This window comes from Amblyomma americanum, chromosome 3 (assembly GCF_052857255.1).
Source record: "Amblyomma americanum isolate KBUSLIRL-KWMA chromosome 3, ASM5285725v1, whole genome shotgun sequence".
Classification (NCBI taxonomy): Eukaryota; Metazoa; Arthropoda; class Arachnida; order Ixodida; family Ixodidae; genus Amblyomma; species Amblyomma americanum.
Genome location: NC_135499.1, coordinates 114,460,222 through 114,532,092, shown reverse-complemented (window position 1 = coordinate 114,532,092; position 71,871 = coordinate 114,460,222). Strand labels below are relative to the sequence as shown.

Below are 71,871 nucleotides of genomic sequence, written 5' to 3'. Positions count from 1 at the left end.
GGCCACCTTGGGTTCCTTAACGTACACTGAGATCGCAGAATACAGTTCCAGCGTTACATCTCGGCCGTGATCGAAAACGTATCGTCGTGCTCCGCAGCCGAGTGATCTAATCACTGAGCAACCGCAGCTGGGCGAGAAACGAATTCAGTTTTTGTTACAGTATTCTTTATCAGTTTACATTGTAATGAACTCTAAAGGAAATTCATTCTAAGCAACACATTCAGTTAATCGGATGCATTTTCCTAGCGTTAACAATGCGCATGATGTTGGCCATGCTTTCCTATATATACTAAGTCCCGAGGTTCGAAATACTATTGCAAGTCACTGCTCTTGTGTCCCATGTCCCCTCCTTTCTTAAGTCCTCGGCCCTTGGTACGCTATGCGCTTCAGTCTTAACATGGCTGCCACCGGCACATTCGGTCACGCGAATGAAAGCCAGCAAACGCTTAATGAACTAAGTGACGGTTGGGATTCAACATTTTGTATAGACGTGCCCATGTATCTGCTGATACCGTAAGTGCCTTCCGTCTTTGTGGCCATCAAAGTTTTCCATTTGGCCACGCACATTGTAAAAAACATGGAAAGGTTGATAAACACGACTGGTAGTGTTCTCCTGCAAATTTAACATGGTTGCAGCTGAAATTTTAGCACCATTAAAATATCTTCTCTTTTTTCTGGGAATTTTAAAATCATTCCGGCTACGGACGGCAAGGTAAAAAAAAATTCCTGGCAATCATTCCTTGTTTGAGTGCATCTTAAGCTGTTGCATATAACCTGCGTACCTATGTAGTACTGTGTAGCATAGCCGGATGTTTGTAAAAATTACCTTAGACTTTCATATTTGCTTAGGAGCACAATGAATACCATTAAAGCTTCCTGGAAGTGCGATCTAGCAGTGCTAGGCAGCCTGAAACTGTTAATTCAATTGGAGGGGCATAACCGATTAATTATCCGTGCCCGGTATATACAGTATGACACAGAGAGCACTTTACCTAGAATTCACGAGAAAAACGATAATATAGCACTTCAATATCTTGTTAACGCAGCAAAATATTTTGAATACATTGAAACACTACGTTTACAATTTTTGGCTAAATAAAGATGCCGCCACGTTGGCTCAGTGGCATGGCGCTCGGCTGCTGACCCGAAAGCTGCGGATTCGATCCCGGCCGCGGCGGTCGAATTTCGATTGAGGCGAAATTATAGAGGCCGTGCGCTGAACGATGTCACTGCACGTTAAAAAACCCCAGGGGGTCGAAGTTTTCGGAGCTCTTCACTACTGCGTCCCTCATAGCTTGAGTCGCTTTCGGACGTTAAACCTTCATAAACCGTAAATATAATCGAGAAAACGCAGAGCAACGCTTCTATTAATTTGTGAAATTCCGTGTTATTCTAGTAGACGCAATCCTCAACTGCGGAAATAAGAAACATTCGACAAGGATGTGCACCATGCTTGCCGTGCCGCTAAAAGCGAGGTACAATGGGTTTGAAAAAACAGGAATTAGAACTCAGAGCCTCTTGCTTGATGAGCACGCGTAGAGACTGCTTGCATGCATTAAAATGAACTATACTCGTATTTTAAAATGCATTCCATGAGAGGCACAGTGAAATTGCTGTTTAGCAGCCTTTCTTATAGTTATGATTTGAATAAAATGACAAGAAACGTTGCTACTTTTGCGTAAAAAATTAAGCCGCAAAAATAAAGTAAGGAAATGTTAGTATCTTGCCCATAATTTCCTGCATGATAGCCTAACGTTGAAGTGCTCTACCTACCTTTGGATTCCGCTGCTTCGATTACATTGGGCACGCTGTATCCTTCAGAAGCACGAACAAACGCGTAAACGTTGTGAGTTTTGCTGGTAAAAAAAAAAACAGTGTGAAGATTTAGTCGCACGCACTTCTAGGCAAATGAAATGCTTATTTTGTGCCTTCCAACACCAATTTCGCAAGGATTGACGATGAACTTGGCATTTGTGGCCAAATCCTCTCAGCTAGGTTGGGAACATTGCACAGTTTAGAATGTGCAGCCGTCTTGTACTTTTCGTCTTTTTTTCGAAACACTCAACGTTGCCGGCTCATGCCGTAACAGTGAACGGCTCCTGTCTATTATTCCATTTCCTAATTAAAATGGGGTCGAGGGGGCGGAAACAGTGAGTGTGAGTGTATTTATAACTCTAGAGTGGAATTATTGGTAACGCCAGTGACAAATGATTCACGGCGTGCGGAAAGCAAGACACCGAGTGCTCAAGCCACTACATTAGTTAACCATGGCTTGCACCTGTCAAGAGATTTCAGTGCTGCTGCAATTATCGAATCAGCTTCCTTTCTGCGACAAGGGCAGCCTTACTTTCTTAAATGCCCATTAAGTTCAAGCTCACCTTAGACAACTATCTTTTGACATATTAATGAGAAGTATCAGTTAAATACTTGCTTTCACAGTGCCCTCCAAAACCCTTTTAAATGTTGACAGTGTTCGCTGTCGGCAGTTTTGACAGCTCTGCTATCATTCTTGTGAAACTCTTACTGTGCATCCTATTCAATCATCGCAAGCATTAACACAATTTCGCGGAGTCAAGAATTAAGCAACAGCTCCATTTGATTGTGCTTATAGAGCTGTAATACCTAAATAGTCAGCAATGTAGTTTTTGCTTCTAGCGGCGTCTTCCCCGCGATGGATGGAGTAGTGTTTCAGCCTGCATAACATTACGCCTACTTCTAGTGCTTTTATACTCCACCACACTCAGCGCAAATTTTTCTTGCAGACCGAATATTTGTGCCCACAACTGTTACGCTAGGGTGGGAATGATTTTCAAACACAGTAATAAAAATTACATAATGTAGAGAACAGCCACTTCAAGAAGTCTTACGACGTCCTGCAAAAGAACACTTCAGAGTTGACCATACCCTGCTTTGAAAGAAACCCCGTTCTGTAATGCAACTACATTGCGAATTCGATGTTTAAGACTGCAAAGAAAGCGTATTTAAGGTCTGCTTTGAATTTATTACCGCTTTATTTTTAAAACAAAAGATATTCAAGAAAATGCAATGGTTCTTTTTACCTCCGGTTTCAGATACTGAAGTTTGGAAGAAGGCGTTACTGCTAAAGAAGATAAGGTAATGTCATCGAAAGATGTTGCTTTTCATAGTGCGAATTCGTGACAGGCATACGCGTTCATTAGTAATCAGTCACTGACCATTGCTTAGTGTGTATTGAGTGCGGGCAGGATAGTGCGGAGATATCGAACATTATATTATGTACTGCCCAGAGAGTAAAACGCGCTAAAGTATGCGATGTTCTCTTCCTTGAAGAAGACAGGAACCCGTCACAGTACAGTTCAGGACATTGCCTACCCGAGTGGAAACCAGACGTGCAGAAGGGAGGCGGCACGCCTTCTTTTAACATTTCTGCAGGACACGGATCTTGTTTCTAAATGGTGACAGCAGGAACGGACTATGGCCTACTGTGATTGAATGTGTGCGTAGATGGTGTCTTCCGGAGTGGACTACGTTATACTGTGAGTGAATGTGTGTATGGATTGTGGCACTACAATGGTCTATGTTCTGCTGTGATTGAATATGTGCATAGATGGTGACTTCTGGAGTTGACTGTGATATTGATTGTGTGGATTGATTGTGTGCATAGATGGTGACTGCGGGAGAGAATGTGTGCTATTATAAGAGACTGTGCGCATAGCGGGGTAGATGCGACCGGCTTTAGGACATTGTTAATATAGAAGGGACGCTACGGTGGAGCAATTGCCGGCAGATAAAGCAAGGATGACCCCCCCTTTAGCATTCAATACCTCAACTCAACTCAACTCACTCGCGTGGTGCGGCAAAGATACATAACACAGTGCGGAGAAACTGTACTACGATACAGAACAATATGAATTTTAATATAGAGGGCTTTGCGTGTTCCGCGAAATAGTGGGTCCAGAGTTCGCATGTGCACAATGTTAACGGGTAAATAGCGTTAGCGCTCGCACGCAATTTTCAAAGCTAGCTTGGCGGTTCTTTTGCGCACTTAGCGTGAAAACATGGCAGCATCCGACCAAATAAGAGCCGCCCGCTTCAGCCGAATAAGCAGTCCTTGCTGTCCCGGTCGGCAGATTAACTGGTAACTAGTAATGTTGCTGCCTTTCGCTATCACTGACTTTGCTTCGACGACAAAGTGTAAGCTGCAATGGAGCCAGGGCAGTTTTTGAGCTGCGCTCTCAGTTCTTGCGCGCTCGAGAAGAATGGGCCCCCGCTGCTTTGCGAGCGTCCGTAACTGCTCGAAACGAAACAGGAATAGGTTTCGTGGTTAGACATGATGTTTTGTGTGTTTAAATAATTGATATGGGCGATCGGTATTAAATCTGCCAAAATATATATCTCCAGCATAGTATCTCATTTTTTGGAAATGTTCTTGCTTGAGTGGTTTGTACTTATCATTTCGCTAACAACATGGCGCCACAGTGTTTGCATTTATAATTTGACATACTTTATTATTATTATTATTATTATTACTTTATTTATATTTGACATAAGCCCAGGCATTTTCTTTCGCTGGCGGAAATTACGCTACTATATAAATGGGCGGGAAAAATTGATATGTTAACGCTAGTTTGGCAAATTAGCGGCTGCGGTGATCATTTTTAAGGAGCCTTCCGCCTCTATGTAATGTAAAACGTGTTTAATGCTTTCGGACCGCATCCTAGAACTATTTGTGGGGACGTGTTGCTTACATTAAGCTAAGCTCCGCTAGGTCTGCTATCACGCTAACGTTATACTAAAACTCTATAATAACCACATCAGCACGACATCGCATGCGTTGTCCCTTAATCGATGTCTGATCATTGCAAAGGTAGTAGTATCACGAGCAGACCGTCGAAAAACCTGTGGGGCTTCGTCGCTCGGAGGTTCGCGCTCTAGTTTCTAGTTTCTTGTTCAAAGAGCACTCTGCCCCCCATTCCCACGACGGAAAGGAGCCAACAGAACTCATGCTGGGCAGGAATGTTTACTCCGCCCTGTGTTATTTTGGGTGCCACTTGTGTGATATATTTCTAGGGCTTTTTGCTTAAGTTTGCGGTACAAGACATGTAAGCTAGAGGTTTGACGCCTTTGTTATCACACCTCTCTTTCCAAATTTTAAAACCGTCAGACGGCAAGTCCAGGAGAGAGGAGGGCAAATAAGCAGTGTAGTGGCGCCATCTTCTTGTGCATACTGTGAGAACGGGCCGTCTACCTGGTGCATCCATCGGTTTTATTTTAGCTAGTTTTCCCAGATGCACTGACACAACTGCAAAGCATACAAGTTGCAGAATTACGTAATTCCCTCGAGTTTCGCGGGGGAGCAATTGGCAGCGGAAATCGGGAACGGCATGTGCGATTTTTTGCACCAACGCAGTCAGCTTTCCGTGCCAGAAATAGTGAAATTTTTCGCGAAACGCAGTGCCTCATCCGGTAACTCACATTTGCCTTCCTTAAACCTCACGGATCTTTTTTATTCTTGATCAAGCCTTAATATCGCACAAGCCAGTTATTTGCATGGTGAAATTTTCCTGCACTAAACAATCACATATGACTGGCACCTTTCACGGGTGTGGCGCCAATTAGTTGGCGCATAATAAAGAAGTGTTTGTTACCACCATAACTGCAACTACGTTTTAGCAATGCAACAAGGTTGTCGAACAAAACCTAGCCAGGGACATCACCGCTAATACGCATAAAATAATCCTTACGTCAATCCGTCCTTGAGATCTATGGATCCGAACACGTTGATGGTGTATTTTTCTTCTTCGTTGACAGAAACTAATTCACTAAAAACACATTTTATGTTTGCTCCGTAGAGTGGCTCATCTTCATAAGACCTCATGTACAGGTAATACTTTCCTGGCACCTTGAGCGACTGGAAGAAAATAAAAGTAAACAGAATATTAGATGTTTTTTTTTGTTCCGGAAGGACACGGTCGAATGCTCTGAAGGAAACGCTGAAATATAGTTTCTATTTCTTTCTCATCATTTCATTAAGTGTGAATAACGTCTTCAGTCATTAGCTGCACAAAAACTCTGCTTGAAGCCAAATTCTACTACATTACAGAATGACATATTGGCAAATACTTGAGGGTGTGGTTTATTACATTTGCAGATTAAACTATCGTATGTTCGATGTTTAAGCGAGACCTTATTGACCGAGATACAGCTCTATGGTACAGTCATTGAATCATGATTTAATTACATTTATTTGCTTGTGTTAGTTGGTGAATCGAAAATTGCATTGCTATCGCCAACCCCGTTTAAGCTGCGCTGACATTACTTAACGACTTAATGATAAAAGATGGTGAAAATAAATGTCGGGCGAAGAGGCTCACTGCCTTAATTTTTTTTTTCGTGTCACCTCTCCTGCTCCTTCACTTGGGATGAAAGTAGCCAGTTTTTTGGACGGGAATATGAGACAGCGGATTAACTGTTCAGTGAAGGAAGGAGGCAATGTATAACGGCTCGCATTGTATTTGTGTTTGTCTCATGTTTACAGGTTCTTTTTTTTATAGCCTCGAGCCACCTGTTTTAAAGAGCTCTTGTAGCATTACATTGTCTTTTTGATGCCGCAACTCTAGAGTCTGTCCAATTTAGTTCAAGTGACAAGCATGTAAAAATGCACAGAACTCTGCTTGCAATGTCGCCAGGGAGGTTGGCGAAATTTACCCAGTAGTGAGTTCAGTACCAGTTATGATAAAGCCTGCTGCAATCCAGCTTGTCTACAAATGTTGATTTATCGTATATAATCTCATCTAAATCCATCATGTCCTATAATGTTCTCTTTGTTCTACCCTGCCTTGCGAGTGGAGCGGCAGGTTAGTAAAAGATTCAGAACATCCTCTCAGCATATACGCTCATAAGTTTACTTTTCTATGCGTAGCGATTGCTCTGGGGTTTTTAAAATAATTTCGATTATCTAAGCTCACTAGAAAACATATCGCACTGTATTGCAAATGAGACGGTATTGTGTCAATTAATTGAGTCCACCGTGAAGGACGGATAGTATTGGAGGCATTATGGAAGCCGCATCACTGAATTTACTTGATGTTTATTACAACAGCAACCACCAGGGTTATATCTAGGACGTTGAAAAACATTAGGCGCACTCTGATTATCACAGCTGAAAGAGGTCGTTTTTCTAGGGCCATAGCCATATACGTTATATCGTCGACGCCAATGATGTCTTTCTATACAAAGGAAACTTCAGAGGGCGGGCGCAGGCTGTGTGCGAGTGCTATTTGCCTTTATTCGATCATTTTGATGCAAAGCCCGGTGCAAACCGTCGACAGAAGTGTGAAAGTCGCCCGCTCAATACATTTTTGCTAATTTTTTCTCCTGACCCTAAACTTTCTATCAGGGCTGCCAATTGAAATGACAGGTCAAGACATGTGAGTAGCAGATGGCTAAAGTCGAAACGATCAGTGATAGACAAAGTAAAATATGCCAGGTCTTACCTTCCAAGCGTCTTGGTATTTTGAAAGGTAGGGCTTTCGCTCCACTAATTGTGTTTCACTGAGTGCAGCGGTCGCAGTGAGGAGCAGGACACAAGTGGCACTAAGGCCCATCATTCCAGTACGTGAGATGATCTTGAGAAGGTTGTTGAAGAACGCTTTAAAAGCGCAAGCAGCCAACATATTAAAAACCAAATTGTAATCACTGCAACCAGTTCTAAATAGAAAAATAATTGCACGGTTACAAAGTAGCACTCCCAATCGGTATTTGCTAGGAATAGTGAGACGGTTCCTTCGACGGCCGTGCGGCCCACATGACCGAGAAACGAGAGCTGATAAGGCGTATGCAGGAGAGACTAGCGCCGCCACAACGCGGTCGCCACCCAGCTGAGATTACAGCGGTTGCGAGCGGAACACGTACGTTTAACAAGGCCTGCAAATGAGGAAGGCAAACAGTAGCGCCGAAAAACACACACACTGCAGAATAATGACGTAGGACAAGCGCTTTTCCGCAAAGGAGCTGTGTCAGGATCCCAGTCCAAAATATATGAGACGTACCTATTATGCAGCAATGTTACGCAGCATTATTGTGTGCACAGCACACGGACGCCTTTGGTCTTCGCCTCGGCACCCGTGTGCTGTGCACACAATAATGCTTCGCGGCATTGCTGCATATTAGATGTCTCAAATATTTCGAACTCGGATTCTAACATTGCTGTACGATGTCAGTCCACGTTAAAGATCCCCAGGTGGTCGAAATTATTCCCGAGTCCTCCACTATGGCACCTCTTTCTTCGTTTCTTCTTTCACTCCCTCCTTTACCACTTCCCTTACGGCGCGGTTCAGGTGTCCGTCGAGATGGGAGAAAGAAACTGCGCCATTCCCATTCCCTAAAAACCAATATTCGTGTGCACTGATGCCACAAAAATCAATTCAACTATTGATTTGATTCCTTTAACTCGACATTGCCGCTCAGCGGTATACATTCACCATTGCCGTGAAAATTGAGATATATAGCTTTGCTAGACGCCAAGTTATGCAGAATTGCTTGAACATAGCTCTTCCGGCTTAGAAAACTGTGCAAGATAAAGATGCGCAATAGAAACAATCGCGTATATCATATATTTTCTATCTTTACCTTACGCATGTCGTAATATCGAAGATGGGCTAGATCATGTTGGAGCCGTTAGCTTTAAGTTTCGGTCATAATTCGCGGCCAGTTATGCAGCGCGGTACACTAATGCAGTAAGACAAAAAATCTCAATATTGACGCCAGTTTCGACGCAACACTGCGTGCCTAAGGGAAAAGTACGTAGCTAATTTTTCAAACCTGAAATACAAGCGCACCACGTAAGTTTTACTGCGTTAAAGGCATTAACGTGGTTCTTTTGAAGACACCATGCTCCTCTCTCAGGGGTAAGAATAACCGTTCAGCGCTTCGCATTTTGCTAATTGACGGCCAGCAGTGCTTTGATCGCGGAAAAGTGGTTCCGCATTTATAAAAACTGAATTGCGAGCAGATTTGTAATAAATGCACAGAGTTGTAAATGAATTAATTTGGAACAGATATTTAAGATGTCGTTAAATTAAAGTGCACCATATTTTTCCGGAACACGTTTTCTCTGTTGATCCGTCCTTCACATCAGAAAAAAAAGAAAAGTTGCAAATCTGTCAGAACGCCTCTCGCAGAACTATATTTTTTCACTGCAATAATGTCTCCTGGGTCTAATGAAAAAAGGCATTTCCTTTGCTAGTTCGATGCTAATCCACAGTTCTGCTACGCCAATGCCACTCACCAAAACGTCCTGAATACATTACAATAGACAAAATACACGAAGAAGAAAAAACCGTATTAACCATGCGCTAAATAAAAGAATGGTATATTCTACAGGTTTTGAACCCATAACCAACCGCTTTTTCACGCAATAAACTTTGTGGCTATTACTCACAGATCGGACGCGAGTCTCGCAGCCTGATAGACGTCTGACGCGCCTGCAGGTGAGTAGAAGTGATGAGGCCCCCGAAGGAAGGCAGACGTACAAAAAAGGAACAACCTGCCCACGCAGACGGCCTTGGAGGAAAGTCTCCTGACGATGAAGGAACAGAATGCATCCCAGATAAAGGAAACTTATCAATCATTTAGAGTACGCTGAAGTAAGCAGCAATCGCTGACATGCCGCCGATCGGGCTTACTTGTAGGGTTGGCTTCGTTACGTGCGGGACGCGTGGAGAATGAAACGTTGGCTGAACTCGACTTAAGGCAGCATTCTGGTTTTGAGCGGCTGCTGCCTGGCTGCGTTGCGATGAAAATTGTAGGCAAGCAACACACTTTTTTGTGGAAGTTAAGTGCCATGTCCACTCCGTGTTTTTTTCTTACGCTGTCGACAGCTTGCGTGCACGTTAACAGGCTGTAACTGCCGCTGCGACTACAGGCAGATGATTAAAGTGGAAGGGAATATATGAAAAAGCTCTAGTCCTTTTTCAGTAGTTAGAAAGCACTGCTTGTATTCAAGAAAGTTTCAACATGTATGTCGCACTGCTTCGTGCTTCTGACTTCGAAAGCATTACAAAAGATATATTTTCTAAAAAGAATGGTTGGTAGCAACTTTTGTACGTTAAGAATTCCCAATTTCTTCATTGTCAATCTTTAAGTTTCACCTGGAATTCTGGTGCCATATGCGACATTCAGGGCAATCCTTTGCAGTATGTTGTTCAGCACATTTTGAGCTTGAAGACTCGTCCATGCAGAATAATCCTTAGCGCAGCCTTCATTCACCAGGCGCTGTAGATGTCTTCAACCGTAATTGCACGTTCCACATTGATCTTATTTTGCGTACATCTGCGCACTCTTCTTAGCTTCTAAGCAACATAGTCAATGTGGTAAGTTAAGGACTATGACTCGTCAATACGCATACCTAGAAATACCACCGTAGTAGATGAGCTCACGCCACCTCCGGAAAATCCTTAAAATTTTCTTTCTCCATATATGGACTCCGGCTAAATACTCACTTATATTTGTGAGTCGGGAAAGCAAATCACCTGCGTCTTATGTTTATTGACAAGAATAAGATTCCTGTGATGCCACGCTAAAATACTGTACCTTTTTGCTGTGAAGAAAAAGTGTTGCACTAACACGGACCTGCCGCCACCACTTGCGTAGTACCATCATCGTACTGAAAGCTTAAATAGTTGAATGGTAGATTATACAGATAAGTTATATGTAATTTTAAAAGGGGCCTAAAATTGATCTTTGAACTACTCCAAAATCAGGCAGCGATATATAATCTCGTATTCTTTGGTTTAAACATCTGGGGTGTTTGGTAAAAACAATCGAAGAATAACTGGTACGCTTCATGAAATCCCAAAATTGGCAATCTGCTAAATACTAACTTTTGGTTTAAGGTGTCAAACACCTTTTGTTTGCAATAGGCTGAAGACAACTTTACTGACACCAATTTTCTTATCTATAAAGTCAGCGCTACAAAAGGTATGGTGGTCTTCAGAAAAGAGGCGATATTTCTCACAAAAGTAAGGCATTTGTTTCCACAATAATTACTCAAGTATGCATTTAACAGAGTAGAACAACAGTGGTAGGTCTGTAATCACCGCTGTCTGGTTATTATTGTTGCAGATTGGTCTGACAGCTAAGACTTACTTTGTGGAAATTTGTCGGACCTTACTACAGTTGACAATAGACGCGAAAGCAGAGTTTTAGGCTTACTGAAGTCCATAATGAGATGCGCTTATAATCGCATTATGACCACAGGCTTTACATTAAAAGACATGAAAATGCCGTTCTTTATTTATTGTCCAATAATGCCTATCATATATGCTGAAATTACATTGCGAATGACTTAACAGGAAAGATCAATAACTTTTACCTTCGTCACTCTGTTGGTGGTGCAATATAGCATCACGCCGGAATGACACAACAAGAAGGAACGATTTATTCAGGCAGCCCCTTTTATAGCCCGCCGGTGAGGTGACGTTGTGATCACGTGGTCAAGCCAAGGTTTGCCGACGACGCATCATCTCTCCCCCCTTAAAGAGGAAAGCGTACAGGTGGCCGTCGCTGTCTGGTTGATCTTCGCAAACCAGGCGGGCCAGTTTCCGTCCCGGATGCTTCTGGGCTATCTTGCGACGTGGTCGGAGCGTCGTCCGCAGGTTCCCGCTTGCCAACTTCTCCAGGGGCTCTGTCTTCTGATTCAGTCCGACGTCTCAGTTGGTCCAAGTGCCGCCGCTGAAGACCTTGCTCCGAGTCAACGGAGACCATCCTGGAGCCCTGTTGACCATGCACTACTCCTGGAATCCACCTGCGACCTGCTCCGAAACTGCGCATCCAGACCGGTTCTCCCACATCCAATTTTGTCGCACCTACTCTTCGCTGGCTTTCTGCCGACTTCTCACCGGGCGTGATGCAATCCATCTTTGTTCTTATCTGGTAGCCGAATAAGTGTTCCGCGGGCGACTTGCCATGCTTAACAGGCGTTCGGCGATATCGGAACAAAAACTGAGCTATACGCATTTCCAGGTCTTTTCCAGGGTTTTTCTTTAGCCCTTCCTTGAGCGTGCGCACAGCTCTTTCGGCTAAACCATTCGATTGTGGGTGATAAGGGGCTGTTGCGAGTTGCTTTACGTTGTTTCGTGCCAGAAACTCGCGAAAAACGGCGCCCAAAAATTGTGGACCGTTATCTGAAACGAAGGTTTTTGGAAGGCCGAAGCGTGCAAATATTGACCGTAGTGCGTCCACCGTTGTTTGCGATGTGGCAATTTTCATTGGAATTGCTTCTATCCATTTTGTTTCAGAGTCTACGACGACCAATACCATATGTCCGTCCATTGGGCCTGCGAAATCTGCGTGTAGTCTGCTCCATCTTTCCCCGGTTTCTGGCCACGCCAAAGGTATCTGTGCCGGTGGCATCGCAGCGGCCTGTGCACAAATAGAGCATGATTTCACCAGTCGCTCTATGTCAGAATCCAGACCCGGGTACCAAAACAGCGTTCTCGCCGTGCTTTTCATGCACGTCATACCAGGGTGCGTCTCATGGAGCAGCCCCAACAAACGCTTTGCCGCCGCCATAGGTAGAACAATGCGATGTCCCCAGTACACCAAATTGTGGCTCACGGTTAGCTCTGTTCTTCTGTTGAAGTACGCCCGGAGATGCTCAAGATCCTGCGGTAGATACGGAGGCCATCCGTCGGCAATCCACCTTTTGACCTGTTGAAGAGTGGCGTCTCGGTTTGTCATTTGTTCAACCTCCCGGGCGCCGACCGCCGTTTCCTCAAGACACTGGGCATACAAAACGTACTCGTCGGGAGCGACATCCCGCGGCTCCGTAACCGGCAATGGCAAGCGACTGAGGGCGTCTGCATTGGAATTCTCGCTGCCCTTGCGGTACTGCAATGTGTAGCTGTAGTTGCCAAGGAACAAGGCCCAGCGCTGGATTCTCGCAGCCGCCATCGGTGGTATTGGTTTGCCTGGATTGAATAAACCAGTAAGAGGCTTGTGGTCGGTTACTAACACGAACCGATGTCCATACAAGTAGTCCTTGAACCGTGCGACGCCGAACACCAGTGCTAGTGCTTCTTTTTCTAACTGAGAGTAGTTACGCTCTGCCTTTGTGAGTGTCCTGGACCGGAATCCGATGGGGTAGTCAACACCGTTCACACGGTGGGACAAAACGGCCCCAATGCCTACTGATGACGCATCGCACTCAAGCCGCAGTGGCTTATCCGGGTCGTAATGAGCAAGGAACTTGGAAGCCACAATTGCCTGCTTAACTTTCTGAACAGCTTTTTCTTGTTCCTTGTTCCACTCCCACTTGGCCCCTTTAGCTAGGAGGGCGTACAGCGGAGCCAGCACAGTGGCCAGATTGGGCAAGAACTTGCCGTAATAATTTACAAGTCCGAGAAAAGCTTTCAGCTCACTCACTGAAGTAGGTTCTGGGGCTTCGATAACAGCCTTGATGTTATCGTCCTTTGGTCGCAGACCCTTAGCGTCGATCCGATGGCCGAGAAAAGTGACTTCGTCTTGCCGGAATTTGCACTTATCCTTGTGCAGTCGGAGACAGTACTCCCGCAGGCGTTGCAGCACCCTCTTCAGCCTTGATACATCGTCCTTTTTTTCAGCGATTATAATATCATCCAGGTACACCTGAACTCCTGGAATATCGCCCAGCAGCGCGTCCATCCGCCTCTGGAATATAGCTGGAGCCGAACTTATGCCAAAAGGTAATCGGTTAAACAGAAGAGGCCTTTCTGAGTGTTCAGCACTGCTATCTTTTTGGCATCCGCGTCTAAAGGTAGCTGGTTGTAGGCTTGGCGTAAGTCCAACGTCGTAAATACTTCTCCGCCATTCAGCTTAGCAAAAATGTCGTCCACTCGAGGCAACGGGTACTGTTCCATCACTGTGGCTGCATTCACTGTCATACGAAAGTCTCCGCACACTCGGAGAGACCCATCGCCCTTTAAAACGGGTACCACTGGTGTTGCCCATTCGGCGGTTTTCACAGGCGCCAGGACATCTTGCGCAACCAGTTGGTCCAGCGCTTCAGACATCTTGTCCCTCAAAGCGTAGGGAACCGTACGGGCCTTAAAAAACTTTGGACACGCATTCTCTTTCAGCTGCAATGTGACCGGTGATCCCTTGCATACGCCGAGTCCTGGAGCAAACACGTCAGCATATTCGTTGAGCAGCTCTTGCAGTTCCGTGCTGTCAGCTTTTATCTCGACTGGTTGAACACTCGCGACCACACGCGACAGCATTGCCACCCCAGCCTCGTTGAATGCTTTGATTGTGTCTCTGCCGCACAAAGATGGTCCGACGCTGTCGACCACTACGACCGTACCCGGAATGCCTTTCCCGTCGCATGTAGCCGTCATACTGAGCTGTCCGACAACTGGAAGTTCGCCCAAGAGGCAGGATAGCTTAAGCTGTGATTTGCGCAACGGCGGCCATAGCGCCTCGTACTTCCGGAACGTCGCTACGGAGATGACACTCACGGGTGATCCTGTGTCCACCAGCATAGTAAGAGGGATGTTATTCCAATTAATGTCCTTGTAAATTGGCCGAACCTTGCGGATGCTGGCTTCTTGGTGGAGAACCGCTGCAATAGTGTACAGGGCTTCGCTGTCGTCCGAGCTCGTGTCCCCTGCTGCTGCCATTGCGTAGGAGCCCTGGCGTCGTTGGCCTCCCGGGTGCGATGCGTGCCGAAGGAAACTTGTGCTGGACTGGCACATTCGGCGCAGATGTCCTCGTTTGCCGCACCGGTAGCACACCGCGTGAAGGTGTTTGCATTCCGCCTCGGTGTGCGACTCGCCACCACACCTGCCACATGTATCGCACTTCTCCAGCCTTGTGCGCGGCTTCGATGAACGACTCTTTTGACGGGCAAAATGTACCTCTCCTGGCTCTGAAGAGTGCATGCTTTTGGCGTTCTGGGAGGCTTTCTGTGCCGAGACAACAAAGTCTTCCGCCTCTTCTAGTGTAAGCTTCCGTTGAGTCAGTAAGTGTCGCCGGACGTCTTCATCTTGCACACCGCACACAATTCTGTCCCGTAACATGCGCTCCAGTGACGTTCCGAAGTTGCACTTCTCCGCTAGCCGCCTAATTTCCGCAATGAAGTCCTGGGCAGACTCCCCGTCTTTTTGCGAGCGCCTGAAGAAAGCATAACTTGCAGCGATCTCGTTAACTTGCGGAGCATAGTGGTCTTCCAAATGCTGGACGACTTCTTGGTAACTCAGCTCATTCACTTGTTTTGGATGACACCGCCCCTGCACCACTCGCACCGCACTGTCTGTGAGCGAAGCTATGAGCAGCGCTCGCTTCTTCGTTGGTTCCGCGATGCTATGGGCTTCGAAGTAAGCCTCCAGCCGAACACGATACGTAGGCCACGTACCTTCTGCATCCGTGAATTCCGGTGGCCGCCCGGCACTCATTCTTGCGCACGTAAGTTCGCCTAGCGCCGGCGCGCTATCTCGTCGCCACTGCAATATAGCATCACGCCGGAATGACACAACAAGAAGGAACGATTTATTCAGGCAGCCCCTTTTATAGCCCGCCGGTGAGGTGACGTTGTGATCACGTGGTCAAGCCAAGGTTTGCCGACGACGCATCAGGTGGGACAAAGAAATTATGTTGAATTATTCAGTTAATTGTTCGAGCTGTTAGCTAGGGGGATATGTAATAACGGCGTCATCAAGGTTCCTCTGTTGCTTCCGCCTAAAGAATTGAAAATATTCCAAAATTTACTCAAGTCTCTCTTGCAAGCTTTGTAGCGATTTCTGCGGTATTGGTTTCTTTTCGTTAGTATCTCTTTTTTTGTTTATTCTTAGTTTGCTTGTTTCCTGATTGAGCACTAAGATTTCTGGATCCTCTTTACAACTTTGCCACACTCCACATTTGTTCTTTCAAGAAACGTAATTCTATTATTCCCTGTTTATGAATGGCGTATGAGCGTTTTTTCTGTCAATGCGCACTTTCCTTTGGGAAACCCTGGAGAAAGTCAGCAGAATAGACACATTTTGCTGATATGCCTCCAGATAGTTCGGCTGGAGACATCCCTAGACTTATCCAAACAGGTAGCAAAGGGCTTTGTTATGAAAGCCAAGCTGTTATCTAATTTTCACTTAGAAAACCGTTCTTCAGAGTCGTAAATCACACTAAATTTAAACGTTACGGTAAAACAGCCATTCTTGCACGCCAACTTACAACCTACAAGCTTATAAAATATGGCTTATAAGCTATGCTTGAAGAAAAATCCTTTATCTTTTGTCGTTGCACGTTGAAGGCATCAAAACCGCACTATCGCTTTTTGATATCCAGGCTCTATAAACTTTACCCACACAAAGCTAACTCCAGTTTTTGTCTCCAAGTAAAGCGCTTACAAGAGGCAGGCTTTATGCCTTCGGTACATAGGTTTCAGGCGGATACATTTCCGAAGAAACTGCTGAAGCTTGATAGGAGCGTTGATGGCCAAAATCAAATTAAGTCCTCTGGTGTGTGCATAAATTTTCACATAATGTGGAAAAGGTAGGAAGAAGTTTGATGTCAACCGGCGTCAACGTTGTTATTACGGCTCCTTGTTAAGTGTTTGGTTTGTGTCCTCTTGCCAGCAGGCACCTGGATGAACAGAAAGTATGTGACATTAACAATACAGCAAACACGTCGTTTTTACTGTGGGTGACCTTTAGTTGTGGTCGTTGAATAGGGCAGTCAGGGTGATGCTTAAATAATAGGCTGAGGGAATATGCATCGTCCTTGGATTCCAGTAAAGGCAAGAACCTGTGAGTGTGAGTTGGATCCATTCTTTTATATTGCTCAAGTAAATTACCGTGCCTCTGGTAGGCTTGCAAGGAATATCCTTGTGGGCTTGAGGTCACCGCTGTGGCTCAGTGGTCATTGCGCTCGGCTGCTGACCCGAAAGACCCGTGTACATTGCGATGTCAGTGCATGTTAAATACCTCCAGGTGGTCGAAATTTCTGAAACCCTTCACTACTGCTTCCCACATAGCCGGAGTCGCTTTGGGACGTTAAATCCGCATAAACCATAAACCTTGGGACCTTGCTTGTTAGCAGATTCATGAGTGAGGAAGCCATATTTAGCTAAAATTTTAGAACAAGATAACAACCGCTGCTTTTTTGTCTTGGTATCTGTTACCTGCGTCTGTGCTTTGCTCAGCGATTCCTTCCGATTGCAAAACGTTGAGTGTTGAAGGCCGCAGTGAAAATAGATTAACTCTCTAGGTTAGCGAAAACCTGGAGCAGGTTACTCCGAGTTCATGAGCAGCGCAATCGTGGTTTGGGGGGGGGGGGGGGGGGAGGGTGAGGGAGTGGTTGTACGGAGGAGTTCCCTGAACACGCCTGCAAGGCGAGTTAACTTGAGATACAGGTCCACGCGAAGCCGGACACCACCGCCTCAAGACTGCGGCGCGGTGTGCATTTCTTATCGTTGATATGAAACTCAAGCGACGGTGACGCCTCCAAAATCGTAGCCGCGTTCCGCATATATGGGCGTTAACCCATTAACGCTATCGCATCATACCCTTATATGGCGGAGCTTTATTGTCTCCTCCTGTTTCTTTTTCTACTCTTGCCCGGAACTCCTTGGAAATGAAGGAATCCTGGCGCATAAATCTTCCCTACAGTTGCTCAATATACCTATGCTACTACTTTTTTGTTGACGCGAAATGATTAAAAACTGATTTGTAGGCCGAATTAAGTCAGCGTGCAAGTAACTAGACGCGCACACCTGGCCGGGGTGAACGATAAGAGGAGAATTTTAAAACTTATGGGCGATCAGCGTCACTGATTCGTCAGAGTACGCGTTACCCTAAGCGTTTCACTGGTCACCCGGAAGGAGCGGCCGCTGCCGTTGACAGGTTCAGATTAAGCGAGCGAGTGGCTTGATGCCGCCATCAATCACCGTGTCACACGTATGCACTTTCCCGATCCAATCCAGCAATCACACCGGGATGCGCCGTACTCCTCTCCGTTTTCCCCCATTTGCCTCCCGTCGACTCGTACCCTCTGTTATTTTTAATTTATTTTACAATACTGCTAAGGTCTTGCGGGCTGTTAGACGACGGCAGCGTGTCCTCACAAATGGGGATGGGATTTGTAGGCGCGGGCTCCTTTTCCAAGCGTCTCAAAGCCCATGAGAAAGCCGAGCACGTGGCATGGAGTGACGCTGGTACCCATTTCAGAAAAAAACCGACTGGGTGGGCTGGCGGTAGTGGGAGTCGAACCCGCAACCTACCGTAGTCGAGGAGGGCGCTCTACCTAGAGGCCATGGCTGCGGTTTTCCTCTTCCCGCTTTCACCCTCCTTTCCCCTTAAGGAAGAGTTCCTTCCCTCCACTTTTTCACTCGCCACCCGGCACGTCCCACCCTCTCCTCGTCTTCTTATCTTCTCCCCTGAAAGTGGAGAAGGAGATTTTTGTGTCGCCAATTTTACGTCTGGCAACCGAGGCTTCAGACAGACAAAAAGTATGGTGGAGCTGCCATAAAAAAAACGTAAACCAATAAGCTCCTGCCTGTGCCACTACGTAGCTTCAGACAGACAGGCGGACTGACTTTTCCAACGTGGGAGTTCTAATGTTAACGCTTAAAAAAAAAGCGCAAAATCCAGCAGCGGGCTGCACAACAATGACGATCTTAGAGGAGCCTTGTAAGGTCTTGCGCACGACTCATGCCCTCGTGAACTAAAGAACGAAGCGCCACTTGATTTGGCTGCTTCAGTTAGCACACGCTATCGGATCAACCAGAAGGCGCTCCGCATCTGCTGGGTATTAGCATTTCCGCTCCCGACTGGGCATCTGAGGTGTCTTAAGAACCATTGTAGATGGAACTTCATTCGATTAGTCGACGAGCTGCCGTACGGTAGAAAATATTTCATGGAGCTACCCGCGCTGGGACGAGTCTCAGCAGAGTGATAACGTTGCGGACTCGGGCTGGGCCCTAGCTTGAAGCGGTGGGCCTGGGAAGAGATCGTGTTTAAAGTTCGGTCTCGGGCCTCAGAACGCGGCTTAAGCATGCTCTAGTTCAAACAACTTATTTCTAGTGCTCCACAAAATACTGTAGCCGTATACAATTTGAGTACCTAATCTTTAGTTCATTCTAGGATATAGGCTCACAAGTTAAACAACGGCATCTATAGCTTTCCAAGGCTCTCACGTAAGTTCTGAATTGACGTCTTTTGAACTCAAGGAATGTTACTTTGATAAATTAATCTTGATTTACAAAACTACATTATTTAGAACGTCGTACGCAATGAATGTTCAAGACTTCTGAGAATATATAAACTCGATGCGCACGTAGAATCTATATAAGAGTGATGACCTATGTACAAAGCTATCCTGTTTAATCCACAAGTACGCTGTCGGCTTTCTTTTTCATCTGGAAGGAGAAAATTAGCCATAAAACGAAGAATACCTCAAAGGCAGGCGCAACCGGAAAAGTGCCATCTCCTTTGCTATGCTATCGCGTTTTCCTTGACGTCTCTTCGGGCTTTGCCTTTTGTTGTCGGGGAGATTATGATAAGAGTAATGGAAATAAGTAATGCAAGAGGGTTAGCTAATTTTATGAAGTCCAATAGTGAACGATGGTATGGTTCCTGCGTCCAGGCAATATATGAAGCATGGTTCCTCGGAGAAAGACCCACTACCTTCAGGTGCCGGATCCTTGAAGGCTTGAGAGCTGGATAGTCCCACAGTAAGTGGTGAATGTGGTCTTCAATGTCCTTGGGCTTACATATTGGACACCCAGGCCGGGGAAAGAAATCTCGATACTGAGACCACTTCTGAGTGATGGCAGGTGTGAGGGCAACCCCGACCCCGATCATACGAATAGCTACCTCCTCTGCACGGGTAAGACCGCGGCGGAGGGTTACCGCACACGGAGGGACGAGAGCACGTGTGGGCGCCTGAGGTGTTTCTATCTTGATGAAAGGAGGGTAAAGTTTTCCAAATGAAGGAGCCGAGGCAATGATGAGCCTGGATGACATCGCGGGCCGCAGGGAACATAACTGTGGCGTCTATGGAGCAGAGTGCCTCTTGAACTGCATGCAACGAGCTCAGCACAAAAGGACGTAGGGGGTTCGGTAAGTCGAAACCTAGAGGTTTGATTTAGGGAAGGTCTGCACGGGCAGTAGATTGCTGTTGCTGCTTCACGGGCTTGGATGCTTGCGTCTACGTAGAAAATGGACCCTTCAGGCAGGCAAGCATCTTATTCTTCAAATTTCTGGCGAAGCAACAATGCCGAATTAGCAGATGTTGGTCGGCGATTATCTGTAGGATTGTTTTAGCTGAGCTGTACAAACTTCCATGGGAGCAGAACTAGCGTTGGCGGCTGAAAAATGGAGTGTGACGTTGCATAAGTCCTCAGTGCCTGCGTAGAGTGCGATAGACTGGCTTTAAGGCTGCGAGCATAACGGCGCTGCTGCACCAGCTCATCAATGGTGTTGAGCCGCGCATTCTCTTGTAAAGCTATGACCGGTTTGGTGCGTGGAAGGCACAGCCCTCATAGCCTCTCGGTTCACGGCTTGAAGGCGATACCATTGGGCTCTTGTGAGATGTTGTAACTGGGCTTGATAAGCAATACGTTGCTGCAGAACTGCCCTCATCAATTGCCGTGCAACGAACGAGCCATCGCCACCTTTTATTTTTGTTGTCCCTTTCTACCGTAAGAGGCCGTCACAAGTGAAGAGATCCTGATGATGGCACCTACTAGAACGTTCCTGTCAAACCTTACAAACCGGGAGCTCTGCATAGAGTCGCGCAGAATGCTTCCGGCTTAGCTCTAAGTTATCTTCAAAGTGTTCATTCGTTTTCTGAAAACGGTGACCTTAGGCCAATTTTTGCAAGAGCACCTCTCGTCGAAAAACGTGTGACAAGCCGTACCTCTGGACTGCAGTTCACTCATAATTTCCCCAGCTCTTAACTTGCTTGTTTCTGGACGCTTCCTTTCTGGCAGATGTGTTCTCCTCTTTGGTGTGTTGGTATGAACGGCAATGACAGCGGTGATACTGGAGCAGGTGTCAGTAACAGCAGACGGATGAAGTGAAAAAAGATAATAATAATAATAAAAGCAAAGTGTGCCCTCCGTCATTATACAGTTGCCGCTAGAAATAAAAAAAAAAGCGGTGGAATAGAAAGCAGTGCGTTTCAACAGCCGGTGCAGCTTTTCCTAAGGAGGGGGGGATTATAAAATAACTAAACATATTGTTATTTTATAGTTCCCTGTTTGTTCAGGACAATGAAGAAGAAGAAGGAGATGGACGGCGTAGAAGAACGTCCTTTGGTGCGACAATCTCTAAGCGTACAACAAAAACAACCTTCCTTGGGTCCAAGGTCAGCAAGCCGCAAGGGAAGTAACGCTGCAGTGTTTTCCCCCGTCCCTGCCATGATGGCCACTGCGGCTGATGGAGGCCAGACAGCGGTCGCCAGGTGGTCGATGGATCCAGCTGAAGAAAATGTTGCAGCTACTCCGGGCCGGGAGAAGCGAAGCAATGCCGTGAAAACACAGGAGTGCTTTTCCGATGCAAAGGGACAACCTCTTGCAGCCGGCAAAAGAAATCAAGCAACTGAAAACACCGGTAATGTGATATGAAATCCTTTTGAAACCGACGCACGCAACATGTTCAGCGAAACATTTATCTCTTATTTAAAACAGGATCTTTTAGTTTAAATACGGGTCGGTGTAAGCTAAAAAACTGAAATTCGTAACAGTTCTTCCTAGCTTCGCTGATACACCTTGTATATTAATTTTACTTGTCGAAAAACAAGGTTTAACATAGGGTGCGTTTTTACGTTTTAAAAAAATACTGAATGTAGTTCGCCGAAAGTTTATTGAACCCAACAAAGGGACTCGCATTTAAGCTCGCAAATGCATACTCGAATGCTCCATACTGCGAAAGGCTTTTTTCAATTGATCACATATCAAATGATTATGTGACTACTATTATGTCGCCGATATCTAGACGGGAGACTTCGGTTGGCCTCCAGTCCATTTTCTGTGCTCGCACCATGTGTGAATTATTTTTTTTTATGAGGCGAAAGAGAGAGCGAGATGGTTGGACACAATATAGTAGCCAAGTGCTTCATTGTGATTGCCGATGTGATTAAATAACTGAGAAGGATTGAAGAATATGGGGGCATTTATAACTACTTATTTTAGAGTACGATGACGGCTGGGGCGTACATAATGCTTTTTTAAGTTGTGGGTACGGACTCATGGCAGGAATGGTAACGGCTTGTTCCCGAGCATTTGTCGATTCTACTAGCATGCAGATTCCCCAGTTAATGGTGAAATGCACGAAAATAGCAGTGACTTAAGCTTCATGCATCAATGTTTGGTGTTTTGCCATAATTTGCAGGAATAGTACTTGAGAGTACTATGAGTTCTGTCGTTCCATAAGCGTTACATTTCAGCTTTGATGCCGCAGAATAAAAAGCTGTTCATCTTGCTTGCTCTGCAGTTAATTTACTTCCCCTTTATCTGTTGTTGGACACAAAAAGATGCACTCGGCTGTACCAAAAAATGTTTACTTACTTGTCCCCCACTATCGTTTCATCTTTCTCTTTTTAGACACTCAGACCATGGTCACAGCACTGTCCGTTATCGCAGCGCCTTCTCCCCAGCCAGCAAACCGGCCACCGGACAGCGCCAAACAGAAGAAGAGAAAACAAATCTCGCCGTGGGGTGGAGCCGAGGAGCGGTCTGTCATCGACTACGCCTGGATGCACTTTGCGGGCGTGTATCTCGTTGTGATCGTGTTCCTTGGAAGCATAATGGTAGCCTACATGCTGCGCCAGCGCGGCTTCCGGCCCACCGAGAACTTGACAGCTGGCGATTTCCCCACTACCCCTTTGCAATCAAGCCATGGTGAGGACAAACCTACACGTGGAGGCCCGGCTTCTGGAACGGATAAGGACGATGGATGGTCGGCAATGCAACCACGACAAGGTGTCGAAAGTCAAGGCGTTGGGTCTACTGCTGAATTTTTTCCGTCAGGACCAGACATCGTGAATAGTGCTAATAACTCGCAGATGCCTTAGCCATACGGATCCAAGTCTATCAGTAAAACCAATATTGCGGTGCGTTAGCGAGCACTGCGCGGTGTTTCAGTATCTGTATCTTTCAGTGTATATACGAGGAAGGCAGCTACGTGCGCATTTGAGCGAAAGCCGCAGAAACCGCTGAACTTTCGCGGTCAATCGACGTTGTGCGAAGTGTGCTTTACATGTGATATGCTCCGTTGTAGGTGTTCTTAAACGCTTAATCACGTATTAAACTCCAAGCATCTTAAGGAAAAACTAGTGTCTTGTTTACGTATAGTGTATACATGATAAGATCTGGACGAATGAGCAGAGGATGGTGTAGAACAAGAAGTAGACGAAGACGACGACTGCCTCTATAGAATACGAATACATGCGCAGATATGCGCCTCCCGTCTGAAGGAATAAAAGACGATAGCATGAAATAGTTAATTGCTGGCTTGGGGAGCTAGTACTCCGTCACTTTTTTGCGACTGATTAATGGTGGAAGGCTTACAAGGGTGAAATTGTACTGTCGGTAACAAATTAGCGTACCAAATGAAGTCCAGAAGTAGCCTATGATTGCGTCCCTGTATCAGAGGGACATAAGGCCGCGTGGTGTGACAACGCCGTGGACCACAAGCGAGCAGATTCGCGTGGCACTGAAATGCACCTTTTATTGGGAAGACTTGAGCCCACAAAGGAAGGAGCAGTTTGATGGCAGAGACACGAACAAGCGCATTCGGCGATCGTCGAAGAAGAGGACCATCGCCATTCTTGGCCCCGCTCAATTTAAATCTGACGAACAACTTTCGAGATAAGGCGAGGAAATAGGTTACGACAATTTCGGAAAACGTAGAAGTAGGTGTGCAGGACGGCAAACATTACAAATGTTTTTGACCGAATTTATCGCTACAAACAGTGATAAAGCCGCGTGCAAGCAGCGCTGAGCATAAACAAAGCGATGTTTCAAAGCTTCGCTCCATTACCCCCTTCCAAATAAGCATCGACCCGATGCTTAACAAAACCTTAGATAGCCAAAATAAACACTGGAAATGCAAATTCTAGTCTAGATTAGCGTGCGCAACAAGTAAACTGCAAAATATGCTCTGAACACGAGGAGAGCAGTGTCCAATACAACACGTAATAGTGTTTCAGACGCAAAGCATGCATCACTCGTGGGCGTGCGCGGCGCCGCTGCGATGCCTTCGCTGCATCGGGAATGTTAACTTAGTACTGTTCACCGAGTCATCACGAGTTTTAAAAGTCCGAAATAACCCACTATCTGCTTTTCACTAAGTCCTCAACGGCGGATTGGTGTCCATACTCAGACTCTGTCCCTTGGCCTGGTTGCGTTGCGTCGTCGTAAGTTGTAGCGTCGGACGTCGGTGCGTTGCTGGTGGCTGATCCGTAGCCGGGCAAGCCGTCGGGCCTTGCTCTCTGAAGATGGGGTGCTACGTCAGTCAAGGTTTTCTTCAGTGACGCTTAGCAGCATGGCGTCGAGCTTGGTCATTGCTTCCCACGTACTGTGTTCCGCGTTGATATACATGGAAGCCTGTCCATGATGGCCTTGTCGAAGCACCCTGTGGAGCCGTCTGTCGGCGGATGGTGCGCAGCCGTGTTGCCTTTCTTTATCTCACTGCAGAGAAGGAAGGCTTGGGCCAGCTCAGCCATGAACCCTGTTCTCCTGTCCGCGATGTGCGTTTTGGGTGTGCTGCGTCGCAACAGAATGCATTCTACAAAACTTTGTCGACTTCTACTGCTGTGTCCTTTGATAGCGCTTTTACTTTTGCTTCGGCGTAGCAGGTCAAGTAGTAAGTCTCTACAATTATCCTTTTCTTTCGAGACGTCGACGTCAGAAAGGGGCCCACGAGGTCCATGCCGATCTGCTCCAATGACTTTGTTAGTGGCGGGATGGACTCGAGAAGTCGTGCTGGCTTGATCCGTGGTGTAGTTCGTCGCTGACTAACACGACAGGTGTTAACTCACCGCGCAACGTCGGCGGACAGCTGTGGCTAGTAGTACTTGCTTCGAATTCTGGGTAGGGCGTTGGTAAACCGAAGGGGTCCAGCTATCGGTTCGTTGTGGGCAGCCTGCCGAACTTCTTTTCTAAGGCTGTAGGCTGAGATGATGTGCTTCATGGATTAAGGTGGCGAGGACAGCTTTTGATGCTATGCAGTTTCCCAGGGGTGCACTAGGTCATACCCTGTCGGCTCGCGTTGCACACGCACACACGCACGCATGCACACCACGTTTTTGCCGCATAGGTGAGCTACCGGTAAGATACAGCTGATATATGGTTTGCTCTTGAGGAATTTTGGTAACGTTTCTGAAAGCGTAACAAGGGTTTACTGACATTTCTACTGGTGACCAATCTTCCTCAGTGTGGTTTGTGATTCTGCCAGAGCAGTATTTAAAGTGGTTGGAACAGGGCTAATACAATGCACATGATTTAGAACCAAATGAAAAAGAAGTGCGCGGAAATGGCACGAGCGCACGCATAGTCACAGTCAAGCAGGACGGCCAATGCACACACACGGGGAACAGCAACAAACTTCGGAACGCCGGCAGGCACGGGAGAAGGCACGCAAACGCATCTTTACATAGAATGCAATTGCGGAATAGTTCGTGTTCCGTGGTTAGCAGTGCCTTGGCCAAACATGTTTTCTTGATTTCAATGATGCTTACTTTCATAACAGAAAAACACGTGTCACAGAGAAATCGCGAATTCGTTTCCAAGGATGTGGGTGTGGATCGGCAGTCTGGTTCTCCCGGAGGCAAATCTCAGAGCTGTAAGTAACTTCGAAATTCCCCAAAAGTTTCAGGCTTGGCTTGGTTTGGTTCATAAGGGTTTAACGTCCCAAAGCGACTCAGGCTATGAGGGGCGCCGTAGTGAAGGGCTCCGGAAATTTGGACCACCTGGGGTTCTTTAACCTGCACTGACATCGCACAACACACGTTACTCTAAACTTTTGCCTTCATCAAAATTCGACCGCCGCGGCCGGGATCGAACCCGCGTCTTTGGGGTCAGCAAAAGAAGTGAAAGGGGAATAACAGTACACGATCCTGGAGTAAGGTGGGGCTCTGTCGATGGAATCGCGTAAAATACACGAAGAAATGCTGCGTGCGAGGTTGTTAACGGCAGGCATCTGCTTTTTTAGACGAAAGGTTGGGGAGGGGTGGAAGAAAAAGACGCCAGAGTAGCAGGTTTCATTGTACAGAGAAGGCTTAACAGCTCGAAAATTTCCAATTAGCTGAAAAAAATGCGCTGGGTGGCGCTTATGCCTTGACGTGTAAGTGAGGGCATGAGAAGTAAAAGCGAATCCTTTGATTTAGAGCAAGCTGGCGAGCAGCGCTCCGCCATGACTAGCAGAGAGCTAATGCGAGCTCTATGCAGCGCTAAAATAGATCCTCTAAAGTGCTCGTACAGAGATACTGGCTGCGCATGAGCAGGTGGTGCCAGTCTAGCCCGGTAAATGTTTATGTAACTATGGTAACTATGCGCTATAACTGCCTGTTGAAGCCTATTAGGTGGTTCGTTTTTCGCAGTTGTCCTTAAGCACTGCTTTTGAGGCATCGTGCTATATTTAGACGTCTAATAAAACTAACAGGTCGTTTGGAAACTCTGGCCATTTTGTTTTATATCCTGATTCATATGCTCCGCACTCGGAATGTATAGCCACGAAAACATGATTTCGAGTAGGAAGTTAAGGTAGGCTACGAAAAGCTGGTGACGCAACTTTCATAGGCACTAAGCACCTTATATGAGTTCAAAATGAGGTTACTGTTTAAAAGTGGTCACCGTTTATTTTTTTATGAACTTTCTTCATAGCAGCTGTCTATTTTAAAATTTCCTCTTAAATTGCATTTATTAGATTTAACATATGTGGAACCAGATTAAATTACATATGTGGAACCAGATTAAGTGTGTATAGATGAGGGCCGCTTTAAAGACGTGCAACTACGTATGCCCCCTGCCAATGCACCGGATGAAAACATGTTAATGTGGCACTGACAGCAGAACTGCCAACCATTTTGCGAAAGCTACATCAGGAGGAGCTTCACCGCAGCATTGCATGTCATAGGCTTAGGCTTCTTGAAAGGGAAAAAAAAGGCCTGTCTTCAGTTGGCAGGTGATGACCTGTTTGGGACAGGTGACGAATGGAGGTTCGTCACAGTTCAGCGATTAGTCAACGTTCGCCAGTGACTGGCATCAGCATTAGCGCATTTGGAGTATTGTCGGCGCAATAAAAAAAAAAACTTGCTTTATTAATAAAATGGTGAGTGACTGCTGAAATGTACCAAAGAAGAAATCAATATTAGATGTGAAAACTAGCGAATGATGAGTCCACAAGCCATATAACTGTCGCACATGGAATTTCTATTTTGAGAAACTCAGGTGAGCACGGGTATCTTTAGCCAAGTGCTTTTAAAAGACCAAGTTTAGCTACAAGGTGATTTACAGAATGAGGAATGAGTGACTGGGATTGTTGATGTTCTTGTTCTGTGAAGCGCCAAAGAAAAGTCGTTGATATCGCGTTCTGCTGTCAACCATGCAATTTTAGTGCGAAGGTAGAGCACTGAAACTCATTTCACCGACTGATACAGTGCAGATATTATCAACAATATGCCCAGGGAGTTAGTGCAAGCATGGCGGTGCGGAATCAGAGCAAGCGAGATCGCGTCTTCAGAAACCTGACTTCTTAGAGATATTTACGTATAATGCAGCAGGTACTTCTCCCATTAACATTTGACGGAGTCTACCTTGATGTCTTCATGTTTTCCCGACATGTCAGGAGTTAAGATCGGGCAGTGATCGTCAACCAAAAGTTAGGCCCAAATGTATATAACAATGGTGCGTGACTATTTATAGTTTCACCGAAGAAATATCAAGCAGGTCAGTGCAACATCCTTCACGTCAGCGTAATTTTGGTAGTACCTTATATTTCTTGCTAGCACCATTCAAGAGACTCAGCTGGCCTCTAAATTTGAAGAGCGTTGTAGAACTGGTGACTCCTTTTTTTGAATTGAGGCGCTAATTCGGAAATACCCCTAATGATATTACTTGACAACTCTGTAAACTGTGGCAAAAAAAATTCGGAAAGAAAACAGGTTTCGTACCTTTCTAAGTTAGCGGGATTCACCTATGCTGAAACAGAATTTCAGTTTGCTCCATCCCAATCATTTAGATAGAGGGACAGAAGTGAGGTTTCTTTTCTAGGCGCCTTTTCCTAATGCCGTGAAGTGCTGCTTCGTTTACTTTCCGGCTAATGTTTTTAAGTTCTGCATTCTTCATATTTCTCGTTGCGTCATGCAGGGTGAATATCGTCACGCTGTGTAATTTACTGCGAGAGGTCTATTTTATTCGCGACAGGCTGTAAACACACACCTAACATTTATTGAACAGTGCGAGGGAATGTGTGCTGGTTATCTGAAAAAAATGCTCTTTGGTTTTGATTTGAATGTGGCCTAGAGCACTAGCCTTTTAATCGACTTTACCCTGTGTGCGGGGGAAAACAGGCCACCGCTTCCTTTCATGGCCAATGAGTGGTTTGTTTATTTGCTTGTCGAGCATTGGCTTTCTTTCCTTCCCCACAGTGTATCAACCTTCCTCACTGCCCGCACATCCATGACAGGTATCGGATCTACTAGATCGTCTCCCTTACAGACACCTCACAAGGGCACTCTAGAAGGTGCTGTCCTATCCCCACTACTATTCTATATAGTCATAGCCTTTCCCGCCCACAAACTCTCTACACTCTCCTTTCCGACATTGGATATACCATCTATGCGGATGAAATCACCATCTGGTCAACCCGAGGATTCCTCGCCGCCAGAGATCAAGCCTTACAGACAGCCATCACTGTAGTCGAGCATTTTGTTCAGACCAGCGCTCTGCAGTGAGCACCAGACAAATCGAAAATCATCCGTATGCATGGTCCCCGCTATCGTTCACCCGGCCCAATCATGCTCGAAATTCACACCCACTCTATAGAAGAAAAATCACTCATCCGAATGCCTGGCCGCTGGGTCCAGCATGACGGCAATCCCACCCACCATTGCTACTCTACACACGTCTGTGCGCAATATTGCACGTATGGTACGGTGCATCGCTGGACATCGCAAGGGAATATACGAGGATGACAGCATCCACCTCGTCACGGCCCTGGCCGTGAGTCGAATCCTCTCTCACACCACAATATTGATCACACCGCCGAGAGCAGGATCGATGTCCTTATCCGTACCCTCTTGAAAACAGCTCTGGGCCTCCCCTTGTGTACATTCACCGCTATACTGCTTGCACTCGGGATTCACCACACGTTTGCGGAAATCCAGGAGGCTGTTCTGAATTCCCATCAGACTCGTCTTGGAACCTCGGCGGGTAGGGCCATCCTTTCAAGGATAGACAGCCCGCAAGCCACCAGGACCACGGCGCTGACCGGAATTCTTCTCAATACTGTCCGCTCACGCCTTTACATGGACCCCATCTCTCGCCGCATGAACCACGAGTGACAGGCCCCACGCCGTCAGGCCCGTCTTCGCAGCCTCCGTAGGCAATGCGGCCAATACATTTCCGCTATGTATGTGGATGTGGCTTCCTTTGCACAGCCCTACAGACATGCTCGCGCGGCTGCCAATCACGACAAAACCCCTTATCTTGGAGCGTCCTTCACGCCACCGAATCCGGCGGCCGTAGACGCCACTGCAATAGCCATCTCCATCAAAATGAGCGACACCCAACACCACGACACCCACATTTTTACAGACTCCCAAGCCGCCTGTAGAGCCTATACGAGTGGACGTGTTCTGCGCATGGGTCTCCGCGTAGTGGGCGGTCATCTCCAGTATACTGATGTCATCGCCTGGGTCCCAGGACATGCAGGTCTCGACGGCAATATTAGGGCAGATGCCTTAGCTCGAAGATTATACCAACCGAGCGGCGCAGACTGGCTCTACACTCTACCCCCTCTGGAACTATTTTTAAACCCGCCTAGAGACCCTCCGTTTAAATACGCGTCTCTATATACCCCCCGCCACATAAGAAACTTTCCCTGGCATAATCCTGCCACGTATAACACATGCAAACATTCCCTTTCTCTAATCTCCATCACCTACACCGCATTCACCCAACATTATAGAGAGATACATGTCGTCGCTGTGGCGATATTACCACATTCACGCACATTACATCGACATGCTGAGATAAACCCAACCACTTAAAGCCGCCCAACACTGCGCTGGAGAAGTGGGAGGCAACGCTGACCAGCGGCACCCTGGAAGACCAGGAGGCGCTAGTCTTCACCGCCAAAGCGCCGGCGGAAACCACTAGATTCTTGGACTGAGGACCCCTCCCATAATGCGCTCCGGTCTCCTTTTTACAAATAAATGTTGGTTCTATCTTTCTCTTTTCCTTTCCCACCACACTGCAGCAAACTGAAACGGTTGTTTCTTCAAAAAGTAGCGGACAATCAATACTGCTAGAAACCAAATCTTCTTTTGAGTGCTGAACACCATACCCATCAATTCAGGACAAAAGGATTTATCAATGATAAAGAGTTTACGAACGCAATGCTTACATGTATATAAGGTTTCACTGTAACGATCTGCATAACCGCTGACCTCCCGTCGGCTGGCTTTTATTTTTTTGCCTTTAACGTTTTTGCTATCGTCAAAAATACCCCCCCCCCCCCCCCCCCTGGTTCTGTAGGGCAGTTTTTACTGCTCGATGCGAGTGGCGAAAAAACTTATCAGATGTTTATACGCAAGGAAGAATGTACCATAACCTTCAATATTTCCATGACAGTACCTTAAACTTTTCTGATATTCAAAATCTTTCGCCAAAAATGCTGGACATGAAACTTTTTCTTGCAGAACACGTTTGCAGAACACATTTGCTTGCTTTCATCCTCGATTTGGTGTTGCGCATCAGACAGGAGCCGCTACTTGTTCTCATAGATTTCGGGTAAGAACACCGGCTTGTTTCAGATCATGCGTTCATAAGCTGTAGCCGCTTCCTCGCAAGTGGTTCTCAATGAGCACCTTATATACGCTTGTAGCACCTGCAAATGCGCAAGTGGACCAAATTACCTTCTCCGAAGTAATGGCACTTGGCACGCTACACATGCGTGTAAAAGCACTATCGAAGTCCAGTGAGTTGTTTCCATTTACTGTTCTTTTTTTTGTATATCTGTACTCTTTCTCGATTCCATCTCCCCTTTCGAAGCTCCACTCTTTCACCCTTATTCCGTGCACCAATAGCAGAGTGCCCAGCGAGTAGGAAAGTTCCGAGTCTGCCGGTTCTTTTCGGGCCTTGAAACGCACCCAGCTAGGACTGTTAAACGTACCCGAAAGGTCGTTACTTTTCCACTAGCGTTTGCATTGCTGCCACGTTGCGTCACGGTGTCAGTCTTGATAAGTCGACTAATGATTTATGTCATGAATACGAGGAACGCGCCATCAGCTCGTGTAGCCGTAACCTTGTCGGCGGAAGACGCCCGAACTGCGGTCAGGCTTGCTCGGGACTTTCCAACGTCGGTAACTCTTTGGACTTGCTCTCACAGCGGCAATTGTCTACGCTACTGCTGAAGTGTTCGGACTTGTTGCACTCTTCCAGAAATACTATTCCAATGTAAACGGCTTCTTTTCAGTGCGAGATCAGGAAGATGTGCTTAAAAAGCTCTCAGAGTACTCCTTCCAAGTGGCTACTGTAAACGAGCATGAAATCAATGCGCCTTACGATATGTACGAATTCAGCGAACGACGCAGAGTGCTGAAAGAAGCCAACGCGCGCTTTCGCTTCAGCACTCGCTGCCAGCAGAAAGGTATCCCAAGCACTTGAAGGTGAATTACGCCCTGCAGAATACTCCCACTTGCAAGTGCACCAAGTTCGCCGGCAACGCTGACAAAACCGTCATGGAAGCCTAGAAAGCACTGAATAACACCCTGGTTTATCAGTGCAACAATAGCAATGAGAGTTATTCTGTGCTGCTGAAACGACGTGCTGATATTCTTCAGGGTCGCGGACAGTGAACTGTTCGCCCCGGTCAGGGCGTTTCTTCTACAGGTACTCCAATCATGCTCCCACAGGATGCGTGTTCTTTGCCCGTCGCAGGGCCCATGCATGCTCTTCTTTCATCGGTAGCTGGTTATCATTGTTTTATCCTGACCGCACCATTGTGACATTGAGTGGCATTATTTTTCGTACTACTCCTCACGCAACATTGTCTCTGCGATTTTAGCTTTCAATGTAACAGCTGCCACTGACTTTTTAGTGAGTACTTTTATGGGCGCTATCCGCTCCAGGATTGGGGTCGCGTTGCACACCCAGTACACTGAGTATACAGCTGCTTGGATGATCAGCACGTTCTTATTGCTGAACTTCATTCAGACAGGACTCACTGTGTCTCACAGTGTTTCGTTGTTTGCGTCGAAGATTCGAGAAACTGGGCAGCTAGTCGCGAGGCTGGGTTCTGAGACTGTCCTGCGGTGCATGTCTCAAGGTATGTTACAGAAGCTTAACGAAGTAGACAGCAACACGTCATACTTGGAATCCTTGCGCAGGGCTTTGAAGATGTGCGGAAGTGCATGCAATAAAATAGAAGGCAGCAGCTGTTTAGAGAAAGTTCTCAACGGGACTCATGCTGTCATCGCTACGCACAATGTGTACGCCGTGACCAGCGCGCTCAAGCTTGGGCTTGCGCTCGCGGAAGATACTTTCTTGACAGGACTGCGAATATCTCCTGCGCACGGAAGATATCCTTTGAGGTACTTGTTGACGATATCCCGCGGGGCGGCGCCTTTTTACAAAATAGATTTTGACATTTTTAATTACAGTAGTAACCAGGGGTTGCCGGCTAAAAATCCTTCCTTAATAGGAGTGTAGCGAAGCCTGACGGAATTTATTGTGCACAAAAGCAACTGAGTGAGGGCATCGTTGTTTTGTATGTTGTACATTCCCTGTCGTCTTTCCTATGTGGAATTAGCACGCTTTTACTACAGCCAACATCTATGTCAGCTTAGTTAAGGAGTAGAAAAATTGAATGCACGCACATGTAGGCACTTGCCTCCAGTACACACCCAAACTGTTCCAAATTATACGCAATAAAGAATCGCATGAATGCAGAGCGACTAGTTTCAGGCCAACACAGTGGCTCATAGCGCTAGAACTTGTTCCACCGTAAATTTTTTTGTTTTTATCTTTCCTTAGAAGCTTCACAGTGCAACGTAATATTTTCATGTTGCCTGTTATGTTATTTCCTTGCAGGATTCCTACCTCACTGTCATTCAGCCTCCCAGTGGTGATATTCGCTCTGGGCAATTAAATCACTGCGCATTCACTGCGTAGCGCGTTGTAGAATATATGATCCTGTATGCGACGTCTTCTTTCTTATTGTTTGATATTAGGTCTTGCTTCGACTGAAATGCACTTGGCTGCTTGCATTAATTAGGGTGGTTATATTTTTCGCGCCATCACGTGTCTTTGTGCTAACACCTGTTACAGGCTTCAGAAAAAGTGTGTTCTTGTTATACCTTTCGTCCATGGCGTTTAGCTAGTTTTGTATTTTAAAACCTAAAGAGAAGGAAACCGAATTTTTGGCATATATCATGCAGCGCAAATATGGTTTATGTCACGTGAAACTGAGTGCACCATAGACAGGGACCTACTCCTCAACTACTTCAAAAGATGAACACTCGATCCTTTTCTAATCTGTCCAGGCACCAGCTCCGCCAGCTGCTGTTGGCTTTGCGCGAATGGGGTGTGATTATGGACATGAGCATTATATGGTATTGACTTTGGCGGGGATAACAGCAGCGACGAAGATGGAGCTTGTTCGGGTTGGAATTTTTTGTTTTGTACTACGTTTTATTATGGTGTTTTCCTGATTCGGTCAGGATTGTATTTCCGTTGATAACTACTTGACAAGGTACTTGACAAAGTAACGCCGGAGATTTGTCTCCGTGGGAATGACGTTTCCCAATTACGTGTGTGCTTACGCTGAGGGCTGCGCTCTGTCCGTCATTGCTTTAATTGTGGAGTTGGTACATCGTCGCTGTTTTGTTCTGAAGAGACGGCACACCATCCAAGGGCTGTTTTCAATTGTTCACTTCAGTCGACAGAAACAGACCACAGTCTGCAGTGAGTCGCATGTTGATATCCCCGGAAGCAAATGTTCGTTTAAGGTGAGCTGTGTTGAAGATTATGACCTGATGGAATCTAGCAAATAATCCCACTATTATTCCTAATAAGTGTAAGTAGTTAAAGATACGGAATTTTGTTGCAATTTAGAACACGGCATGCCTTTTAGCCTGGACGTTTCTAGGCCCAGCCAGATAATGAATCGGGAAATAAAGCGTTTCAGAATAAAGCGCCTTAGATCTTTGATTCTTCAATTTCCTTTTTAGGGTTCGTGGGGCATTTGGCTAGTCCAAGAGATAACCGTTTGTTGTGTCGATTAAGTTATCTGTAGCAAGCTAAAGAAATTAAAGCGAAAAAGAACCACGATCAGGTTGTTTATTTTCTCCCTCCGTATTTGTATAGATACGTCCTTAGGACCGTTATAATGCTGATGTGTTACGACTTTAGTAAAACAAGAACATAAAATGCATGAATATCCGGAATTGCTTATGAACAACCCATTGCAGATAAAATGTATTCGCCGTACTACAGTTTCATTGTTTCGTGGTGTGCAAGTTTTATTACTGCTGCACTCGATAACATTACTAAAAGCGAGAAAAGTTTATTAGCCGCAGTTCTTGGTCTCGTTGGATGCTAGATGTGGCTTGCTATATCGCGGTTTTTCTATAGCTCTTTCATTACAGTGTTTTAAGTGGTTGCCTAACACATGCAGTGGCCTCAAATCTTAAAGTTCCGCGAGCGGCAGCTACTGACCTCTAGGCCTCTCAGCCAGTCCTGTCTGCAGGCTAACTGCAGTATATAGCTCATCGCATCACCACGTTTTAACAACGTTTTTTTCTATTTTGGGCGCGTAACTTGAGCCGTTGGGCTTAAAAACGATTGAACAGTCTGATGTGTGAGCTCGTAGGAGCTTGAGTCAAGGTGAGCTTAGTTGGGTAATGAGTTTAAATGTGTGAGTGAGCCCTAACAAGTGAGAGCTGATGAGTCGTGAGTCGAAATGAGTGAGTGGGACCAAATGGTTCATGAGTTGAAATTAGTGAGTAAGCCTACATGAGTCGTCACGCGAGTCCCTGTGAGTGACTCATAGCGAAGTGAGTCTCGCGCGTGTCTTGCTGCAGGCGGCAGATGCTTCACTCGACTGCTAAACAGAGACGCACGCCACCATTTTCGCCTAATGGCACTCCTACTGCTTACTCTGGAAAAGAACTAATGATTGTGAATGTACTACCGGGGGGGGGGGGGGGGGGGGGTCGCCCGGCACCTGCTGGCAGTTCGTACCTGCCGGCAGAATGCACTGAGCCAATATAAGGTTGGTTCATGATTTATGAGGGTTTAACGTCCCAAAGCGACTCAGGCTATGAGGGACGCCGTAGTGAAGGGCTACGGAAATTTATACCACCTGGGGCTCTTAAGGTGCACTGACAACGCACAGCACATGGGCCTCTACAATTTCACCTCCATAGAAATTCCACCGCCGTGGCCGGGATCGAGCCCGCGTCTTTCGGGTGAGCAGTCGAGCGCCATAACCACTCAGCCACCGCGGCGGCCCTGAGCCAATTTAAGGCTCCTCTGTTACGTGAAGTGGCAACGCCGGCGGTAGGGATTGATTCAAGCCGAGGCCCATCCTGAAGGGGTTGCGATTTCCCAGGAGAGTTGACAGCGTAGTCTCCGCGGCTTCGTTAGCGAGCTGCAGCCCGCGTTGTCCGTTGCCAGGTGCGGTGAGAGGTCCGAGGGGTCCAGGCTCGGCTTGTGTTGCTTGCTTAAAAATGAGGCGAAAATTAAAAGCGGGTAAATTGACAATACCTCACGATCTCAATCCCTTGTGAGAAGGGCGTGCCATTCGTACACAACTCACTGGTCTCTGATTCCAAAGAGCGGCTGGGCGAAAGAAGCCTTGGTTCTGGGAAACTCACCTTTGGCTGGAATCGGCGAATGAGATCCGGGATAGTAGCAACTTCTGAGCGCCAGTAAAGCCCTAAACTTAGGAAAGCCTAGCGTTGAATACCGAGTAACGGCTCGTAAGCGTGGCTAAACTGTCACCTTGACTAAGCGCTTCGTTGCAAATGTATCATCTTTAGTGTCGCACACCCCTTATAGGCAAAGCTTCGTCATCTTTAGCGTCGCGCAACCAGAAAGGCGCCCGTACATCTGTAGGCGCGGTAGAGGAGAATGAGGACATAACATGACAGCCAGCAGAGGAGGAGGAGAAAGATTTTAATGAAACAGGGTTATCTTGGTTCTAAAGCAGCTGAACATACTATACTATAGCATGAAATCACACCATAAAACATTCTATAAACCGATACTCCTCAATTTCACTACCAGGGAAGGAAAGAGTCCTTTAGAGCACAGCTCTTAGGCGCCCGTTCGTTGACGACACCTGACAACCACAGCAGGTAGTAGCAGAGCGCAACGCCACCTACCACGGCGAGAACGGAGGAATGAACAACCGGAAGGTAGCTGCCACGGGAGACTCCGGAGGGTGACTACCAGCGCAACACGCCACCTACCAGCGCTAGCAGGTGGCGTGTGAAGAGCTGCGCTGAAATTTCGCTCTACCGACTATCCTAATAGTCTGTCAATTATTTGGATGGTTTTATAAATTGATTTGCTATCAGTTTAAACTTTTGACCTCGGTTGCTTGATTTCATCGGTTTGTTCTCTTACTGCGTATAATGTTGTCTACTGGCGCTTTTGAGTGTTTTGTTTTAGGCTGCCTTTTACGAATGAACGTGCTTTTGCTAGGACTGTTTGATTCTTTTTGCTATGACGTTTTGGATTTGCGTTGGGTCAGATCTTCGTTTTTCCTTTTTTTTTCAAATCCGGTCTCACTGTCGCGCTCCGCCATATGGTTCCTTGCGTGTCAGAATTTCTTGCACATGCACATGGCTTTCATTTGGTATCCGGTGACCGTATCGGTTACATGCTGTTGCTGGATGCGCCATCAGATTTTCAGGTACCGTATTTGGTATTGAGGTGCCGCAGCCTTCTATATATTTTCGACTGCTTGCTCCGATAAACTCGTCGTGCAGACGGAGCTTGTCTGGTCATTTCTGTGTTCCTTCCTCGTGGCCTCGTTTTCGTTATGCTGGAATGTTCGTGGTCATTTTATTAACTGCGCGGAGCTTTGGTCGGGCTCCCTAGATGCTGTGCCCGTCCATTTCGCTACTTCTCCTTTATATGTTTGTCTTGAGCACAACGGTTGTTTCACGCATGGCATAGACCGCTCCGAAAATTATTTCAGGAATCATTGGGGTCGCCCCACGGTAAACATTTTCGCGTGTGAACTTGATCCCAACTCGGATTCCGTTAAGCTGAAAATACTGTTTTTTTTTTCAGTACGAAGTGCCATATGTATATTTCTGCGAACTCCTTCGCCCTCTCCGACCCATCCGCAGAAGATTCGCCAGACGAAGAGAACTGGCTCACTTCCAACATCAACCCAGCCCCGCCCAAGAACAAACAAGACCAGATCCGCAATATGCTTGGAAGCTACAGCGAGTGTTTTTCTTCATCCCCGAAGGTCCGACAAACGCCGATTGCCAAGCATCGCATTATAACTGACCAGCACGCCCGACCTCTCCGCCAAAGCCCCTACCGTGTGTCGCCGCGAGAACGACAAGCCATCCGGGACAAAGTGGAATAAATGCTTCGTGACGACGCCATCCAACCTTCAAAGAGCCCATGGGCAGCACCGGATGTTCTAGTGAGAAAGAAAGACTGCGCACTTCGTTTCGGCGTTGATTACCGTCGCTTAAACAAGATAATAAGGAAGGACGCCTACACCCTCCCCCGCATCGACGACACACTGGACTGGCTCTGCAACGCCAAGTATTTCTCATCGATGGACCTCAAGAGCGGCTACTGGCAAATTCAGGTCGATTATAGAGATCGCGAGAAGGCAGAATTCATCACTCTGGATGGGCTCTTTGAGTTTAAGGTGATTGCATCAGCGACGTTTCAGCGAGTAATGGATACAGTGCTGGCAGTCCTGAAATGGTAAATGTGTCTGGTATATTTATATGATGTCGCTGGTTTCGCCTCGATCGAACATTGAAGAGCACCTGAAAAGGCTTCGAACAGTCCTAGACGCCATCAAGTCGTCCAGCCTAACCTTGAAAGCAGAGAAGTGCCACTCTGCCTATGTAGAGCTGCTGTTTCTAGGCCACATCGTTAGCAAGGAGGGAGTACGCCCAGGCCGGCAGAAAACAGGTGCTATTGAACAGCTTCTACCACCGGCCGCTAAGAAAGCTGTGCGCAGATTCCTCGGACTGCGCGCGTATTACTGAAGATTTTTAAGAACTTTTCGCGCTTCACTGAGCCTCTGACTTACCTCACAAAGGGAGACGTGTCATTTAAATGGAAAGCACCGCGAATGGAATCCTTCAACGAACTACAGTGTCGTTTACAGTCCCCACCGATCCTCGCGCATTTTGATGAAACCGCCGATACTGACGTTCATACAGACGCAAGCAGCGTGAGCCTAGGCGCCGTCTTCGTTCAAAAAAGCGAAGGGCTGGAGAAAGTCATCGCATACGCTAGCCGTTCCCTTTCCAAGGCCGTTGCTAACTATCCGAGAACTGAGAAGGAGCGCCTTGCTATCATTTGGGCAGCGTCAGAATTCCGCCCCTACCACTACGGACGACCGTTCAAGGTGTTCAGCGATCACCACGCACTGTGCTGGCTAGCTAGTTTGAAGGACCTCTCCGGCCGCATCGCTCGATTGAGCCTGCGCATCCTAGGCCTTGGCGTCAACGTCGCTTACAAGTCCGGACGCAAGTACTCTGACGCCGACTGCCTGTCACGAGCCCGTGCAGATGCACCACCGCCGGGCGAGGCTGAGGATGCCTTCCTGAAACCCACCAGCTCCAGCTCTTTTTTCACAGCAGCAACGCTGGAACCGCGGCCTAAAAACGCCTCATCCAGAACTTGGAAGGCAAGCTTTCTTTACCCCCCCCCCCCCCCCACCCCCCACGCCTCGTTCAAATGAGGACTGTATTCCTTCTGTGTTAAAAATGATGTCCTCGTGACGAAGAACTTCGCAGAGAGAGAGAGAGAGAGAGAGAGAGAGAAAGACAAACGGAAAGGCAGGGAGGTTAACTAGGCAGCGCCCGGTATGCTACCCTACACATGGAAAGGGGGACGGAGGGAAAGATAGAAAGAGGAGAGAACAAAGGGAGATGATCACTTTTCCACATGTCCGTTGGCCATTACTTGCAGGCTACACAAGGCTCACACTGATAGTTCACAACCTTGCACTCAGTCCTGAGTCCTTCAAGAACTTGAAGAGTGCCTTCAAAGCTGTCCTCTGCGATGAAGGCTTACTGCAAGAACCCAGAATCTTGGCTTCAGTAAGGCACCGAGGATCTAAACGGCGGAGTGTTGCAGCCAGGAGTGCACGCTCAAGCTTAAATCGACGGCAGTTACAAAGGAGGTGTTCTATAGTTTCGTCGCACCCACAGATCTCACACGCAAGAGAGTCTGCCATTTCGATTAATTGGGAGTAGGCATTTGTGAACGCCACTCCCAGCCAGAGGCGACGCAACAGCTTAGCATCGCAGCGGGAGAGGCCGGACGGAGGATTGAGTTGAAGTAGGGGGTCTAGGCGGTGCAGACGGCATGTGGAGTTGCTAGTAGAAGACCATGACGCTAAAAGCTCTCTTCGGCCAAGCATTCGCAGATGTCTTGCTGCGTCGGCTCTTGTCAACGATATCTGGACAATGTTGGCACATTCGTGAGCCACTCGAGCTTCAGCGTCAGCTGCGTCGTTTCCGACAATGCCAGAGTGTCCCGGTATCTACTGGAAGACGATGTCATGACTCTCTTCCTGCGCCTGGTGTTGGAGATGTCTTAATCCAGCTACGAATTGATCGTGATCGCCATGGCGTAAAGCAGAATTAAAACACTGTAGGGTTGCTTTTTAATCGCAGAACGCAGCCCGTTTGTGGGATGTTTGTGCACCGATGTACTGCACAACCGCGCGAAGAGCGGCCGATTTTGACCCGGCGGAGGTTGTCCGATGCGAAGTTTGCTGGATAATACTGGTCTGTCTCGCAGGGACGACCACGGCGTAGGTTGAACTTGTACCTGAGACCGAATCATCTGTATACACATGAGTGCGGTCACTATATGCGGCGTGGAGTAGGTAGAGTGTCCACTGTTTAATGGCCGGTGTCGATAAGTTCGATTGTTTCGTTATGCCCGGAATTGTAAGGCGCACGCATGGCTCCCGCAGACATCACAGCGCGGAGGAAAGCCGTGCTGCCGTGGTGAACTGTGATGGGATGGACGACTGGTGGGCTGCTATATCCTTTGAAAACGCTGCGTGTGGTCTTTGATCCGCCACTGACACAAGGTGGTGCTGGGGAATCCTTGTTAGATGCCGTATGGGGATCCGCAGGGTGTCAAGGGTTATATTCGTCGAGAGTGGGTAGTCCTGGGCGATTGCAATGGTAGCAACTGTTGATGCGCTGCGGGGGAGACCCAGGCATGTGCGAAGTGCCTGACTTTGTACAGATTGAAGGGCACGCAAATTCGTCGTGCATGCGCTTGAAAGTACTGGTGCACTATACCGCCAAAATCCCCAAAAGAGTGCTCTGTAGAGTTGCAGAATTAATAGAATCGACAAGCCCCATGATTTGCCGCCAAGAAATCTGAGCAGGTGTGTGATAGAGATTAGCTTTTTCTTTACAATGCTGCAATGCGGGCTCCATTATACATTTTGATCTATCACAATTCCTAAAGAACGATGAGATTCACGATAGGCAATGACATGGCCGTCAATAGTTAGCGGATAGCGAGTCATACTGATGCTCGTAAATGCCACTATAGCGCACTTCTCGGCTGACACGCTCAGACCTTGCTCTCGGAAATAGGAGGAAGTTATGGTTGCTGCCCACTGAAGTCTTGCTCGCGCCTGGCGACGCTTCACAGAGGAGAACTTCGCAGCGAACAAAACAGCCTACCTCCTTGTTGTGCCTGCAAGTCCGTGCGAAGAAGTTCTTCAGGCTGCACACGACGAGCCTACAGCTCAACATCTCGGGTTTTCTCGCACCCTCAGCCGAATTCAAAACAAGTATTACTGGCCCCGACTGTCTGCCGATGTCGCACACTATGTTAAAACCTGCCGAGATTGTCAGCGACGAAAAACTCCTCTCACCCGACCATCAGGATTTCTCAACCCCATTGAACCCCCCTCAAGGCCCTTTCAGCAGATCGGCATGGATTTGCTTGGCCATTTCCCGAAGTCAACGTCTGGAAACTAGTGGATTATCATAGCGACCGTCCGCCTGACCCGCTACGCCGACGGGAAACCCTACCGAATGCTACAGCAGCAGCAGTCGCCAAATTATTCGTGGAGTGCATTCTTCTGCTACACGGCGCCCCCGATGTGCTCACCACGGACAGAGGAACAGCATTCACCGCGGAACTGACGCAAGCCATCCTGCGTTACAGCCAAACCAGCCACCGGAGGACAACTGCATACCATCCGCAGACCAATGGACTGACGGAGCGCCTGGACAAAATAATCGCCGATATGGCCGCCATGTATTTCGATGCCGAACATAATACCTGGGACGTCATCCTGCCTTAAGTCGTCTTCGCCTAGAACACCTCAGTGCAGGAGACCACCCAGATGAAGCTTTTAGGCTCTTCCATGAAAAGGAGGCCACGACCGCGCTATACACCATACTGCCCAACGTTACCGAAGAAGAGAACGTCGACGTCGCCGCCTACGTTCAACGCGCAGAAGCCCCAACCATTTCCCGATTACGGATCAATGACCAGCACCACACCGACGCCATACGCTACAACCTACGAAGACGCAAAGCGGAATACAAGCCAGAAGACCGAGTTTGGGTTTGGACGCCCATTCGCCGCCGCGGATTGAGTGAAAAGCCTTTGCGCCGCTTTTTCAGCCCGTACAAAGTTCTTCGTCGTCTTGGTACACTGGATTATAAGTCGTCCCTGACGGAATAACTGCATCCCAGCGACGCCGCGTTCGACCAGAAGTTGTTGATGTCGTCTCTCTAAGAATGTATTATGCGCGCTAAAAATTACGGACACTGTGTTTCAGCATTCGGTGTTTATTTTGCATAATCACTTTTGTTTCTAGTCACCTTATGTTTTAAAGCATCGAGTCGATGCTTCTTTGAGGGGGGAGAAATGCCGCGAACATTTGTAGTGTTTATTTGTTCATTCTTCAATGCTGCCGCCACGCTGCTTTATCACTTTGGGGATGCAAGACGCGACCAGATTTATCTAGAGAGATCGCATCCAGGTGGAGCCGATTCTACCTCGTTCCAGAATGTTGTAGTAACATTGCGCGCTTTATCTATAAAGTTTGCTGTCAGCTTTAATTTGAGCATGGGCGGCAGCGGCGGGGATCCTGTCCGACGACCACCGAGCACTCTTGCTGCTACGCCACCGCAGAGTTACTCAGTTCACTGCGGGCGCAAGTCAGCTCAAAGAAAGAGTTTTTTTAGACGCCATTTTAGATATCTTTCGGCTCTCTGAATCGCAGTCACCAGTTCGTCACAATATGGCCACTTCTTTCTGTGCGGTTTAAGTCAAGCAATCAATCGTAGCGTCAACTGCAGCAAAGACTCTGGATGCAATTACCTGGACGTTGATAGCCCGCAACTGAGTGCGAATCGGTGTACATTTGTCATCACCCTGTCTCTTGCAAACATGAAGTCTCCTTGTGTTCCGCTTGTTGGAAAGAAAGGAGTATACTACTGGCACTAATGAGGTTTATTAAATTTAGTAGTAATGTACGTGAAGATCGTCTGCAGTTTCAGTGGCAGGGTTGTGCTTGTACATGGATGCTCGTTTAGAACACTGAACTAGCCAGATTAGCGGCCTTCAGCATGGATCGGATGGCCCCCAGCATAACAGAGACGTCCGTGGGCACCAAATCAACTTGAAAGCAGCGCTGTTCGTGAAAACAAAGAAAAAAAAGTAGTAATGAGAGTTAAAGCACGCTACGATGAAAGGTTTCATAAATACTCCGACGGCTTCGCTGAAATTTTTCCTAAAAATGCGGAAAAATTGCAAAAAGTGTCCGCGAGCTTGCTGCAGCGTGACTATGCAACAATCAGTTCAACACTTGATGTGGGACCGGGGAACGTAATGAGAGGTGCACTAGCCAAGGCGTACCTTTAAAGTATACTTAAACACTGGCTCTCTGCAACAGTATTAGGAAGTATCTTTATTTATTTCAAGACAATGAAACATCAACTGCCATCGTATTAAACATAAGGCTAATCCCGCGTGCACCCTTAACATGTTATAAGAAGATGCAGCAAGAGTCACCTGAACGTTAAATGGCGAAACGAAAGAAGCAAACGCTTTTTTTGACTAAAGATTGTGAAATAAAATGAAAACCAACTTACCATGGAAGACCAAATAAAACTGATATTAACGATAATCTTGTAATATAGAGGAAAATGGGCTGTTTGGAGGCTGTTCTGACGTCCACTGCTCTAGGCGCTGTCTGATGCTGGGTGTAGGTAAATGGCTGCTCTTAATCTTCATTTGGATTAATTTGCGTACACGTTGGAGCGATGAAGGATAATATTTGATTATATGCGTGACAAGGGCTCTGAATTTTAACTCCGCTTCGAAAATAACGCAAGAATCGCCTGCCATAGACGCTGGATTCTGATTGGTTGGTTGGCGTTTTTTTTTTTTAGAAAAGGAAATGACGCAGTAATTGTGCACATCTCGGTGGACACCAGAACCACGCGGTAAGAGAAGAGAGGAAGGTGGGGATGAACGAAGAAGGAGAGTGAGAGGTGCCGTAGTTCAGGAATCGGAATAATTTCGAGTACATGAGGATCATTAACGTGCACTGCCATCGCGCAGCACACGGGCGCCTTTTGCGTTTCCCTATTGAAACATGGCCGTCGCGGCCGGGTTCGAGCCCGGGAACTTCAGCCCAGTAGCCAAAAGGCCGAACCACTAAGCCACAGCGGCGGGTATGGATTTGCGGCTCAAATGTAAGTCCCTCTTCTGGTACACTGGTTAAGTGAGTGATTAGTGGTTAGTGGCGCAGCTTAGTGGTGTGCACCTGTTTGATTTCAAATATTTCTTTGTTTCGCGCTGCCGCGGTTGCCACTGCTGCCACCTTTTTTTTTTATTTTGTATGCAGTAAGGCAAGAATTACTGAAATGCCACCTCCTGACGATGTCGTATGTTTGACCTGTAACGAGGAATGCTTAGATCAAGGGGTGTCGCGTACAGAATGTGGTTATTGCTATCATTTTGGCACTTGCTCTGAGGTAACTGAGTCTACGTTCAAAAGCGAAGGGGAAGCACGGAGGAAAGCCTGGCGTTGCCCAACTTGCCGGACAGCAAAATCAAGAGGTAGCCAGAGTAGCAAGCTGAAGTTTCAATATGCTGACATTGTTGACATGCTGGTCGGCATCAAGGAAAAACTGGACGCTCTAATCAAACTCAAAGACACAGTTGAAAGCATCCAGCAGTACGTTCAACTAATATCTGATATGCACGACGAAATCCAGAGAAACGTGCGCACGCACGATCGAAAGATAACTGATCTGACAAAACGGATAGACGGAATTGAAGAGCGAGCACGTGACTCTGATACGGATGTGATAAGGTGAAAGATTGATGCACTTGAGTGGCAAAGCCGGAAGCCCAATCTTGAGTTCCACGGCATTTATGTGTCTGAAAATGAAAATATCCTGTTCAAAGTCATCGATGTAGCTGCTGAGCTAAACCTTCCAGCTCACACCGCTGCTGATGTTGTCTCGGCACAGAAGCTGCCTGGAGCGAAAGATAAAATTCCGGATGTGATAGTCCACTTTGCAAGGCACGTTGTAAGAGAATAGTTCTTTCAAAAGAGAGCTGAATTGAAAGATTCTAGAACTACACGCTATATTGTCGAAAACTTGACCAAGAAAAACTGGACACTGCTGGCTAAGATCAGAACATGGGCTCATGAACACGACTACAAGTACGCATGGCACAGGAACGGAAAGCTATACGTTAAAAAGAGGGATGTGGAGAATGCTTTGCAAGTACGCAATGAAACTGACCTGGAAGATATTTTCTAGTTTTTTTTTGTGTTGGTCCGTGTGTGCGAGATACTGTTGTATCGCCCCTATTCTTGATCATGGGTAGCGTGGATTATATTCTTCCATCTGAGTTCAAAGCTATTTGTGAACAAACTGAAAAAAATCCTCAAAAACTATTGCACTGGATCACACAGCCGGCAAAAAATAAGTGTGCTCAACTTGAGATACTCTTCAGCCAGTTTGACCTCATGTTTGACGTTATTATGTTAACGGAGGCTTGGCATACCGAAAATGCTGATATGTTAAGCTTGCCAACATATAACTACTATTTCCTAAATCGAACTTCAGGTCGTGGAGGAGGCGTTTCATTAATGGTTAAGTGAACTCTTACTGGTGAAATGCTGCCAGACTTTACATGCGCTCACAACGACTACGAGGTTCTGTGTTTGATAATTAATAGGCAACTTATAGCAGTTGTTTATCGCCCTACTGATGGAAACTGTAACAGCTTTATAAGTTTTCCTGAGTCTCTTCTAAGTTCTTCAGTGCAAAATAAGCTCAATGCTCTGAACTTTCACTTTGTCTCACTATATTGATGCTAATAGAAACCAAATCGGTCTTTTTTGTTTTTTTCTTTTTCTTGCGTAAATTATGGCCTCGCTTCTTTTTTTTGACGAACAAAATTTAAGCCCATGCTTCGTGCAAATGTCGTTTTTGTTTCTGTGAATCTTGTGCTGACAACCATGATTGTAATGTGTCGTGAAGTGCAATTTTATTTTCTGTACACGCTACACTGTTCTGCTGATGAGTTTTTTCACTTTTTTATTATTTCTAGGGGGGGGGGGTAGAATCGAGAGCCGATTGCCTGGATTTTCTCCCTACTTCCCTTATCACAATGATGGAAAATAAAGGTGTTATTTTATTATTATCATTATTATTATTATTATTATTATTATTATTATTATTATTATTATTATTATTATTATTATTATTATTTCCCACAATAGCTCCCAGTGATAGCCATTGTTTCAGATGGTTGAAGCTAAGACTTCCATGTTCTGGTGAAGAAAACAGCTGTAGGATGTCTGAATTAGCGCAATTAATTTGCAATTTTTACATCTTACGTTTGCAGCCAGAAGCCTTTTAGAAAGTTACTTCAAAAAAGCTAACGCCCATCAATTTTAGGCACATTAAAATAGATGTCTGACGTACAGAAATGCTAGAGTTATGCCCTCTTAATAGACATCGCGTCTGAAAAAAGTCTCACAAAAGTCAGATGAGTGCCTCAGATCATACAATGCATCCATTGTAGCTGTCACCCGGAACTAAATGTACTGTAACGAATTTTTAATGCTTAAGCATTGTATGGCTATGTTTGCGGTCCCGTGTCATCACGAGTTTCTCATCACGATAACGTTCAAACGAATTGAGTTATAAGAAAAAGAATGGTTACATAGGTGCATTGAGGTTTATATATATATATATATATATATATATATATATATATATATATATATATATATATATATATATATATATATATATATATATATATATATATATATATATATATATATATATATATATATGTATATATATATAATTGTTTTTTATAATTGTTTTTTTGGGGGAAAGGAAATGGCGTAGTATCTGTCTCATATATCGTTGGACACCTGAACCGCCCCGTAAGGGAAGGGATAAAGGAGGGAATAGAAGAAGAAAGGGAGAGATAGGTGCCGTAGTGGAGGGCTCCGAAATAATTGCGACCACCTGGGGATCTTTAACGTGCACTGACATCGCACAGCACACGGTTAAGATATGCTCTAAGGTTTCCTGGGGTCTTCACGTGAAATGCATTTCCCCATAAGCTAATCGCGTGCTAGGATATGTCCGAAGAATTTTTTTCCTTCTTTCCACCTTGTACGGAAAAGCATGTGCCGGCCACATGCATACGGCGAAACATGCATACGTCCGAAGAAACCCACCTGCTTCTCTCCCGTGGACCTTGTGCCGATTTACTCCTTTCAACTTCTCAGTTTTCTGAAAAGCTATAACATTTCCTTACCACGCACACGTAATTATAACAACGTTCATTAGCTTCTTCATTATCCTAGCTAGCCACGTCTATCGTAGGACAAAGCCCCCTCTTGCGGCCTGTGCCAGGTTATTCTCGGAAAGTTACAAATCTCATCCATCTACCTTACTTCCTGCCGCACCATGCTACGCTTGACTTCTGATGCGAACGTGATGCTACAATCGTTTTAAAGTTTAAAGCGAAACTCATACGTATTTCCTACACTATTTATCCCAGATATTTCTTACTATAAAGTGACCAGCGCGTTATCCAGCGAATGGAAGGTGCCTTAGGTGGTTCTTTTTTGAATTATTAGCATTAAGCCTTCTATCTTCATAAAGCCAAATAACTGCCGTTTGGTGAAAATTATTGGAGCGTTTTATATATTGAACGCGTTACTTCTCGCGTCAGTATCCCTGTCACAACACATCAGAAATATTTACATTAATTATTTTCTTGCAAAGCACAGCTAATAGAGTTTCATAACGAAATTACCTTCCTTGTTGACAGTGAATGCTACACCGACAGAATACTCATTACATCTCCCAACACTTTATATTTCTTCAATCACGAGCTCTTACATTTAAAAGTAACTAAATTTAAGTTTGGCCCTAAGTCAGAGGCCTGGATTTAAACTCTTCCTTACCGAATTCATATCGTAACTATTCACTGCTTCACTTTTTATTCCGCTGTTTTGTTCGGTGTAGAGTACTCGGCTTCCCTCTGATGGCTAATCCTATTAATCAGCTGTCAAACACGATTTTTACATATGTTGCATTGGCACGCGGTTGTGCCATTTGTCCAGGAATATACTTTGGCTTAGATGCTTTCGTCCGCTAACTTCACCTTCACTGCACTGTTAACTTGCGCCACTTCTGCCGAATGCACCTCGGTGCTAATAAATACGAAATAATATTGATCCAGCGGATACGTGGAGGTTCTTACACTTATTTGATTAACATCTTAGTGCATCTTAGGAAGCATTCCCCGCTGACTATTATGTGGGCGTTCAAATAACTGCTAATCGATCATGACAAAAGCTTCTAAACTTCAGAATTAACCTGGTTAAGAGCCCGTAAAGTATTTTAATTGGGTAACTTTTAATTGAACTACATTTTCATGCTTGATGCGGAGTCTGAGAAAAACATTATTAACTGAATCGACTGAGGAGAGAACTGCAGCGCGTTCAAATGTGTCAAACATTTGTTGCGTAGGTGGTCGAAAGGTGGGCGACCTAAAGTATCGCTCACGGTTTAGCATTGCTAAGCACAAAATATTGTGCAAAAGCAGTTTCATGTAGGTGGATACAATCGTCACGTGCCTGAAAGCGCGATTGAAGCGTCCACTGACCCGGGGAGGCAGTTATGCGCCTTTTTTTCCCTCAAAATACGGAACAATAATAATAATAATAGTTGGTTTTTTGGGGAAAGGAAATGGCGCAGTATGTGTCTCATATATCTTTGGACACCTGAACCGCGCCGTAAGGGAAGGGATAAAGGAGGGAGTGAAAGAAGAAAGGAAGAATAGGTGTCGTAGTGGAGGGCTCCGGCATAATTTTGACCACCTGGGGATCTTTAACGTGCACTGACATCGCACAGCACACGGGCGCCTTAGAGTTTTTCCTCCATAAAAACGCAGCCGCCACGGTCGGGTTCGAACCCGGGAACTCCGGATCAGTAGTCGAGCGCCCTAACCACTGAGCCAACGCGGAGGGGCCAAAATACGGGTCTAACGTTGTCAACGCCAACGCCACTGAACACATATAACGCCGCCGGCCTATGCTCCAGTGCCGCGTTTCTCTTAAAGCGCTGTCAACGCAAACGCAAGCAGCGCACATCTCTACGTCAATACCGCCACGTAGCTCAAAGCACGATTGAGGTGTCCACTGACCCAGAAAGCCAGTCACGTGCGTTTCCGTTCCTTACTTTTGAGCACAGATGGAAGTTGATGAAGGAGGAATACGACGATGCGCAGTGCACAGCGGGAGAGTATTACAGTTTAATGCTAGACATAATCTGCTGCGGCGACAGAATAGCGCTCTCGAGCAGTGGTCAGCGAAGATGATGTGTTTGCGCAACCGCGGGCTCGAACTTTATTCGCTACAATATTTATTTTATTTCTCTAGGCATCTGAGAGGTTTCAGACACATATTGCCTTTTTTGGATTGGCAGTGAAATGGTGCTTTCCCGATAAAAGAAATTAAAATCTCCCACATACCTAAAAGTCACATCCCGTCCGTAATAAAAAATTTATGAAGAGAGCTTATCATGAATGGGCTCATGGACATGTGGGGATCCAGTCAAAAAAGTCGCTTTGGCGCGGAAATGCCGAAGCTGTGCTCTTCTTGTCCCTCTTGCCCTGTGTTTGGGCGACGAAACACCTTTTGTAGCGAGAGCTACATTACGCTAGCATTTCGAGCCTTCAGCGTGGCGGCGCCGTGGCTGGTCACGTGGTGCGAAGCAGCTGCCGGCGGCGCGGCGCCGCTGAAGACAAAGATGAAGAAGGAACGCTCAGCGAAACGGAGCGGCGACAGACTGACTTTGCAATTCGACTAAGCGCTTCACTCCAGGTTTAAGCAGAGCTAACCACAGCCATTTTTAAAGAGGCCTTGCATGAGGCTTTGCAGGCCAGTTGTAGATTCGTATATGAGCCCTTGCTTTAGCACTTAAACTGGAACAACCAAGCTTAAAATCGCGGACGCGTATTCGATGTTTTTAATGCTCATGCTGGTCTGGAGGAATAGGCTTACATCAAATGCGTTTTATAAGTTGTAAAAAGGATGATTCTGTGTTTTGGTTTGATTTAAATTAAAACGGCTAAGCGAGGCATGCGAGTTCTATGCTCGGAAAGAGACTTCTTGGTTTTAGCGGGGACAAATTTCACATTTCATCACTAAATTTCACTTGAAAAATATAAAGAAGGCATATTGCACGGCGATTTTAACTGAAGATAAACACTTTGAAGCTAGATACCTGAAATTGAGTAGTTATACTTACAGCAAAAGCAGCATAAATTGACTGGAACTCTTTCTCTGTGAATGGCATCATTTCCTGAAACGACAAAAAAGTGCATTCGGATATGAGCAATAAATAAGAGCTCGTACCTTGGACACTTTTACGGCAAAAATGGCCGTCACGGTGGCTCAGTGGTTACAGCACCCGGCTTCTGACCCGGAAGATGCGGGTTGAATAACGGCCGCGGCGGTCAAATTTCGATGGAGGTGAAATTCTAGAGGCCCGTGTGCTGTGCGATGTCAGTGCACGTCTGAGCACCCCAGGTGGTCGAAATTTCCGGAGCCCTCCACTACCGCACGCGCACGCACACACACACACACACACACACACACACACACACACACACACACACACACACACACACACACACACACACACACACACACACACACACACACACACACACACACACACACACACACACACACACACACACACGCACACACGCACACGCACACACGCACACACACACACACGCACACACACACACACACGCACACACGCACACACACACACACACGCACACACACACACACACGCACACACACACACACACACACACGCACGCACACACACACACACACACACACACACACACAACACACACACACACACACACACACACACACACACACACACACACACACACACACACACACACGCACACGCACGCACGCACACACGCACGCACGCACGCACGCACACACGCACATGAAGCAAATACTAATAATCATATATTTGACAAACAATTAGGTTTGTTCCTCATAGATAAAAGCCTGTCAAATGGGAATGTAGGCTATGTTAGCGCCAAGCAATTTGTGACATATTGTTTCACATTGCTTGCATGCTGAGAGGCACATCAAGAGCTAGGCGCCTTAGCAGCTACACGTGATTCTTGAGTATTTATTTAAAATTGATAAAACCGTTAGTCACACAGACTTATAGTTGCACGAGGTAGCTGAAAATACTTGCTGCATTTAGCAAACTTCTGATGGTCTTTTCGCTAGCTAGAAGGCAACGCACAATATAAGCAGAATTTCCACAGTGCATGCATGCCAAATCGGTTGTTGATATGGGTGTTTCTGTTTTTAAATCAACCGTGCGCTAACCGGCATTGGGCCGGGTACTGAAGAGCACGGACGTTTTTGTGTATAATCTCATCAAAACTCTAGGCTGTGGCTAGGAGCGAACCCGCTACCTTGAAATCAGGAGCTGAAAGCCGTAGACAATAAGTCAACCCGATGGGTTCAAATGAAGTCCGATTAAAATGCTTCAAAAGTTGGAAATACATTCAAGAGAAACAAAACAGCGAAAAAATACGCAGGACCAGGAGAAGACACACACAGATCTGGCTTGTAATGACGTCTGGACTTTGATGAATGTGGCAGTATGTGCGCTTGCGCAAGTGTGGCTTTAAATACGTGGTGGAACGAACAATAAATCAATTGAAATTCCGGCGACAGTCTGTGTGTGTCATCTCCCGGTCTTGCGTCTTTTTTCGCTGGTTTGTTTCTCTTGAACATGTACCAACTCGCCCAGCAATTCACTCTTCTGAAATGCATTCCTACGCGTTTAAAACAGAATGCTGGGCTAGTTGCTGTTTTAAATATGGGGCGTAACAGCGGTCGTGAAGATACATTTATGAAAAACGAGAGGACGATTAGACCATGACTAGACATGATTTATAATTACTGTTAGAAACGCACTCAAAAACCGGATGTGTTTTTAAGAAGGTCCAAAATTAAAAAGAAAGGGTTTTAGAGGTAAAAGCCACGTTTTGCGGCGTAACAATAGCAGTGTTGTCGCGGCAAACGTAAAAAAAACGGGCGAATCATGCTATCCAGTAAACTGATTATCGAAATTATAAATGTTAACTTTTTAACTGTTACAGATTGGCACCTTATTGCAAATAAATATTTGCAGCCAGCGGCTATTAAGAGCTATATAAGTCCTAAATATTTCGTAAACGCTGTTACCCATTCCAAAACCGCGCAATGGGGGGGGGGGGGGGGGGGACGGGAAGCGAAGTCAGTCAAATCACGAAAGTCCGTGCCGGCGTGGCGCGCGATAACCTCAGCCTCGCCCGTGCTGCAGTGCCTCGCTCGTCGACACTTCGCTGCTCCAACCCGGGCGGGGCAGAGAATAGGGACCTTTAGAATAGAGTGATTCTAACGGTTAGGGGCATAAGGGAATAGCGGGGGGCCACAGCGCAGGCGCAGGGCAACATCCGGAAGGAGGGTCTTTATTTTATTTATTTATTTATTTATTTGGAACTCTCAGACACAAACGGTCTAGGATAACAGGGCGAAAGGCCTCTCGGCCTGAACGAAGACTCTGTCACCATTACAGTGCTCAGACACGAGCAAAGGATTACAACATTATGCAATATGATGCAAGTGCTAACAAAATAATAAAGAAAAGAAAGAAATAGCATCCAATACAGACTTTAGCTGGCTTTCAAAACATATACGCTTAGTGCTTTGAATTCAACACTATATATGTTCCGAAGGCATTTTTGAGCCTTTTACTGCGATATCTCAAGAAAAGATGCCTGAGTATTTAGAAAATTAGGGATTATATACCTCAGTGTTTGTGTAGCACAGCTCTTTCTTATGCCGGGTTGTCTAGAGAAGTTGTTTTGAAAGTTATATAGAGTGTAGTACTTGGCTGGCGCAAGTTGGCTAACACTGATGGATTTCGCATGATTTCGTTCCTAATAAGAGTAGCAAGTTTAAGCTTGTATAACTGGTTTATTTTTAGCAAATTATGTCTTGGGAACACCAGGACCGTGTGTTCCAGCCGCTTAAGGTTTCCGATGCATCGCATAGCTCGTTTTTGAAGAAGGATCAATTTGTAAAGGTTAGACTTTGTAGTAGGGCCCCAGATTAGTAAGCAGTAATTGAGAAGTGATTAAACAAGGGCGTAGTATAACCGGCACTTTAGCCAGACATGAAGCAGGTATCTAATTTTGTACAGCATGCCTGCGCCCGCGCAATGGCCCCCCGCTATTCCCCTATGTCCCTAAATGATAGCGTCACCCTATTCTAAAAGTCTCTAATGTGATGTTGTACGAGCGTCATACAGTGTAATGATTTGATTGACGCCGCTCGGGGCCCTCTGCAAGCGCGCGTTGTTTGAATGACCCGAAAATTGGCTCAAAACAGTGGAGCCATTGCGGCGAGTTAATCTCATTTTCAAAATTCTAAACACTGATTTGACTTTAGTAACGGCCGACTAAAGATTTCTAATTGCAATCTGGTACGCGTCGGTAATAGTAAAATGTTATTTATCAAAATTAAGTTAATCACTACTGTGTTACATGATTTGCTCGTTTTTACATCCGGAAACAATAGTATTTTTATGCCACCAAACCTTCACTTTACCTCAAATATTGTGTTAAAAAAATGTTTGACATCTAAAAAGAACTCGATTTAAGTTAAGCACACATTGCTGAATGCACGAAATAATATCTTGTGTGCTTAATAATAAACTTCATAAATAATATATGTGCATCTTGTGTATTTAGCTGTTCGTGCCTGTTTCTTCAGTGAACAATTAGTGTCTAGGGTTCCTCCTGCTCTTTCCTCGTCCTTTGTATATGTTCGTTTCTGCTAGCGATTATGTCTCCATTTTCTGACGCGCGCACTAGTAAGGGACGCAGAGGTTCCTCAACTTAAACCGCTGGAAATATTTAAGGCGTTCCAAGCAGCACCCGTTTTTAGATGAACGAAAGATATCTGAAGGCACTTATCTGAAGAAGCGCCTTTTCCTGAAGTAGCATACAGAGAAAAAAATCAACCTCGCAGAATCAATGTGGAAGCGGGCGTACTTACGGGCACTACTGCACGAAGGACGACTGTGCCGTTGAGTACGCACTCCCGTACGGACTCTTTGTGTGCTCTCGCATTCTGCGCGAAAAAAAAATGCAGCGCAAACCAAAGGTAGCTAGGCAGCCCCTTCATACACAAGGCAACAGGGAGAATACGCGAAATTCTCATAGGTGAACATGACAGCGCGAGTCCATAAAGTGAGAATAGACGCTTTAAAATATGCAATATTGAGCAAAACCTGTAACTAAAACATGTCAGAAAAATGGGATTTCGGAATATGGTTTTAAGCTGACTGCTGCAAGCACAATGTCATGAATGAAGAAAATACTGAAATATATTACGCCAGATCATTTCATCGCCAATTTCTCTTTCAATGTCGCACATAGGCCACCTCTTGTCCAACGAAGATCATTTTTTAACTTCATGCAGTTAACGTTGCCGTGATAAGAGTTTTGATCCTGTAAGTACGGTGGTTTGTGATTTCAAGATATAGCAGCTTTCAATTCGGTATCTTTTCCTGCTTTTTTGTTGGGTCTCCCAAGTTTCTATTAGGGTGGTAGGGTTAAAAAACTTGTACCAACTGTAAGGGGAGGAAAGCTGAAAGATGAGGGCTCGCAATGCACCTTATTAAAAAATCATGGCAGACAATTGTATACCCACTTTTGAATCACGTCGAAAGCAGTTAAGACTTGAATTCCTTTCCCTCCTTCTTAACAACAAACTTCAAATGAATAAATCACCTTATATAACGCCTGCATTAACGAGCCTCACAAGACATCATCATCCTGACTCACACACCCTATTATGCTCGCACTGATACGTATAAGCTTTCCTTTTTTCCTCGGAGAGTACCGGACTGGAACCATGGTTTGCTGACGGCAGTGTGACGAAAACGTATAAATATGTACTTGTTTGTTCCTGTTTTGTTCATTATTATCTGTATATATACTAATGCCCCTTTGCTTGGACCCTAGGGTCTGCAGTATGTAATAAATAAATAAATAAATAAATAAATAAATAAATAAATAAATAAATAAATAAATAAATAAATAAATAAATAAATAAATGAATAAATACATAAATACATAAATACATAAATAAATAAATAAATAAATAAATAATACATTCGAAGGAGGAAACCAACTTTGCAATGACAAGAAGGTAGATTATATTAATAAAATGCTTTGTGCTCAGCCACATCATTGATGAGCAACCGTCATATCCAAACTGCGACACAGTAACGGGAACAGCAAAACGGCAGCCGTGCGGACGAAGGTTAGCAGCCCCGAGATACTGCATGCTGGGAACAGCCTTTCAAGGCGCTCAATTTTCAGGTTGCCGCTGCTGAAATTGAGACCTCCTGTGCTTACCGGTGGAGTTTTCGCTTTGCGGCAATGCGCCGCTTTCCACACTATAGAGAAATAAGCAATTTTCAAAGCGGCTATGAAAACGACCATGGATGTTACACAAGCTTAAACATTATTTTCAGTTTTTCATAGTTTCAAAGAGAATGCCTTTTTTGAACGCCTGCAGGCTTTGCTCTGCAGATATTCTTTTGGTCATAGTTTTTACAAGTCTACCCACTGCAACACGTCATCACATCTTCCTTCAATTTACATTTTCCAGAGAGAAGAGCAGTGAATTAGAAGCCACTCTCCAACGCATTACCTTTTTTAACTCGGCTTCATAGTATGCATAGCAAAATCTCATCCCGATGCAAGTTTTTTGTGCGATCTGTAACACAAAAGAAAAATAAGTACAGCAACTTACCCTGAGGCAACGACGAGAGATCAGCGCTTGCCCGATTTCGAAATGAATAATACAAGGATCAGGCCATGCATGACTGTACTGCAGCCGAACTGAACAAAACACAAATAACCGCAGTAGCTGATTAGTGATTGTGCGGATCCGTGTCTGAGTGGAGGAGAGGGGATTTAGCCTTTCTAGCTGAGAAACGGTTGCCCAAGTTCGCCTTCTCTAGATACTAGCAACCACGTCAGAGTAGCTAAGGAAGAGAGATTTTGTTGTCTATCTTTTCTCTGTGCGGTTTGGGGGTAGAGGTTTGGTGGTGCATGCAAGCGCGTAAGGGTGACGATGATGAATACGCATAATATAAAATCTATCCTTGTAAAAATAAGAAAACACGCGTTAAAAATTTATTGGGCATTTTTAGGAACCTGCAAAAATACCGCAGAAAATCATTATGTTTCCAACGTACACTACGCCCATCAGTGAGCCAGCATCCTTGCTTTTCTAATATTCACATATACTTTAAGTTAGGCTGCTAAACTCTGAACAAACAGTGCATTTAAAGAGTAGCTTGCGTCTGCCGAGCTTCGACGGCGAAGAAAAGCCGTCTCCATGAGGTGAACCATCCCGTATGCGTATTCTGTGGTGAGCACGAAACCACACACCATTTTTTGTTGTTTTGTCGCCGGTACACCATGATGTCAAGACGGTTTTTAGAGAAACCACTACAACTGCTTGGCCTTTATTTGAGCAGCCCAGTCATATTGTCGTTTGAAGCCACCATACTTGGGTGCAGCCACAAGTCTGTTTATACCGCCGTTCAAAATTTTTTAATGGTATCAAATCGGCTACCTTGGTAATTTTTTCTCAATATAACTTTTATTCTTACTATTTTCATTATAATTTAACCACTCGGCTATAAACATCAGTCTCGATCTCCTGCGTGCGTTATAATTTTCCGTTTCATTTCGCTATTCCTTTTTGTTTACTTCTTTCTTCCCCAGCCGTTTAGACCTTTGGCCCCTTACCGAAGCAAAGATTCTGGGTCCTTGGAGTAAGCCTTCATCGCCGAGGACAGCTTTGAAGGCACTTTCCAAGTTCTTGAAGGACTTAGGACTGAGTGCAAGGTTGTGAACTATCAGTGTGTGCCTTGTGTAACCTGGATGTAACGGCCAACGGACATGTGGAAAAGTGATCATATCCCTTTGTTCTCTCCCGTTTCTATCTCTCCCTCCGTTCTCCTTTCCACGTGCAGTGTAGCATACCGGGTGCTGCCTGATTAACTCCTCTGCCTTTCTGTCTTTCTCTTTCTCTCTCTCTCCCCAGCATTCATTTTATTTTCGTCCAGGAAATATTTATCTGAAAAACTCTCTGTGCCCCCCAATCCTTGGCCAATCCCCCTATGTGGGCATGTGCCATTGTACGAGGGTAGCAACAACAAAAACATCATAACTGGCGGGGTAGCGGCTAAGTACCTGGCGGTGTTGCGCTAGCGTGCTCAATTTCTCCTTCTTGCCTGTGCCTGCTTGCTCCTGTTCTAGGGTGACTGGGTGCGGGAAGAAGGCTTAATGTCAACTTCATCTCCCGGCCAGGGGTTTTCCCCTTGGCCGGCCTCTCTTACTCAAGGCCAGCTTTCAATTTATCTGTTTTTTTTTTTTTTGCAGTGGCGTTTCCAGCATTCCGGTCGCTTTAGTGCCATCCGATGAAGGCGAGATCCGACTGAACAGCCCGGAGGCAGTACACGCGGCTATTCAATCCACATCGGAACACTACATGGGCATTACTGATGTCCGGCAGTTTGGCAGGGGTGGTATTTTGAGCAGGTCACCGGATAATGAGTGTATAGAAGACCTGCTAAAGTGTACGTCCTTCGTCAACCAGCCGGTGAGCGCACTGGGGGCGCATAGGGCTTGGTCCGAGGGGTCGACTCTCGATTGAGCCCTATGGAAACGCTTGAGAACCTCTCGTCTGCAGGAGTGATTGCTGTCCATCGATGCAGCAGAATGGCCGACGGAGTAAAAAATTCTACGGAGTCCGTCAGAGCCACATTTGCAGGAATATTCTGCCCGTCAGAGATAAAGGTGTGGCCATTAGTGTTTCGAGTAGATGCTTTTAACTCTCGGCCCCTTCAATGTTAAAACTGCTGGAGATTTGGAAACAGCGGCAATGCCTGTAAATCGGCCTTACGCTGCTGTGCCTGTGGGGAACGTCATTGCAGAGAGGAATGTCCTGAACAGCACGAGAAATGTTGTTTGTGTAGTGGTGCTCACCCTGCTGATTCGCCTGACTGTCCTGCACGAGCACAAGAAGTTCAGGTGCTCGAGCTTATGGACAAACGCAGATGCACGCTGAGAGAAGCTTATGCCGCAGTCACGGAGATAGCCTGAGGCTACTCTAGTGTGGCCGCCAAATGCCCACCCATAATGGATGCCAGTTGGTCCTAGGCTATCAGAGCGGCAGTTGAGAAAGCGGTGGCAAATGCAATGAATCGCATTATGGAAACCGCATCCGCGTGAATTTCTCAGGTCATAGCTACCCAGATGACCAATCTGCTACAGGTGCCCACCACTCTTGCCTTCTTTGGCTTCGAAAGCTGCTCCTCCTTCTGTGGTCATCAATTGCGCCCCACAAGGCCAAAAACAATATGAGCAAGAAAAGACTACTGAAGTCTCTCTTTCGAACAGCGTTATGGACGCATCCTCTATGGACTGTGTGGATATGGTGTCAGATATCCGCGCCCAGAAACAAAGTGGGTCTCCTTTAAATATTGCAGGTCCATCTTGCCCCCAGTCGAAGAAAAAGAAAAATAACGGTAGTTAAAATCCTAAGACCAGGATTCTAGAAAAGGCTCTCGAGGCTGCGGCACTCCCGCCAAGATAGGGTTCTTAAGTGTACTCCAGTGGAATTGCGGTTCTGTATTCCCAGCTTCAACAGATTTAAATTGCCTATGCAATCAACTTCTACCAGATTTAATTGCATTACAGGAAACATGACTAACAACAGATTTAAATTACCGTCTTAAAAATTACCGTCCGTTCCGGCTTGGCCGGTCAACACGAGGGGGAGGGTTGTTAGTGCTAATCTCTACAAAGTTTTTTCACAGGGCATACATTCCTTTCCAATATGTGCTCAGTGAGTGTGAAATCCGTGCGGTTTACCTAAGTGTTCCAGGTCAACAGCCCTTTACGGTAGCTAATGCCTGTTTCCAGTCAGGTGTGCATGACACTCGGCCCCTTGACTCACTCATGTCTAGTAGCCGTTCTCAGGCTTTATTTCTCGGAGACTTCAATTCGCACCATGTGACATGGGGGTTAAAAATGGACAGCTTTTGTTCTAGAGTATTTTATTGGCCTTCTGACAGGAACTTGATCTGCAACAATTCCGGATTGCCTACATTTGTACGGGGCCAATGTTGCTCTGCCTTAGATTTAACTTTTTCCTCCCCAGGAGTCTCGGTTACGTCTTGGGCGCCTGTTGACTGTGCAACAAACATTGATCATCTACCGATTAGTTTCAAGTTTGCGTGTAAATTAACTCTTTCCGAGCGACATCAGCGCACGTTAATAAATTACAATTGCTTTAAAGACACGCTGAACTCAGCTCTCATAATCATTTCCGACCCATGCCGGAGAGAAGTGCCGAGTGCATGGCTGCACATCTATGTTCAGTACTGGACCATGCAAGGCAAAAGTCTGAATTTTTGGTTAAGGGAACCATGGTTGCAATCGCGAACAATTGGTGGAATGCTGAGTGCACGCGTGCATATAGACGACGGAAAGCAGCTTGGAAGAAACTTCTCATAAATCAATGCCCAAAAAGGTTGGATTATAAGTATGTTGCAGAAACTTTTAAGCGCACTGTCTCCCGCGCTAAGAAAGAGTATAATGCAAATCATTATGATTTCCTTTCGCAGTCAGGAAATAAATGAGCTTTGTTTAATTTCATGAGGCGCTAAAAAGTGATTCCACCGGCTGTCCACATTGAATCCCTCGTTCAGTCCCCTGCTGACGTCGCCTTGACCGTGGCCTTGCGGTAGAGCATCCGCCTCGCATTCGGGAGGTGCTGGGTTCGATCCTCTGTACCGCCGGGGACCTACCGGTTTTCTAATAGGTAAAGGTTTCCCCCGGCCTGGTGCTCGGCTCTTCTGGGGTGAGAGTCTCGGGAAAAGGGTCTTGAACCAAACCATTGCCTTACAGAAGCGTGGCCTTGTGGTAAAGCATCCGCCTCGCATTCGGGAGGTGCTGGGCTCGATCCCCAGTGTCACCGAGTACCCACCTACTTTCTAATGGGTGCAAGGTTTCCCCCGGCTTGTGCTCGGCTCTTCTCGGGTGAGGTGCTTGGGAAAAGGTCCTTGACAACAGTTACCTTGACGGATCAGAGATAAGTTCCACCGTCAAGAGACCGTAAATCCACCTCCTGCAGTAGAAGCCCAATTGTGGCACTTTTTTTCAGAGCACTGTTTAGTCCTCCATTCGTCCGTCGTCTGCCAGCGCTTGAGTGTTCAGAATCTCAAACCAACTCGCCCAGCAACACACCCTGCTCAAGTCATTGGAGAAGCTTCTGAAACAGGGGCGGGGGGGTGACTTTGGTGCTTGAGCGAAAAATAAGGCTCCTGGCATGGAATGATGGGACTCATTTGGTTGCGTACGGCGCCAGCACAACCCGTTGCCTCGGGTTCTGTGGCCGAGTGTGCTGCTTGTGAGGCGCCCGAAACCTGATGGACTTCTTCCCAAACCACATTCGTTAGTGATACGATGGGACGTAACAATTGAAGAAGTAGGCAAAGTTCCTCCCAAAAAACCTCGCGAATGACTGGCTGCGGATGACTTACGAGTCGCGTGTTATGTCATCCCTGTCTGGACCAAATAGGAAAGTTCGTCTCGGACATTGGCGGAGCATTGACATGGCGGCGACTCTAATGCTATCACATTATTAAAACTTCGCCCATAGCCCATCGCCCTCTCAAATACTATAGAGGTGCAGACAACCCGGGCCAGAGGGCGCAGCAGACACCAGTGAACAGCGCCGATTAGTTTTCTTGCTGACTTGTGTTTACCTGCATTGCCTGCAGTCTAAAGAAACTTGTTTCACACGCCAGCTCGTGCTTCCTTCGCTCACTCTTGAACGCCGTTGTGAAAGAAACTTGTAATGCGCGCACGCTCGCGCTTTGGAGAAAAAGCAGCATGTATGCGTAGCGTTAAGTCAAGCGTTTAACAACCTCTGCGACTACCTCAGCGCAACGGTTCTTCACTCCTTCTTTTAACTTTCAATCCCGTGCATTCCTTCCCCCCTTTCCTTTTTCAACTTATGCCTCATGGCACACTTCTCGAATAAAAAAAAAAAAAGTCAAGCGCGCAAAAACGCGCTGTTCATTTCTAGACTACAACCTGCCGAGAGCAAATAATTTGCAGTAAACAAAGTGAAAATAAAAATGAAGAAAAAAAACGAATCCACCCCATTTTTCTCATGTTTGAATGCTGTGCTATGCTCAGCACTCTCCCTGCTTCTGTCGTGCGAGGTGGTCACACTTTTCTGATACTTTCTTCTTCTTCGCCGCCGTGGTGGCAGAGTGGTTACAGTGCTCAGCTGCTGTACCGAAATACGTGGGTTTGATCTCGGCCGCGGCGGTCGCATCTCTATGGAGGAAAAATTCTCGGTGCCCGTGTACTGTGTGATGTCAGTGTATGTTAATGAACCCCCGGCGATGGAAATTATTCGGAGCCCTAGCCTAAGGCGCTTTGGGATGTTGAACTCAATAAACAAAAACATTTGATTTTCGCTTCCCGTGGTGTTTCGGTGGCTTCGGCGCTGGGCTGCTGACCTTAATGTCGCGGATTGAACGTCGCCGCTTATCCATTGGGGCGAAATTTGAGAACGCATTTCGCAGTGTTGGTGTGTGGTTATGAACCCCAGGGGGTGAAATTTGAGTTTTCGCACGGGCGTACGGGTGGTACAGCCAATATGGTAACGCACTGCCGTTCTTAGCCCCTGTTGCCTTTTGAATGCAACGTTAACTACGATTACATGACATCGGCCGAATAAGTGCACATATATTGATGGCCCACCGGTGTGGCCCCTCCTTTCACCGTAGGCGATGGATAATACCGATTATTTTTTAACCACCGTATGAATATCTAAATTCTGTTGTTTTTTCCCGGAGCCCTGCAACACGGCGTTGCGCATACTCTATGTACAGCCTTGGGACATTTACCTCACAAGCCACTACAACTCCACAGCTGTGATGCGCTTGGATGGGAACGTGCAATACGATCGCGTAGCACACACTGCAACCGCGTGTGTACGCCACAAGGCTAATTCTTATGTGGAGTGGCGCCTCCCCCTTTCGCGTTTGCAGTTGCATGGCAGTTAATGCGATGTCGGTCGAGTAAGTGGACAAATTGTGACGGTCCGCCACCGCGTTCTCTTCGTGTTCCTGTTGCCGCAGGCAATCGATCCTTCCTATTTTCTTGTGATCACCACTGCAGCGCATTGTATTACTGCATCGATAATTCACTTGATTTAAACTAATCCTGCCACCTGTGTAGTTTTCTGTGGAGAACACACACACCTGTAGGCCAATGTTTCATTTGAGGGAAGCCCACGAGAGAAGAAAAACGCTTGCCCACCTTCAGGCATCTGCGGCGCCGCTTCAATCATCAAGGACGCGAGCACAGTAAGGTCAAGTGCCGCGGTGGTATCGTGCTCGATCAATGCCTCAGAGGTCCTCAGAGAGAGGCGATAAGACACCTCGGAGATCCACAAGCGTATGATGTGCTCGAGACCTTTAACCAAAGCGGCCAATATATTATCAGAAGAATGGTAAAAATATCTGCGCGGCTTGCCCCCACGGTACGCAAGTAATCAACTTGAGCTGCTTTGTTGAATAATTATTGCAGTGACCACTCCTAACACGATTGTGTTATGTTATGGGAGGTTTCTGGAATTCGTGAAGTAGTGCTTTCGCACTATAACTATAAAAATAAAGATAAAAGGCCGCCACCGTCTGGAGGACGTTGAAGTAAAGAGCGTTTGCTGTTTGGCTTACTGGAATTGATATGAATGAGATTAAAGGGAGGTACATCCATGTCCTTCAAACACACTGTGGTAGTGAACGTATCGGCGAAAGGAGCGCATCTGAGGGGAGCTCCCGAGGGAGACTCATTACGGGTGGATGGATGGAATATAAGAGCGTCCCCCTTGAAACGGGGTGGATTGCCACCATGCTTGGCTACGCGTGCACGCACGTCGCCTAGTGGAGCGATCGACGCCTAGCGGCATCTATCAGATAAATTAAAATGCACGTCTATACGTTATCGAGTTGCACCCCCTCACGATACGTCCCAAACGGAATTTGCTGCATTTGGGGGGTCAAGGTGAGCCTAGAATTCGGCTCGCGGTGCGATATGGTAGTGCTTCTATTAGTAACTGCATGTATACAATGCTTACCTATTATTTATTTGTGGTTTTATTTCTATGACACAACCCATAGGGTTTTATTTTCCTACCGAATTCGGTACACAACGGTCCCCGGATGTGTGCCCCTCGTTGTCGGAGTATATATATAGCGGAACGAATGTATACAGACGTAGCGTTCCCGTAACGGGACAGTTTTCCTACCAGTTATGCGATATTTTTAATGGCCACCATCTTGGAGTTGAGAAACGGAGACTATGTCGCCATTTCGTCCCCTGACCTCCTAATGAGGGGTAAGGGGAAAAAAATGGGAGGGCAAAGCCAATTTTATTGGCCGCCATCTTGGATTTTAGAAACCGAAACTATGCCGCCATTTGGTCCCCTGACGCCATACTTAAATAGTTCCACCTTTATCCACCATATTGAACCGCGACGTCATCATTGACCTTCAGCAGGTGGTTGTTACTATAATGCTATTATAGATGGCGCTACAAGTCTCAATGAGAGATGTGCTGCTTTCTAGTTGCTGCCGCACATTGTGCTAAGATCTCATGGTGGTAGCAGACACCGTGAAATCTCGAAACGTTATGAGTAGTTGCTATCTCAGATGGCGCTGGGATCTCAGGGTGGTAGCAGACCCCGCGAAATCTCAAAACGTAATGAGTAAGAGCTAACGCTCTTCAAAAAAACATGAAGTGCAACCTTGCGGCAGTAGCAGACTGCTTAGGACGTTAGCTTAGCACCTAAAACGCGTGGGTTGTAGTCTCATAGACATCTAATTTTCTTCTGTGTATTTTATTTGCACGTGTTTCCAATGTTGTGGATGGACGGGAACCAGACGGACAAAAATATGTGACCAAGGCAGGTGAGAAATTGTAGCCACTAAATACACTCCTGGAATAATAAATTCATTGTACTGCATTATTATTGAATATTTTTGAAAGAAGAAAATCTACCGAAGGTTGCGTCATTATCTTACCTTCGTGAGGATCGATGATGTGAAGGGGAACCTCAGTATCATGGTTCTGCCGCACTTGTGCATAAACTTGCTGGCGAATTCAGCGCTTCTAGAAGCTGTCAAGATACCTGTTCGAAAATCAGCCACTTAGTATCGAATACTTTTAGGTGCTCCGGGAAGACGCAGCCGTAATTCGATAACTTTACGCCCTACCGTCTTTTGTGAGCTCTTGGTGCGCGAACTCGCGATTTCAGGCTTTTCTACTTGGGCCTCTATTTCTGAAAATTTATTTAACCCACACTCTACTCGCTCATTGAATGCTTATTCTGCGCTACACTTTACGGGATTAGCACAGAAGAAAGGAAGTACACTCACAGGACGGAGCACGAACCCATGCGTTACCACCATTAATGCGCTCATTAATGCGTTACCATTAGAAGGGTGTCTGCAAGCGGAAATGGCGAGCACCGTCATTCAGTAGCAAGTGGCAGGTAGCCCACCTGCAACAGCGGGCAGGTGGCAACCTGTTCAGCGGGATATGAACGAACTTGGCATACAACTTTGGATATAAAGCAGCTTAGTATTGCTGCTCAAATATAATGACCTTTCGTGGGTCAACCTCGGAGAAACGAAACTTAGTATGAGACCTCTGATATAACGAACTTAAGTATGTTAATCGCAGATATAACAAACTTTTATGTGTTAATCTCAGCTATAACGAACCTAAGTATGCTACCTCGGATGCAACGAACTTTCATGTCTGGTCCTCAGATATAAGTAACGTTTGGCTGATAACGCATACAGACAACTTAACACACCACGAACTACGGGTAACAGATGTGTCGATATTATCTTCCTGTACTGCTCAACCGTCTCTTTGCTAAATGCATTGACATCGATAAGTGCAGCAATGCCGATCTTCGGGCGTTGTTAACCTAATTGATTCTCATTTTGGTCATTGTTTATTTTATGGCTTTGTGGCTATGTCTTCGTTGTCATTCAATACTATAGCAAGGCGGGCGAGTTGTTGATACATATTTGAAAAAATACAGCGTCGAAAACGGGGACGTCAAGGGTCTCATGGTCTTAAATATGTGGCCCATAGGTATGAAGTTGATATAGATTTTCGGCACCAAATAAGCTCAATAAAATTTGTTCAATTGTTGAAAATAAGGCTCCCAATCCTAAAAAATCTGTAGTGTCTTGTGGCATTAAGCATGATAAGAACATTTTACCGTGCTCTGAGGGCGTGGTGTACAAAATACAGCTGTCCTGTGGTCAAATTTACATTGATCAAACAGGACTGTGTATTAACACACGTCTGAGAGAACATCTAAACTCATTAGATTCTAACCGCTCACGAATTTAGTTGATCATTGCCGAGAGCGTAAATCATGTTTTCCTGCCTTGTATTACAGTGACATATTGTACAAACACCCCGATCAATTGACCAGAGAAATCGTAGAAGCATGCAAGATAAGAAAGAAATCAAGATTGTGCGTCAGCAAACCATCCCTGCTCCTGCGTGGCAGTGAGGTTGCCTATCTTGATCCAAAATAGTGCATGTGCCTTGTGGTTTTAATGTTTGGTTGTTGCTTGTTCGCTTATATTTGCCTGTTTGCTGTGATTAAACTTTAGTGTAGAGTCAGCGCTTGTCCTTTGTTTTCTACCCTTGAAGTCCCCGTTTTCCGCGCTGTAATTTTTCAAATTCGTTGTCATGTATTTGTTGGGGTCGAAATGTGTAGTCTGGCGGAATGCATAGTGCAACCTGTTAGTATGTCAAGATCATGTCTTTATTCATGTGTTAAAATTGTTTTTTTGTTAAGCTGTCTACTCACTTGCACTGGTAATAATGTAAGGATGTAGTACAATTTGGGAGAGTGTTATGGCGTTTTTGTACGTTGCCTATGTCTTGCCTTTTCTTTTTAAACTTTAAATTCTATGTGGTTACAAAAAAATTAAATCATATAATTTATGTGTACGCAATGCTTATTGATGCGTTCAATCCATTTTCTGAATTTGTAGGTTCCTGGTTCTTTCTGTAATATTGCGCGATTACTTTGTGTTTCCGCCAGTTTCGGCATAAGCAACACTGTTCAAATGTAACTCCTGCATTCATTGTTATTTCCTGCGTAAGCTCTTGTATCTTTGGATATAGCTTTTTTATTAACTGTACCACTGCCGAAAGAGATAACTACACAATTGTTTATTAGGTTTTATTTCTAGCTGGTAACGATATTTAGGTACGTACGACCTTTTTATTATTATCATAGGAGGTCCCAGTAGAGTGTGACTACGGGGCCTACTTCTGATAATCTCGTTGATGTTGTGTTGTATTATGAATTACAATAAAACCCGGTTCTGATGCAATGAGTCTATTAGCTTAGTTACACCGCCACTGATATTAGACAAACACCGTTAGGAGTTAAAACTGCAATTCGATTTTTGCTGTTGAAGCGTTAGCCAATAATAGTACGCCAATTCGCTGTGATGCTTGCTTTTTCCACGCAATATAACCTTACTGGCAAGAAAACTACCAAGAATAAGCACTCACCTCGACTCTTCCCGCAGATGGCAAATTTTCCGCGTTGCGGCATCGCAGGATTTAACCAGAGCAGGAGCAAACAGCTCCACTGAAGGCTTCTTCTCATAGTTTTTTTCCCCGCCCGCTGCTTCTGCTTGTCCTTGACCTTTCTTTTGTTTTTTTCTCGGAGAGCCTTTCTTCGCGTGGCAAATGGCAAGCAGTGAAAGCCGACTGCTGTCAGAGTTTCCAGAAAGTGTGTTTACACTGCTGAAGCGTGAAATACACGAAGCAATAGACGAAGGATGCTCTAAACGCTGAGTGAAGCAGCTATTGATGACACAGCTGATGGATCGGTCCGGCTGGAAAGACAAGGTATATGTAGACAGCTGAAAGTGACCGTGACTGTAGGTAAAGCCTGCAGACTTCACAGGTGCTTCCAGTGCTTTTTACTGGTTGTAGATGCAGTTTCAATCAGTCATTTTCCTTCATGCTGTGCGCTGGCTGCTCGGAATTATGCGAGAGCTTAGACTACAAAGCGAGTGAAACCAATCCATAAATACTCCAACAATGCGTGCAATAACAAAAATCACACCGGAATTGATGAACTGGCTACATGAAAAAAAAAACGCGCCGGTTGTATACCTATCTTTGACCAAGAGCACACAATCGGTAAGCGTTCCGTAAACGGTCAACAGTAACAGAAACAGGCGTGAAACGAAACAAAAAGCTGTCCTAAAGACTTATACCAATTGCAAAACACAATATGCCGTAAGAATCGCGGTCAGCAGCGCTGAGAACGCCTGTGCATTTGCAAGTAGGCTGTAGGAAAGAAACCACTCGCCTACGGCTGGAGTTAAAACTCATCAGTATGACAGAACCGCAGTAAACATACAAAGATCGACAGCGAGTTTACCAAACTTAACACTTTAAAATTCCTAAATCAACCCATTCATGTATATGCCACTCGGAAAGTCTTCGAATTAAAAAAATAATGCCCCAAAAGAAAATTGCCTTATTGACAACATCGCGGGTAGAAAACGACGAAGACGAAGACAAGAAAAGAGACAGAGAAGTGTCACGAAATAGCTTACCAAAATGAATTAGCAATTAGCCTGAACCCACACCTTGCCAGAATTTTCTTACAAATGTTTTTATACAGCGGAATATTAACGTATCCCACTAATGACGCCTTAGTCGTGCGACAGAAACGAAGACACGAGGCTCTGTCGCGCGACACAACGCACGACCAGAGCGCTTGTCGCTCGACACAGAGTTGTGTCGCACGACAGAAATTTTTCCAGCAAATTCTTTCGTGCGTTTTGATCGGGGTATTAAGGCATAGCGTAGAGATAATGGAAAATGTAAAGCAAACGAATAAGCGAAAGAACGCGCATTGCACGAACAAGTTATTTAAGCGCCAATTGTACATCAATTTATAATGAAGCGACCGCAGAGTGCTAGGCTTCGAACAAAGCGAGAGAAACGAAGCCAAGCAAATGTGGGTCTTCAGCAGCAGCTGTTATTGCCTCGTAGACGTTGTCCGCGTAAAGGAGGCATGAGGAAAGGGGAAGAAGAGTTGGGAGGAGGAATGAAGGCGCGCGGAGAGAAGGGGCAAAAAGTGGCAAGGGCTGAGGTTAGCGTCATGCATGACGAGAGGAGAGGAAAAGCAGCTGTGGCGCGGCGGTTTGCGTAACATCGCGTGACGGGTCAAAGCAAGTGGGTTGGTCTCCGGAAGATGGTTGAATGAGATGACGTGATGCTTTTGCAATAAAAATAAACTAAGGGGAGTGGGTAATAAAACCCTCTAATGTATGCATTTAGGACGCCAAGGTGACACTGGGCATTGTAGAAGGGCCCGGTATCGCTAACGACAAGGTACAGCCCGGTGCTCCGCGCCAACCGGTCAGGAACGACCTGTACACGAGAACCTGCCAGAACGTCGATTCCGAGGCCAATCGTTGCAAATCGCAGCCCCTACAGTATCTCACGTGTATTTTCCCTACACAGTTTTAAACGCAACAGGAATAGATGTCGATGAAATTCGCGTTGCAGCGGGTATCCATTCCTTGAAACTTTTCTTAGGGTTTAAAAACCTTAAGTGAGTTATTGAAAATTGCTCAACAAAGCACAATTCACTAGTACTTACGATGAAAATGTTTAATTTTTCTGGAAAGTATTTGACATCAATACTGCAGTGGTCTTCCCTTGTTGAAACGAAGCTTAAGAATATGACCATTATTTAAAATTGCGCTCAGTAACATGCGAGCAAAGATGCAAAACTGCTAGAAAATGAACATGAACCCTCAAAGACAGAAAGCTTGAAGCAGAGCAAAATAACGCCGCATTCCGTTTACTATAAGATATGGCGTCTTAAAGAGGCATCACATTGAAGGACAGTGACATTGAGCCTCCAGCACTAAGGCTGGAGGCTCAGTAAACTACTAGGAGGCTAAATTTTGATAGAACAAAATAAATAAAGGAACATGGATAGAAATCATTGTATATAACTTAGGAATGAAGAGACAGGAAGAACATAACGAGACTGCAAAAGAAGAGAACGGAAGGTAATTAGAAAACAATGGGCGAATATCACTGTGCAGTCATTCAGCGCGATGCTTAAGCGTGACACAACACACAAGCTAAGAAACCTGAAACAAATTTATTCAAAAAGCCTGCAATGTTTAGTAGCGGGAAAATACGTGTGCAACCAAGCTAGATTAAAATCAAACTTAAACTGTTGTAAGAAACTGCAAGCGCATGGGTGGGTATGTTTTCTTTGTTTCAAGGTCTTTCGACATGTGCCCTGGACTTAGCAACGAGGTATCCCTATACGGTTTTCCTTCAGTGTTGGCACAATGTTCTAAAGAAATCGTAACGCGTTTGAAATTTGTCGAGGAATTTAGTGTTTTGCATTTTGGTGCACCTCTCAATCCAGGCACTACTTCCAATGGAAATTCCTATCCATCGTCCTCACCAATTCCTAACAGAACTTGGCCGCTCCTCCTGCAGCATTGAGCCGAATACGAAGGCAAATGCGCGTTGCCCATTATACCTGCGTCGTCATTATCAGCTTGACTTCCACTGCAGGGCAAACTCTCTCCCAAACCTGTCCAGTTAACCTGGTCCTGTGCGACCGGCTGCCACCCTGTCTCCGCAATCTACTTAATCTCACCCGTCCACCTAACTTTCCTCCCACCTCGCACGTAATAAATTTATCCATGCCCCTAATGTAATTACCTACGTGTTGGGTAACAACCATACAGTGCCAAGCGCCAGCCTTAACTCATCGACTTTATGCGGCGATCCGGAGCAGGGTCGTGTCTCAAGATTGAATGACTGCGACAGCTCCTAATTTTTTCTTTCACTTTTAAACGCAGGTTGATGCGCGAACATTCTTGTTGGACCCAATTAATTCTTTCTGGAAGACAAGCTAATATTTAAAAAGCATTTGTTTTGCACGAAATTAATTATAATCGCATGACAGACCGCGCATTCTTATCTTCCATTAGCGGCTTCCTTATCTAACCGCTTTTTAAAATTTTTGAAAGACTCAGGATTGAGTTCAAGGCTGTAAACAATCAGAGTGTGCCCAGCGTGCGCTGCTATTTCCGGACTACAGAGATGTATATAAAGGCATCTACTTTCTTCTCTCCCCTCTCCATCTCTCCCATCGTTCTCTTCCGACGTGTAGGGTAGCATACTGGTCCTCGCATAGTTAACCTTCCTGCTTTCCGCTCATCATTCTCTCTCTCCCTAAAGCCGGCAACGCACTAATCAGCTTGTGCGCAGCAGACAACACCAACTTCGTATTGAACGTCGGCGGTACTTGAGGGTGACAAGTGCTGTGACTCGTACAAAAACCCATCCTCAAGTCAGTGGGAGAACTCTAATTGTCGACAAAAGGCACGACATAGCTAAACCATTTTTCACTAGTCTCGCATGCTCAGATTTGAAGCTAAGAAGGTCTTTTCCCGTTTTTGTGGCGAATGCAACCAAGGAAAAGGTTTCAATACCTAATCATCATCATCATCATCATCATCATCATCATCATCTTCTTCTTCTTCTTCTTCTTCTTCTTCTTCTTCATCATCATCATCAGCCTGGCTACGTCCACTGCAGGGAAAAGGCCTCTCCCATGTCTCTCCAATTAACCCTATCCTTTGCCAGCTGCGGCCATCGTATCCCCACAAACTTCTTCATCTCATCCGCCAACCTAACCTTCTGCTACCCCCTGCTGCCCTTGTATTTTCATGGAATCCACTCCGTTACCCTTAATGACCAGTGGTTATCTTGTCTTCGCATTACATGTCGTGTCCAAGCCCATTTCTTCCTCTTGATTTGAACTAGGAAGTCATCAACCCGCGTTTGTTCCCCCAATGAACGACCAAAAAATGTTATGTCACCTTTGCGCAGCCGAAAGGGAACGTCAACCCTTGAAGCTTTTCGGTGCATTGCATGAGACTGTGGAACTTCGTGCTCACACTGCCGGATCCTAGGATGAAATCGAGGTAATAGTTAACATACCTGAACATCCTCGCTGCGATGTCCATAAAACCACCTTCGCCACAAGGCGCTCTCTGAGGACAGCGGCGACTGGAGGGCCCGTGCACACCTCCAAGACCGGGAATGTTAACCAGAAGTAGAAAGATGAAACCTCAATAAAGCTATCCACGCAGATAGCACGCAGATGTTTCAAAAGGAAAACGCCTTCAAATATGGGCATTCAAGATTGATGAAGTACGACATAGCCATGTGGTGCCTTTTGCAAGCGTTAAAATATTTGCCTCCCCATTTCTCCCCTTCTTTAAGATGGATATCTTAGACAGCATTGCTAGGCTCTGGTAAGCAAGAAGTTCGCAAGCATTCCATTCCTGCGTGACATCTGGAATCAACTCAAGAGGGTAGCAATGATATTTAGTGTGAAGGTTGTCTTTTCTTCTCGCGGTTAGTTTGGCACAGTGTATACAGCCGTAAAAAGGGTCTCGACAAAGTGCCTCGCTAATGCAAGCTTCTTTTGCGGACAATCAATCGTTTCTCCTGAAGGGCTCTCCTAAGGGGACTGGTCGGTCGCAGAACGGTAGCTTTCTCCGTAATCATCTCGAAACCGGCGCCTTGAGCAGCTGTCC

The 71,871-nt window shown here is 45.9% G+C and overlaps 3 protein-coding genes across 3 annotated transcripts in view; 1 reads left to right on the top strand and 2 right to left on the bottom strand.

The window, feature by feature from the left end:
- Positions 1 to 9,529, bottom strand: part of LOC144123244 (female-specific histamine-binding protein 2-like) — a 10,328-nt gene extending 799 nt beyond the window's left edge. Inside the window, exons 1-4 of the mRNA XM_077656105.1 lie at positions 9,422 to 9,529; positions 7,476 to 7,630; positions 5,724 to 5,890; positions 1,774 to 1,856 (exon numbers count right to left, since the gene is read on the bottom strand). Coding sequence (XP_077512231.1) covers positions 1,774 to 1,856; positions 5,724 to 5,890; positions 7,476 to 7,589 — 364 coding nt within the window. The 5' untranslated portion in view covers positions 7,590 to 7,630; positions 9,422 to 9,529. The remainder of the gene's footprint in view (positions 1 to 1,773; positions 1,857 to 5,723; positions 5,891 to 7,475; positions 7,631 to 9,421) is intronic.
- An 11,838-nt stretch (positions 9,530 to 21,367) lies between these two features.
- LOC144124025 (uncharacterized) lies at positions 21,368 to 23,025 on the top strand. Its single transcript, XM_077656703.1, has 2 exons — positions 21,368 to 21,563; positions 22,556 to 23,025. The coding sequence occupies exons 1-2, from the start codon at positions 21,371 to 21,373 to the stop codon at positions 23,023 to 23,025; spliced, it is 663 nt and encodes a 220-aa protein (XP_077512829.1). The 5' UTR covers positions 21,368 to 21,370.
- Positions 23,026 to 42,966: 19,941 nt separating this feature from the next.
- Positions 42,967 to 66,818, bottom strand: LOC144124023 (uncharacterized). Its single transcript, XM_077656702.1, has 6 exons — positions 66,776 to 66,818; positions 64,243 to 64,349; positions 55,770 to 55,835; positions 54,105 to 54,179; positions 50,254 to 50,307; positions 42,967 to 43,076 (listed from the first exon to the last, which is right to left on the bottom strand). The coding sequence occupies exons 1-6, from the start codon at positions 66,816 to 66,818 to the stop codon at positions 42,975 to 42,977; spliced, it is 447 nt and encodes a 148-aa protein (XP_077512828.1). The 3' UTR covers positions 42,967 to 42,974.
- Positions 66,819 to 71,871: the final 5,053 nt, after the last annotated feature.

Excerpts from the sequence above, each read along its gene's own strand:
- LOC144124023 (XM_077656702.1), bottom strand. The coding sequence starts at position 66,818 with ATGCCGCAACGCGGAAAATTTGCCATCTGCGGGAAGAGTCGAG. Across the intron at positions 54,180-55,769 it reads ATGAAGCCGAGTTAAAAAAG|AATGCGAGAGCACACAAAGA; the intron begins GTAATGCGTTGG and ends TTTTTCGCGCAG. Across the intron at positions 43,077-50,253 it reads CAATTTATGCTGCTTTTGCT|CGCTGCTTTCAAGTTGATTT; the intron begins GTAAGTATAACT and ends TTTCACGAACAG.
- LOC144124025 (XM_077656703.1), top strand. The coding sequence starts at position 21,371 with ATGATGGCCACTGCGGCTGATGGAGGCCAGACAGCGGTCGCCAGGTGG. Across the intron at positions 21,564-22,555 it reads TCAAGCAACTGAAAACACCG|ACACTCAGACCATGGTCACA; the intron begins GTAATGTGATAT and ends TTCTCTTTTTAG.